The sequence below is a fragment of the Malania oleifera genome, chromosome 1 (assembly GCF_029873635.1).
Source record: "Malania oleifera isolate guangnan ecotype guangnan chromosome 1, ASM2987363v1, whole genome shotgun sequence".
NCBI classification, from domain to species: Eukaryota; Viridiplantae; Streptophyta; class Magnoliopsida; order Santalales; family Ximeniaceae; genus Malania; species Malania oleifera.
This window is the reverse complement of record NC_080417.1, coordinates 132,278,445-132,350,533: the sequence shown is the minus strand read 5'-3', so window position 1 is coordinate 132,350,533 and position 72,089 is coordinate 132,278,445. Positions and strand designations below refer to the sequence as shown.

The 72,089-nt window shown below is 36.0% G+C and overlaps 3 protein-coding genes across 3 annotated transcripts; 2 read left to right on the top strand and 1 right to left on the bottom strand.

Moving 5' to 3' along the window:
* Nucleotides 1-7,019: 7,019 nt before the first annotated feature.
* Nucleotides 7,020-8,769, top strand: LOC131163756 (signaling peptide TAXIMIN 2). Its single transcript, XM_058120479.1, has 2 exons — nt 7,020-7,480; nt 8,445-8,769. The coding sequence occupies exons 1-2, from the start codon at nt 7,383-7,385 to the stop codon at nt 8,566-8,568; spliced, it is 222 nt and encodes a 73-aa protein (XP_057976462.1). The 5' UTR covers nt 7,020-7,382; the 3' UTR covers nt 8,569-8,769.
* A 1,927-nt stretch (nt 8,770-10,696) lies between these two features.
* Nucleotides 10,697-15,728, bottom strand: LOC131158134 (glutamate decarboxylase 4-like). Its single transcript, XM_058112774.1, has 6 exons — nt 15,321-15,728; nt 14,714-14,923; nt 14,283-14,497; nt 12,441-12,694; nt 12,231-12,283; nt 10,697-11,309 (listed from the first exon to the last, which is right to left on the bottom strand). The coding sequence occupies exons 1-6, from the start codon at nt 15,618-15,620 to the stop codon at nt 10,791-10,793; spliced, it is 1,551 nt and encodes a 516-aa protein (XP_057968757.1). The 5' UTR covers nt 15,621-15,728; the 3' UTR covers nt 10,697-10,790.
* A 23,875-nt stretch (nt 15,729-39,603) lies between these two features.
* On the top strand, nt 39,604-62,099 carry LOC131155047 (E3 SUMO-protein ligase MMS21). Its single transcript, XM_058107952.1, has 7 exons — nt 39,604-39,842; nt 39,930-40,001; nt 48,052-48,162; nt 48,261-48,371; nt 51,006-51,145; nt 61,455-61,540; nt 61,618-62,099. Exons 1-7 carry the CDS (start codon nt 39,747-39,749, stop codon nt 61,755-61,757), a joined length of 756 nt encoding a protein of 251 aa, XP_057963935.1. The 5' UTR covers nt 39,604-39,746; the 3' UTR covers nt 61,758-62,099.
* The last annotated feature ends 9,990 nt before the right edge of the window (nt 62,100-72,089 follow it).

Sequence of the window (72,089 nt, the reverse complement as noted above, 5' to 3'; positions counted from 1 at the left end):
ACTGTTTAAATTATATTTTTTTCGAGCTTAGGGCTGTTTATTAGATGTGCATATGTGAAAATGAATTGATGAAAGTGGGAAATATTTTTAGGATAATTAAGTAAGAAATGAAAGGTATTTTCAGTATATAAACATTAAATGTTGGTTGGCTTATTTTACAAGCAGTGTATGAATTTTACTATTAAATTGTGTGGCATGAGAATCTGTGCAAATATATGTTAAATGTATGAGATGCAGGTTAAGTAAGTAAAACCATGAAAATAAAATATGATATGGACAATGTTGCCTGTGTATGTTAAATGCAACCATGTAAATGTAAGACAGCTGAAAGAGAGCCATGTTAGCAGATCTAACACACTTCTGTGTAGACTAACTGATGACAGCTAAAAGGAGCTGTGTTAGCATATTTAGCACGTTTCTACATAGACTAACTGATGATGGCTAAAGACCAGCTGTAGTACGAAGTAATGAAATGAAATGTTATGCAATGAAATGACGATGAAATGGCAATGAAATGAAATGACAAATGTAAATGATGTAAATGGGAAAGGGTCACTTAAAGTGAAATGAAATGTAAAGTTAAGTTATGAATAGGAATGAATGTGCATGAATGTATAATGACAAAAAAGAATGATGTATTATGATAATAAAATTATGTATGTACGTAGAACATGTTACGATTGGGCGAGGCATACCTTTCGCCCGAGGGCTTGCTGAGTAAGGCGAGTGCACTAGTAGCTTCAGATGTGGCAGTAGCTACATAACGCACTAGGGCAGAGGGAATCTACTTGTATGGGCGGGTAGAATTCCCTATCCTTGGGGCCTTTGCCGGTAAACTATTGTTGAATGGGTAAGTACGGGATTAATTTAACACTTGAGGGCTTACTGAGTAAGGTAAGTGCCCTGGTATGCTTTAGCTGCGCCCTTTGGGTTGCCTAGGTATCAGAGCAGAGGGGTGCTACTTGTATGGGCGGGTAATCACCCCTATCCTCGGGTAATCTCGTGGGTTAAACATTTGCATGTGTTTGATTAGGTTCAGGGAATGATTTCAGAAATTATGTTAACGATTTTCAAATGTTAAATAATATGTCATATATAAACTCATGTTTGTTACACACTGTTTTAATATATTATTTCTTCCCTTACTGAGATGTGTCTCACCCGAATATGAAATTATCTTTTTCAGAATTTCTCAGGATCGAGCTTTGAGAGCTCAAGATTTTATAACATTTTTGGAAGATATAAGAAAAATGGTATATCTTTATGTTAATTTTGATATGTATATTTTATGTTTTATAATTTATGTTTTAAGTTTTATAAGATATGGATGGTTGTGAAACATACTGGTATTAGTGGATAATGTTTTGGAGACATGTATATATTTGAATACTGGTGGATGATTAATTTATTATGGTTGGTAGTTAAAATTAGTAAGCTCTGGTATTATGTTATGTGGAGACTATGATTATGTTTTTCACTGCTTATATTATATATTATGGATTATCAGGGATTTTATCAGGTATAACGCGCTAGACCCGGGTTTAAGGGTCGGGGCGTTATAATATATATATAAAATAATATTCTCGCCACACGAATTGAATGAAACCATATATTCCATTCTGAAATCACATTTCCTGTACAATTCCAGTATTTTCCCAAATTTACATTTTCTCAATTATACTTATATATAATCACATGCTTTCGAAAAATTATTATACTATTAAATAATAGTAATTTCAATGAAAAATAACTGCTTTAATTTATCCCTTTACCTGACAACTAAAAAGCCCCTCTATAATACTGGTCTTACACCTGTAGGAAACCTTGAGCAGTACCCTGAAAATGATAATTCTCAAAACAAAACTTCAATATTTATTCAAGTACATCATTTTCTTCAACTGTGGAAAGATCAAATTTCGAATAAAAAGTCTTACCTCAACTCGGGGATGAATTTCAACTTGCTTCCCCCAATGATCCGCTCTAGCAGATTTGGAGAGAACTTCGCCAAGAGCGTCGTGGTGGCCTCAGATCTTCGATCCAGCAACTAACGGGGCTGAAATCGAAGATAGAAGAGGGAAGAACCGTAGGGAGGAGAGAGAGAGGGTTGAGCGTCAAAATTCTGCCAAAAAAATTAAGTTTGGCCTTTTTATACACCTCATCGACAAGGTCAACAGACAATTCGTCAACGAACCCTACCCTTCGTCAATGAAATTTAGAGTCGCCCAAATATCCTCTCGGTATTTTCTCGTCGAGGAAACATACCCTCGTCGACGAGACCCTATGTTATCCTCGTCGACGAATCCCCTGTATTTGTCAACGAGTCCTTGATTCCTCAGTTATTACTTTCAAAGTAAAATTTCATTGACGAACGTGAAGCGTTCGTCGACGAAGTCTGCTGCCTCCTTCTGTTTCTATTTCCATTTCCATCCCTCTTTATTATTTATGTCACGCCCCGGACCCCAAAATGGGACCCAGAGGTGATAATGTAACCTAACCTATCCTTGTATCATACAAATCATCACAGATACAGTACAAAGGATGAGGGTCTGATCCCGTGGGATTCTCAGGCACCCTAAACACATCCAATCATAATCATATATGCAGCAGAAAAAGTCATTCTATATCAACATATGCAGTACCATACCAGAGTATATACAAGAGCAGAACATAGCTCTAACAAAACGTACAAACTGGGTGCCCAAATACAACTCAAAATGGCAACCCAACAAAACTACAGTCCTAACACTTATCCAAGCGCTAACGCAGTACACTGGCCACTACGCTCCCTACACCAGGACGCTAGTTCCGGTTACCCGAAGGACCTATAAAAATGTACGTACAGTAGGGGTAAGACATCTCTCAGTAAGGAAGAACACAGGTTATATCGGTGTGTGGCATTTGAGTGTTATCATGATACAACATACACGCAGTTAAATGCATTTCAGTACTAATTTACACAATACATACACACACACACATACGGCGGCCATTTATACGCAGCCCCATCACAATACATACACATTATCAGTAATCCTCAGTGTCGTCACACTCTTCAGCTCGAAGCCGGCCCGCGACATACGGCGTTGGCCCGTAGCCAACCCGCGAACACGGCGCCACCAGCACATAGCTAGTCCCTAACTCCCATGGCATCGTACCGACGCTAAACTGGTGGATCCACACCCTTCGGCCTGATCTGCCGGAATTGGCTCAGGCCCTCGGATATAGAACCGGACACTCTTACCTACATGGCAGGCGATAACACGCCCTCGGATATAGAGCCGGACACTCTCAGTACCTGGAACAATTTCAGAACTGCGTTCCTACTAGCATTTCAACATATCACACACACATTCATGCTCATATAACCAAACAAACCACACCCATTTGGTAATCTAAATCATGATTTTCCAAACAGATATAGTTTAAACAAGTCAAGGCACGGTCATCCCAATCACGCAGTATAAATCACACATATACTCGGTTTTCAACAAAACCCAGGATTCAGCCCGTCGCCCCCTTTTTTCCAAAACTGTAATAATGAAAAACTCATAGTTTTCCCTGTTAGATCACCCCAAATGAGTAGCCAAAACACACACAGGACCATGGACCACAGTTCCACCGAGTCTGATTTAAAAAATAACCAATATAAACATAGTTCCCCTTACCTTAACCCCGTAAGCAAATCGCGAACTCCAAGGTCCCTAAATAGTGAACCGAGTTTGAAAACCTACAAATCACAATACATAATATATTCACAAGACAATTACCTACAAATCTACCAGATCAAAATTGAAAACCGAGCCTTACCTCGATTTTACGTCGAAACCCAAAAATCTCCAAAATGAGATTCCGATCCGTAGAAGTTGTAGAAAATCTTTTCACGATCCTCGTGGTAGCTTCTGTTTTCTGATTCCGTCAACGATCGGCAAAGAATTCTAGAGAGAAGGAGTAGGGAGAGGTTTAGAGAGAGAGAGAGAGAGAGAGAGATTTGAGATTTCTTAATGAGGAAGCAAAGGAAATTTCCTTTTATAACCCTTTTACCCGACAATTTCCAATTTTTCCCCTCTCTTAATATTTAAACCCATTTTTCATATTTTGGGTTCTTACAATTTAAATACTATTATTTTTCGGGTCATTACAGTGGTGGTTTATATTATTTGTACTGCATTTACAGATTTAGTTATACATGATTATATAGAAATAGATTTTCAAAATATAGTAACTCATTTGCCACACACTAGTAATAGCATATTTCGTCTTAATGTGCGTGGTCTCATCCCATTAAATTAATATTTTTTACGTGATCCAGGTAGGCGAGCAGATCAGGTTCGCAGGTATAGGAGCTTCAGTACTGCTCTGTTAGTAGAGTGAGTATTTTTGAGAATATTTAGGTATAGCCCTAGCCCAGTTAAGGGTATTTTGGGAAACAATCATATATATATATATTGGGGAACATTTTAGCACTCTAGTATTGTATATATTTGTATATGGTTGTATTTATATTAATTTCGCTTCTCGCTGCTTAGATTGATGGTTTGGTTTAATCTAGTCTGGTATCAGAGCATTATAAATTTTATAGTATAAAAAAAAAAAAAAAAAAAACTGAGAAATGAATAGCAGGTCGTTACATTGCCGACATTCCCATTTAATTAATTAATTAATTTAAATATTTTTTTAAAAAAATTATTATTATTATTATTGTTATTATTTTTAAGCTATGTTTTAATTTTTTATTTTATTTTTTTTAAAAATTAAGTTTGAATTTCAAAAATTCATATGGGCCTCACATGACCTTGTGGGCCCCACACAACTTTGAGACTCAAGTGAGTCTTACGTAACTCCAATAGTCCTTATATGGTTTTATGAGCCTTACACAGTTTCGAGACTCATGTGGACCCCCACACAGTTTCGGAACTCATGTGGGTCCCACACGGTCTTATGGGCCCGCATAAGATACCTATATTATTATTATTTTATCATATATTTCTACAAATTAAGTCAATCAAAACATTATTTTATGTACTTATTTACGTATACAAACAATATCTACCCTATTTATCTTATGAAATTTCATTTTGACTAGACCGACCTCTAAGGAGCAACTGAACCGCAATGGTCTCTGAGCACTCGTTTAGACAAAGTCTTTATTAGACATCAAATATGAAATGAATGATCCTAACAGAGAAACACTTTCGTTTTGATACTAACTAAATGACCATTTTTCTACACTTTTTTTTTTTGGTTATTACATGACATTTGCTCGATTAATTTTTATTCATGGTAAAACACGGATTCAATTCAATAAAGCCCTAACAAAATACAATCATAAAATTGATCTCTTATGATTGTTTGTACAAACCGTCACTAATACTTTTGTCACTAAAAGCTAGTTTTTTTGTAGTACTTAGTACTGCAACTTGTTGTTAAACTAACAACAAGTTGCATATGAGAATATTTCTCATATAGCAGACAAAATTTACTATTAGTCCATTACCATCTATTTGATATATTATTATTAAGTTAATTTTTTTTTGGTAATATTTATTAGAAATTCTCGAATACTTAATTGACATTTCTAGTTTTTTCAAAATACTAAAATCGACTTTTCAAAAATTAGTTGGGTATTGGTTGTTGGGCTTTTGTGGAGCCTAGTTGTGTCTTAATTTGGATGACGACCCGACCTCTGTTTAATTAGAGATTTTTATCCTAAGGCTTAGTCCATGGAGCGAAGGCTTGGGCCGTGAGAATTTTTGGAGCCCATTCGGAACGGAACCCTAGGCGCAACATATAAAAAGGGTGCTTTTGGATGATTAGGGTTTGTGTGGTTGTATCCGCGAGAGAACGAGAGCGAGAGCATTGTATCGCCGCACTCTCTGTGCTTTCTTCCTGATAATATTGAAATTCCTGCAACTCCGTTGACGTAGGTAAAATTGTTGAACCACGTAAATATTGTCTTGTGCGTGTGATTGAATTTTTTCTTTGACGTTATTCTTTCTCTATTTGTTTCTCACAGGTTTCGGGAATTTGTTCGTATATTCCTAACATTGGTTGCCGTCAATTTCCATCCAATTATTATGTTATATTAATTAATTACATTTTACATATTTATCACTTTTTTATTGTATTTGCACAAAATGATAAAGGGTCATGTTGTATTTATATTATTTTATTTTAAATATTTCGGTGACTAGGTCACACATGCATGAGCCCCTTTTGGCTTGACCGGTTCCTCTTATGATTATTATAATTTTTTTATATTTTTTATTTTTTATTTTATGTTGAGATCCCACATCCCAATTCTATTTTTTTTTTTTGACAAAAAAAGATATTAATCTCCTCCAAAATTTAGTAAAAAAAATATTAATCATCTTGAAGCTTCAAAAATTTTAAAACCTCTTCTCATATTTCAAAAATTCAAAGGACTTTCATTGAAATTTATTAAAAAAATACAAATCTCTTTTCATATTTTGTAAAAAGATAAATCGTTTAAGGAAAGATTTGTATTTTTTTAGTAAATCTCACAGTGTGCTATTTTTAGAACTTTAAAAGAGGTTAATAAAATTTTCAAAATCTTAAAAAAAATTTCTATCTTTTTGTCATGCCTTAGGGTAGGTGAGTAACTTTTTTTAAAAAAATGTTTGACTATAAAAGGAAAATAAAAAAGCAAATAAAATAAATAGCAAATTCATGAACCCAAAATTAATTCTGCATATCATTAACATTTCACATTTCTCAACTTTTAATTATATTTGGATAAAATTTTATTTCTGACAATATTTTAAAATAAGAAAAAATATAACAAAAAATAAATTTTTTTCTTAATTTGAAAGACCTAAAAATTGGATTATACGACTTTTCCCACCATCCTTGCTCTATATTTTTTATTTTTTATTTTTTATTTTTGAAATCTCGTTTCAACAACCCTATGTAATAGTCTAAGAGAATAGGAGACCTTTTAATTTTAAAAGTCTCCTACTTTGTGATGTCGGCGGGTCAACTCCCATCGAAAGTCACCCCACCCACGCTTCCCCTCCGAGACGCGTTCCCCAACGGCGGCCGGCGGGCCGGTGGTGCGTTTTATATCCCCAAAATAGCCCCCATGTTTCAAGACCCTCTCCAAATTCTCGTGTGTAATTTTAGGGTTTCATTGGGGGCAGTTATGTTAACGCGCACATTTTAATGACCCAAATTCCACACCGCGTCCAAGTCGGTGCGCACGCCGCCTATATTAGCAACGGTTATTCCCTCCCTCTCTCTCTTCCCTGTCCGGCGAACTCTTCTTAATAATTCACAGTTTGATCCAAAAGAAGGGAATTCGGTTTTGTTAATTTTGTTTGGGGCGTGGGAAGGCGGAAGGGAGAAGAAGGAAAGTTTGGAAAAGGATGGCAGATTGCAAACCTTTGGGCTTCCTCATAGGCCTCCCCTTCGCTATTCTTGCTTTGGCTCTCTCTCTCGTTGGCGCGGTCGTCTGGATCATCGGGTATGTAAATGTTCCCCCTCATTTTTCATTCTGCTGGTTATTGTTTTAATGTTCTGATTTACAATCTGTTTGGTTGATGAGAAAAAATTAACAATGAAGGAAAGAAAAAGAACTTGAAACGATATGTTACATTTTGTATACGCTTAATTTGCTGTTTTTCTGTTCGGGAGAGGAAAAATTATGCTCTGTTAAATGGGAAACATTCTGTGTTTCATGTAATGGAAAATCAGAGTTCCAGATTTTGATTTTCTTTTTTCCTTTTTTCTTTTCCTTTGTTTTGTTTTCTTTACCAACCCAGCAGATGCAGCATTATGTTTTTCTTTCTTCCCTTCCTATAAATTAAATGAGATCTCTCTTTCTTCCTCCTTATCTGTTTGGTTTGAAAGAAAACCCAGTCTCCATGCCCACCAAATCGGATACAGATTTTATTTTCAAAATTTTAAAATTACTCAGACTTACTCCCCCTAATGATTTAAAGCGAGCATAATCTGTATATGTATATGAATAAATTGTAGAAGCAACACCCACATTTTCCATTGTTTGGAAAATCCTGAATGTAGGTAAACACTGCGTGCTAGATTCTGTGCTCTCAAATCTCCTGTTATATAGAGAAGATAAAAAGTTATCCCGATAATTAAGAATTCAAAGTTGAAATTAATTTATCAATTCAATTCCTTCTTATCTTTTAAAAAACTTACCTAGATTCAAATTTAAGCTTAAAATCTATTTATTAATTCAAAAATCAAAATCGATTCGTTAAATTACCCATATATGGTATTTTGAAAATATTGCTATTAAATGATTATATGTGTTTTTTTAGGAATGTGGAAAAGAATAATACTAATAATCAACGAATATATCTTTTTTTTTTCCTTAATTAATATAAAATTGAATATAGGGTTTGGATAAATACAGTTATATTATTAACTTTTCATTGTGTGTTGTTATTATAATATTTTGGCAGGTCGGTGTTGAGTTGCTTGTGCCCGTGTTGCATTTGCTGCACCGGACTGGCGAATGCGGCGATGAGCTTGGTGAAGCTTCCCGTGAAGATAATCAGATGGTTCATCGATCAGATTCCTTGCTAATTGGATTTTAGTTTTCCATTCGTGTTAGTTTTAGGTTGTCGCTGTATAATTCTTTTGTGTGTGTGTGTGTGTATGCATGCGTTTTCATTAAGTGTAACACATAGATTCATTAATTCGTTAATTAGATTTTTCATATTGTTTGAGAATAATCATAAACCATTAGCTATTATTTATACATAGCTTCTATTTCATTCTCTTGAACGATTTGATTGGGGTAAACGGCCCATCTGTGATATCTTTAGTTTATAAATGGGTCAATTTGAGCCTGACCCATTTAATAAATGGGTTAGGCGAGTTTGGATTGAGTACTTGCGGATCACCCATTTGCATTAAAAAATATATTTTATAGTTTTTATTTTTACTTTTGGGCTTTCATAAATAATATTTGACGGTTACAAGTTATAGAGCTAAATTTGTTGAAAATTTGAAGAGGAAAAAATGATACACAAAATAAGTGATAGATTATATTTGTATTAGCGTCGTTTTTATATTTTTAAACTGTATTTTCTCAAAAAAATAAAATGAAGAGATGTACTAGTTTTAAAATTTTAAGTTTTTTGTTAAGATATTAATGAATAAAATAAATGGCTAAATGAGTGTTGTCTTTGAAAAAAAATTAAGTGAATTTTGGTGAAACGTTAGAGAAAGAAGTTTAAAAAAGTAAATTATATTTTTAAGTGGGTGCTTAACGCATACCCATTTAATAAATGGGAGGGTTCGAATTTATAATTTATTTATTCATTAATAAATGGGTCAATCTGAATCCAAACCCAAACCTAAATCCGTTTAATGTTCAACCGTTTATGACCCACTAAAATCTGACCTATAAACCCGTTTTGTCACCCTACCTTTGCCTAACCTACATATTACAATATGCGAATCCTAAAAGAGAAGTACGAGCTAATTACAATGATATATCAACCGAAATAAAATAATTCATGAAATGGGAAGGTAAAGCAATGAGGTCAGTTTCCTAATTAGCTCCTGGGAGGCTTTTGGGCATTTACAAGTGATAATGAACCAGGTTACTTCCTCAATCAATCAAGGACCTCTCTCTCTCCCCAAAACATATTAATATCTCTTGGGGATTGGTGAACTTTGTTTTGTGATTTATTTGAAAATTACATAAATATTCTTGAAGTTTGATAAAAAAAAAAGTGAGTGGGACCAATCTAGATGAGGTTTGATTTTTAAGATCCTTATATTTCTACTTGCAATTTGATTTTTATGACACTTATGTCACTTCCTAAACTAATAATTTTACTTAATATTAGAATAAATTTTTGTTCCTTTGTCAAAACTTAGTGGAGATCGACCTATTAAAAATTTTTAAACCTAAGAGAAAGATTTGCATCTTTTCTCTAAACTTCGTGAAATGTTTGCTAATTTGTAAAACCTTATTGGAGCTTAGTGTCTTCTCTTCTCTTTTCTGACCCAACACCAAAGACTATTAAAAATTATGTCAATAGTCTATTTTTCCGCCAAAATAATGATATTTCATAATTAAGTCACATAAATAAATCCTTTCTATTTTTTCCTTCCCAAAACAAATCCTAATCAGGTCTCTCTATCTTCACTTCTACCTTTGTGGACGTTAATTATTGGCCCTGATTGTCACTGTGATTGCCTCTTCCTTATCCTCTATGATTTAACCTACTACTAACCTACATCTCCTCTCCTTTGTACAAATCTCCATATATTTTCTATTTGGTTTTAAAATTAGAAGTCCCTATTTAACACAATAGTTTATCATCCACCCTTCATTTTCAGAACCTTACAACTGCGACAAGTGATAATGATGGTGACAATGATACTTATGTGCATAATGGTAAAGATGGATGAATTTCACTAGACTTGTTTTGGAAAGAAAAAAATTAATTAAGATTTACTTATGTGATCTAATAATGAGAATCATTATTTGATTCATTTAATTTATAAATGACACAATACACTAGATCTACCTTATAATTAACTTTTCAAATACGCCACAGGTCTTCAAGCCCTAATCGAGACCAACTAGTAACAGCTAAATGAGTTGTATGGGTGCCTCCGAATTTTTAATTAATATTAATTTTTATATGTACAAATTAATATATATTTATAGACTACATATCACATCACATGCTAATTTATAAATAAATTCACAATAGTTAATTAATTAAAGTTGAAAAATGTATATATAGAAATCATCAATACCATATATGTTATGGAAACAATTAATTTTAACAAACACCTTTGGTTTTACCACCCCCAACCGGCAACTCCCGAGAAACAACAGTTTCAGGTCCATTGTCTTGCTTCCAACGCACCGAGGTGGCCGGAATGTGCAGGGATCCGCCGCGAGCGTCTCCCTCTCCGGCGCTGGACTGAACCTCCATGGTAAGCGTTATCCGCGGCGGAACAGCCGGGGCGGAGGTGAGCTCACGCAGAGAAATTTCGACGTGAGAAAGCAAGTTGTCGACGAGCTGGCGGCCAAAGTCCTCGCGCACCACGACGCGGAGGACGGTGAGGTGGTCGGCATGGGGGGGCATGGTGTAGGCGGGGACGACCCAGCCGTAGTGCCTCAAAGCTTTGGAGAGAGCAAAGGGGAGGTTTCTGTTGCTCCTGTCCTTGAAGGCGAAGGCCACAAGGGGTATCCCATAATTCTCCTTTGATATTATGTCGAATCGGCCCGTTCTCTCTAATCCTTCTCGAAGTATTCTTACACTTCCCATGCAGTTGCTGATCACCCTCTTGTATCCCTGCAGCAAGCTTATTTAACTAGATTAATGTAATAAGTTGGATTAGCCTAATCGAATCTCTAGAAACCTAATCGATTCGTTCCCTTCTGATTCGGTTAGTCGGTTTAGTTATCCAATTCGAACCGATTTTCAAATTATTATAATTTTTGAAAAGAAAAATGAAATATTTTACTTGTTTTTTTAATTTAGTGTGTAATTTATTGGCATTGCGCAAGCTAAACACAACCTTAATTTATTTGCCATTATCAGAGTATGAATCGATAGTGATGTGGTATCATATGACTTATCATAATTTGAATTTAGATGGATCTGGGCAAAATTTAATTGATCGAATTATATTAAATTTTGTCCAAATTCACATTAATTTGAATTTAAAATCTCTAGAAACATAGGATGACAGTGCAAAAGTGTACATATGGTATATTTGGCCAAACTAACTCGATAATTTTATCCTATATAAAAGATAACTTACATAATTATATTTCAAACCATCCTTATAAGTTCAAGATTTTCTATATACACATTCGATATGGGGCTATGACACTAACCCATTTTCTATCTTAGACTCTTTTCAACCTTCCACAGAAATTTTTCGACACTTTCAACAAAAAAGTTTCAATTTTTAGCCATTAAAATGTCTTATAAGAAACAGGAATATATACACTATAAATAGGCTTTGTATATATATATTGTAATTTGTTATCTATTATAAAGTTAAAACATTATAAATTAATAAAAATATTTACATTGGTGCTTGGTTTATGATAACATAATTTTTAATTCATCAAAACTTTGAATTACTTATACGTTTTGGGTTTAGAAGAAGAGACATTTGATTGGCTAAAATTAACAGTAGATTTTAGAAAAGAAAATTGGTCCAATTAAGTGAGTGGGAGCGAGAAATTTGAAGTTGCACTTTACCTCAAAGCCCATGCGCAGGAATTGATAATACTGTGCAATAATTTGGCTTGACCCTGCACGTAAAAAATTTTCAAAAAGAAAAAACTAAAAAGTATAGACCATATTTAACACTGCAAATCAACTATGTCACTATCGCCATTGTCATGATTTGAAGCAACAGACATGAATGGCATGTATGTGAGAAAAAGAAAGATAAACGTATATACGTACCTTTGGAGAAGTTGAGGGTGAAGGTGGGTTGATCAGCTCCAAGGTAATTGATATGGAAGATGAGTTCCTCCGGCAAGTCATCCTTGCTCCGCCAGATGTTCCACCCTACTCCGGCGTAAACCAGCCCATACTTGTGCCCACTCACGTTTATGCTCTTCACCAACGGCAGCCGGAAATCCCACTCCAGCTCTGGGTGTACGAATGGCGCCACGAACCCCCCGCTCGCCGCGTCTACATGGATTGGAGTCTCCCACCTATTTAATTAAATATATTTATAGTGATATACATCATCAATTACAATAATTCTATTTTATAAAACGGTGTTCGCACTTATGCTTTTCGAATTTTAGATTTAAATTGATAAAGACATGTACGTCTATGAAGGTTTAATATGTGGAAAAAATTATATGAAAATCGGGACGTCACACTTTAATTTTTAAAATATGCAGAAAGTTGATCTTACATTCATTAATATCGTATATAAATATATATATATATATATATATATATATATAGAGGGGATGCATTTTCAATATTTTTAGAATTTAAAAAATAGATACACGGACACGTGAAACTGTAAGTCCTTTGTATAAGTTTCACAAAACCATCCAAGGAAATTAAAGAAGTGATGTGTTGTGGCAAATGAATGAAGAGCTAGATAAAATTATGACTCAATAACGTGTTGTTTGGACCATTCAATGTGTTTACTAGAAATTCATTCTAATTCTTAACAATTAATAGAGATTAGATCCTAGAATAAGGAGGGATATTGATTCCGAACTAAAAGTAACTACTCGAGAATTTAGGAGTTTAAGAGAAAAGTAATGAAGGCTGTGAAGAAAGGAAGTGTTAGCATTGAACTAGATATCTTAGAGAAACCTTCATTTGTTCAAGATATATACCCCACATTAACCCATCCAATTGCACCTTAATTTTGATATTGGATCATTTGTACTCCTAATCTCTAATATTGCTTCTACATATACAATGTATTAATTTGATGCAATTATGCAAAAAATGCTCTCAAAATTATGTCCAAAATATATTTATTTCACTAGATGAGGTAAAAGGTCTCATCCAAACAATGATTATACATAGTGATTACTAGGACTAAGAAAGATCTTGCCCAAACAATGACTATGCATAGTACGTGATTACTAGGACTAAGGAATTGGGTCATAGCCACCTCTAGCCTACTCCATGTAAAACGTACACTAAAGACGTCTTTTATCAAATTGAAGGAGCATGCAGACATATTACATACAAATATATGTTATACCGAAAATACCGTACCTAGAGGCAAGGAAGGGGTAGCAGAATATAGATGTTGTAAGAAAATTGATTGGCCACTATAGTAACTAATTACAAATACTTGTTGATCATATATATAATTATAGAAACTTACAAATTCACTAGGTATGTAATCATTTTCACCTATCTAGATTTTTTATTCCATGTTTTATTTTATCCGCCACCTAAATTTGATTGACTAAATAAAGTATCAAAAGGAACTCCCCAAAGCCACCATCGACACTACGACCCTTTTAACCACGTTTTCTTTTAGTTTGTAATTATAGGTTGTCTAGGAAGAGAACAAATTAAGTTTCCAAGGCCAACCTTTTCCTCACTTTATACATTCCCTAGTCTCTAATTCAAATTTGGAACTAATGTACAATATATAAAGAAGACTTAACATGGAATGATGACTAATTCCATTGCCTAGATGTTCAACCAAGTCCATTAAATCTTTCAAGAGACCAAGCATAATACAGTTGAGTGCACCTAGAATCTATGATGTCAACAAAAGGGGAAACAAAATAGGTAGGGACAATGTAAACTCACCCGGTTCTTTTGTTCTTTTCGAGGAGGAGATCATTCAACAACTTGACATCTTCAAATTCTCCCGTGAAGGTGGAACCCAAGATAGCAGCAACACAAATTGTGTTCTCATCCACCATCTCCACTGCTTTCACAGGGTCCATCACATAGTACCCTTCCCTCAGCTTCACCTCTTTCAACTCTACATCAAAGTACCTTGCAAATTTCTCCCAGCAAACCTATACGTAAAAGTCCATTGGATTTAAACTATGTACAATGGGACGTTGCCTATTTTCCATTATCCCACCTCACACTCTTTCTCAACCTTTTTCAAGATTTGAATCCAAAAATTTTAATATATACAAACGTGTGAAACAACCTTAACTCTTGGATGCTTCTCAAAGGGAAATGCAGGCAAATGGCAAGTGAAGTGGAAATGATGAGAATGAACATGCCTGAACATTGGCGCCAGTAACAATGTTGGGATTGTCAAAGGGTTTGCCCTGTGCCTTTCTTTTGTTTTGCCATTTTTTCTTGAACGCCAATCCTGCCAACATTATGGCTTCCGATGATCCCACTGTTCCCACCCCCACGGCTGATTGCTTCGTCTCGCTCGTGCTCAATGGGGCGTTAAATAGATTTGCAATTATATTCACGCACCGATTCTGAAACATAAATAATTAATTTTAAACTATGCATAACTGCTAAACATTTGGAAAAATAAAATACTAAGTAATAAATGATATTATATCGTGCTTGGTTCTGAAAAAAAAAAACAAATTAAAAAACAGAAGTTACAAATTCAAATTTTTATTTCACTTAAAGTCATTTAGTTTGATTCTTCACATAATAAAAGAATAAGAATCACCTAAGAATTTTATAAAGCTATGACCAACTTGATCACTTAATTGCTTGGTACTCCAAGAATAAACATGATTTTGTGATGTGTATGTATTTAACTAAATTGAGTAATTTTCTTACGTAAAGTAAAACTATATCAGATCCAATGCATACACTCAGTGAACCTGATATTTTCTGGATCGGGAGAGAGCCTAGGGGTACCTGAAGCTCGGTGGTGAGGGGATACTCATCCATGTCGACATAATTTTTGTTGAGGGATTGGAGGATGAGGTGGTCGCACTCGGGCTCCATCCAGGTGGTGACAAAGGAAGCCAAGTTCAGCCTGGGGTTCCCATCCAGCAGCAGCTCGTCGTGGACTATCTGGTAAGCGACTTCCTTCGGGATTGATTTCTCCCCCATCCTGTACCTGGGAAGAGCATCCTGGACGTATCTGGAAGCAAAGACGGAGCTAACCAAATGGGTTGATATTTCTTCTTCCCCCTTCACCTCTGATAGCACCATCTTACCTCTATGTCAACTAGCTGTCTAGCTTGCAAGGATCGGGGTTCACATATATTTGTAAGTAAATGTGGAGCTAAGGGTGGGGTTGCTGAGGGGGTGAGTTAACCCAAACGATAAAGCAACGAGCAAGCCGTCATATCTGGGTCTGGCTTTATGAGATTGTACAGCACGGGACATTTAATTACTTGCCGCCTCAGCCATTACAATTAGTCCTATCAACATGACTCCTGCGCCCAGTGTGGCTTTCTACTTTCCTTCACGACTGCTCCATTTTATTATTCCTTTCTTCTCTTTCAACCCACTGCTAGCTGCCTATACGTATGTGCTATTTATCCAATTCCGCCTTTATGCATATTTATGTATATGTCAATTAGAGAAATCTAATTTTCCATTCATTACTAACTAGCTAGGCACCAAAAGGGTAATTTACTTTGCCTAAATACAAAAACATGCAACAATATACTAAAAACATAAAAAGCATACACTTATTACTCCCCCTTAAGATGGACTATATATGTTCACTAGTTTCATCTTGCCAATCAAATGGTTAAATTGGTACAACTCCAGAGCCTTGGTCAGAGTATCTACTATCTGATCACTTAATCTTACATAAAATAGTGTGATAACTCCATCTTGCAATTTTTCCCTTACAATATGGCAATCCAATTCGATATGTTTAGTCTTTTCATGATAAACTGAATTGAAAGAAATATGAATCGCAACTTGATTGTCACAATACATCAAAGCTAGATGATGAGACTTAATACCAAAATCTGATAACAAGTTATTCAACCAGATTACTTCACAAATAGAAGCTACCATAGCCCTATATTCTGATTCAGCTGAAGATCTAGAAATAGTATGTTGCTTCTTGGACTTCCAACTAATTAAGTTGTCACTCAGAAATACTACAAAACCAGTAACAGACCTCTTGGTATCTGGGCAAGCTGCCCAAGCTGCCCAATCCGAATTTGTATAAACCTTCAGTTGAAAATCATCTAAGACAGTAGAGAAAATTAAACCCAAACCTACTATACTTTTAATATACTACACTACTCTATAAGCTGCAACCATATGGGGTGTTCTAGGTTTACTCATGAATTAACTTAACATTTAGACTAGAAAAAGTAATGTTTGGCCTTGTTATAGTCAAATATATCAATCTTCCAACCAACCTTTTGTATTGAGAGGGATCTTCTAATTCATCACCATCACTAGAATTAAGAACTAGATTATGATCCATTGGAGAATTAGCTGGTTTACAGCCAAGTAAACCACAATCCTCAATAATCTCTAATGAATACTTCCTTTGACACAAGTGAATTCCTTTAGAAGACCTAGCAACTTCTAGACCCAAGAAATATTTCAAAGGGCCTAAAAATTTTAACTTGAAATGATTATTCAAATATGTCTTCAAAGAGTCCATAGCATTGACATCATTGCTAACAATTAAAATATCATCAACATAGACTAAAAGCATGATAATAGATGCTCCTTCAATCTTAGAAAAAAGAGAATAATTTGATTTTGATTGAGTAAAACCAGCAGCAGTCAAAGTGTGATACCTCGTGGAAGAAAGACTTAAAAAGGATTTGATGTTACTACTCATATCAATAAGGTGCACCTTTCTTTTCATGAGCCTTCTTATAAGAACTCCACGATTAAGCGTGCTTAGCTTGGAGTAATCTTGGGATGGGTGACATTTTGGGCAGTTTTCTTAGAAAGTGTATGAGTGAGGACAAAACACACTGAAAAGGATACATGTTGGTTTGTAGGGTTAGTCATTAGTCCGATAAGGCACGCTCCCTGTTGTGTGGTCCAGGTAGAGGAGAAGAGACGCAGTTCTAACTGGCAGACCCAGGTTGGGGTGTTACAAAATGGTATCAAAGCCATTACCCAGCCAGAAGTGTGATGAGACTCAGACCACCTGGGTTTAAAAATGTAGGTTCACAACGAGGACGTTGCATTCTATAAATGGAGGAGAATGTGATACCTCGTGGAAGAAAGGATTAAAAAGGATTTGATGTTACTACCTATATCAACAAGGCGTACCTTTCTTTTCGGGAGCCTTCCCATAAGAACTTCACGGTTAAGCGTACTTGGCTTAGAGTAATCTTGGGATGGGTGACCTTCTGGGAAGTTTTCCTAGGAAGTGTATGAGTGAGGACAAAACACACTGAAAAAGACATGTGTTGGTATGTGGGGCCAGTCATTAGTCCGATAAGGCCCACCCTCTGTTGTCTGGTCCAAGTGGAGGAGGAGAGACACAGTGCTCCCTAACAGACTCAAGTTGGGGCGTTACACAAAGTGGTAGAAAATTTAGCAAACCATTGTCTTGAAACTTGTTTTAAACCATATAATGACTTTTTAAGCTTACAAACCATATAATGACTTTTTAAGCTTACAAACCATATTAGTCTCCCCCTTGCTGTCAAAACCAAGTGGCAGGGCCATATAAACATCTTCATGAAGGTCACCATGCAGGAAAGCATTATTCACATCCATTTGAATAATGTGTCAGTTCTTGATAGCAACAAATGAAAGAAAAAGTCTAATTGTTGTGAGTTTGGCTATAGGACTAAAAGTCTCATGATAGTCAAAGCCCCTTAACTGAGTGTACCCTTTAGCAACAAGTCGAGCTTTACATCTTTCTACACTGCCATATGAATTAAACTTCAACTTACAAATCCATATGCAACCTATTGGATGTTTGCCAGCATGTAAAGGAGCTAAATCCCATGTTTTATTCTGCTATAAAGCTAAAATTTCTTCTTGCATGGCAATCCTCCATTCAGAGTAAGAAATGGTTTGGGAAAAAGTATTAGGTTCAAGAATGATAGAAGAGGCCAGAACAAAAAGCTTATGAGAATCAGATAATTTCTCATAAGACAAGTAGGAATTGAGAGGATAAGGAGTATGCGGAGATGAGAACCTAGTAGCTTGTAGATGAGAGAAACTAGGAAATTGTAACATGGCTTGTTGACAGTGATAATACTGAAGATATGTAAGAGGACACCTTACTCGAGTTGATCTTCTAGAAGGATCAACATAAGGAAGTGAAACAAAATTATTTTCTAAATGTGAAACTGAATCAGAATTAGAAGATGATGCAGGAAATTCAGAATCTGAAGTAGATGTGGGTAAAGAAATAAAGGAAAGATTCTAAGAAAAAGAAATATATGAAGATTGAAATGGTGTTGATGAAAAATTGTCAAAAGGAAACACATCTTCATGGAATACCACATCCCTAGAACTGTAGCAAACCAGAGTTTCTAGATTTAACTATTTATAACCCTTAACACCAGAGGGATAACCTACAAAAACTGATTTCACTGCTCTAGGAGAGAATTTAGATCGATTATAAGAAAGTGTGGAACCAAAACACAAGAATCCAAACACTTTTAGATGAGAATAAGAAGGAGGCTTATTGAAATGACATGCTTATATACTCATATATTATAAGTAAAATAAATAAAACAGTCAACCCGAACCCGTGAGTAACGGGGACACCTGTTAATCACAGCAAAAACCTAAGCAGCAGTAAATATAAATCACATTCTCAAAACCATAGAATACATAATATCAGAGTTAACTACATTCCCAAATATCTATGTTTATATACAGTCTCCCAAAAATACCAAAATAAACCTAGGGTCTCACAACAAAATCTCCAGATCCTAAATCAGAACTTACCCTTCTAGCAAGGAAGATCAACTCACTCAGCGGCAGCCCTGTCCTGCTAGTCTCTCCGAGTTTCCTGAAAAATCATTTAATATGCGGGGTGAGACACCTCTTAGTAAAGGCAGATAAATTAAAATCAGTTGTGTGGCAACATGAATATTTAATGTTGTAATACATATACCATACATTTCACATACCATAAACATAAATCATAATGTGATTAGATAAACATATAATTTCATACTTTCAAGTAATCGTACTAATCATGTGTTATTTGATATAATTTATAATACTGAAAACTACTCAGGATGAATAGATAGTTGATGTCATGTATTACCCCGTATGACGGGTTGTGTAGCCCGAAGGCGGGACCCGACAATGGCTAGCCTACCACTGTCGAGTTAAAAATGTCTATAAGTACGATGGACCCGCCACACCCTAGTCCGGACTAACAGGTGGACGTCTACACTCTACACTGAAAGTCACATCGATTATCTATCTTCCATCCCCTCGTGGGGTGGTTAGCACCAATCTGATCATAGATATCTAATCTATAAGTTACGGTACTGTGCTCCTGAAACTGAATGAAATTAACATCCGGGTTCTGATAACATATAGTATATAATCATATACTGTTTATCACAAATCAAATAATAGCATTTTCTAAATCTTACATTAACATAATAATTACGGCCTTGTGCCGAAACCATGAATAAATATAGCCTCACGCCGAATAACAAGAGTAAATAGGGCCTCGAGCCAAACATCAATTAGGGCCTTGCACCGAACATATCATATATTCTAAAATCATAATTTACTGTATTTATCATGTTATTCCTGAAAATATCTATCAACATGCTTTATATTGTAAATCTAACTTGACATAGTATAATATACACATAAAATAATATTCATGCCACACGAATTGAATGAAACTATATATTTTGTTATGAAAACACATTTCCTGTACAATTACAGTATTTTCTCAAACTTACATTTTCTCAGTTATACTCATATATAATCACATGCTTTCTGAAAATTATCCTATTATTAAATAATAGTACTTTCAATGAAAAATAATTGTTTTAATTTATCCCCTTACCTGGCAATTGAAAAGCCCCTCTATAATACTGGTCTTACACTAGTAGGAAACCCTAAGTAGTACCCTGAAATTGATAATTCCCAGAACTAAACTTCAGTATTTATTCAAGTACATCATTTTCTTCAACTGTGGAAAGATAAAATTTCGAATAAAAAACCTTACTTCAACTCAGGGATGAATTCCAACTTACTTCCACCAACGATCAGCTCCGTCAGATTTGAAGAGAACTTCCCCATGAGCGTCGTGGTGGCCTCAGATCATCGATCCGGTAAATGATGGAGCCGAAATCGAAGAGAAAGGAGAGAAAAATTGTAGGGAGAAAGAGTGTGTGATTTTTTCTAAGTTTTTGAGTTAAAAATTCGAGTTTTACTATTTATAGGGCCGGATTCATCAACAAGACACATCACCTCATCAACGAGTCCTGTAGAAAGTTCATCGACGAACCTGTATCTTCGTTAACGAATTTCAGACTTCCAAAAAAATCCTCTTTCGATATCTTCTCGTTGACGAATCCCCTGTGTTCGTCGACGAGGACCTGACTAATTTTCTTGGTTATTTCTCCTAAAATGCAATGTCGTCGACAAACGCTTTCTGTTTCTGTTTCCATTTCCCTTCCTCTCTATTTAAATACCATTTTTATTATTCAGGTCATTACACTTATTATATAAGAGTTCAAAAGGACTCTTATTAAAAAGAACAAGACTTGGCATTCTGTTAATGAGATAGACAGCTATAAGCACACTATCTCCCCAAAAACAAGTAGGAACTTTAGCATGAAAGAGCAATGATCGCGCTACATTAAGTATATGTTGGTGTTTCCTCTCCACAACATAATTTTGTTGTGGTGTAGCAACACAACTTAACTTATGAATAACCCTTTTGGAAGCAAAGAAAGATTTTAAAGCAAATTCAAGTCCATTATCAGACCTGAGAATTCTGATTTTAGCAGAAAACTAAGTTTCAATATGAACAAAAAAAAAATTGTAATAGAGAACCAATTTCTGGTTTTTATTTCATTAGGTAAATCCAAGTAGTTCTTGAAAAATCATCTACTATGGCGAGAAATTACCTAAATCCATCTTTTTTTGGAATTGACATAGGTCCCCATATATCACAATGAACTAATGAAAAGGAACAATAGATTTATTATTGCTAACAGGAAAGGGCAATCGTTTTTTCTTAGCAATAGGACAAGTAGTACATGTGGCAAATTTAGAAGACAAATGAGGAATTTGTTTATTCAAAAGCTGTAATCTAGAAAAATAGGGGTGTCCTAATCTAAAACGCCATAATGCTACATCAGATTGAACAAAAACACAAGTAATAGAAGAATCACTGTGTTAGTCAGTAGAAGAATTGGAAGTAGTCAATCTATACAGGCCATCCTACAATTCACCGGTCCCAATCATCTTCCAAGTGGCTAGTTCCTACAAAAAACACTTGTCAGCTTGAACAATTAAGCGACAATTCAAGGAAGAAGTAATCTTGCTGACTGAAATCAAATTGAATGAAAAAGTAGGAAAATAAAGCACATTTGTTAAGATGAGAGTGGGACTGAGAATAATGTCACCAATATGTGTGACATTAGCACAAGTACGTACCATTCGGTAGTTTGACTGAATATGACACTGTAGTTGGTGGTTTAGTATATAGACTTGGAGAATGAACCATGTGATCTAAAGCACCACTGTCAATAATCCAAGAATATGGAGTCAAAGAATGTGTAGTAAGACAAAATGAAGTGATATTACCTGGAAAATTAGGTAACAAAGTCATATTGGCTGAAGGAATATCAATGGAAGATGACTATGGCTTGAGGAGAGCCAGCAATTGTTGATATTGCTTTGTAATGAGGGACATATGAGTGGAGGAATTATCGTCAACCACAGAGGTTTGTTGAATTATATTTATAGAAGCAGATCCAATTTTGGTTCTGTCCTTGAACTTATAGCTAGTTAGGAGGATATCCATGCAACTTGTAACACTTATCAACAACGTGTCCAGCAATACCACAATGAATGCAAAGAAATCTTGAACGTGTATTTCCTTTAAAAATCTTAAAAGAATTCTTAGATTTTGTTGCTAAAGCAATTGATTCAATGGAAACAGGAGCAAGATTACGATGACTAATGCCTCGTTGCCTCTCTTTTTGTAGAACAAGGGAAAAAACCTTATTAATAGAAGGCAATGGATCCATCATCAATATTTGACCTCTTACATTGTCAAAAACATCATTAAGTCCCATAAGAAACGTCATAAGGTAAGACTGATGATGATATTGAGCAAAAACTTTAGAAGAATTGCATGTACATCCGTGACAGTAACAGATAGGTAAAGGTTGATAGTTCATGAGTTCATCCCATAATGCCTTTAGATCTGTGAAATAAGTGCTTACGTCACTTTGATTTTGGCATAGAGAAGAAATAGCAGCTTGCAACTCAAAAATCCAAGGTCCATTGCCCTACGAGAAACGTTCTTTCAGCTCAAGCCTCATCACTTTGGAGGAATCAACATAGATTACACTCTGAGTAATCTTTAAAGACAAAGAGTTGAGGAGCCAAGACAAAACTACGATGTCGCATTTACTCCAAGAAGGAAACAAAGGATCATCCCTAGTTGGAACAGAAAGGGATCCATCAATGAAGCCAAGATTATTTTTGTAGAGACCAGGAAATATAATAAATGAAAATGATAAAGGAAAAAAAGAAAAGGAAAAGAAAGAGAAAGAAATTTTAAGATTGAAGAAGCATCTATTATCATGCTTTTAGTCTATGTTGATGATATTTTAATTTCTAGCAATGATGTCAACGCTATGGACTCTTTGAAGACATATTTGAATAATCATTTCAAGATAAAATTTTTAGGACGTGTATGAGTGAGGACAAAACACACTAAAAAGGACACGTGTTGGTTTGTGGGGCCAGTCATTAGTCTGATAAGGCGTGCCCCCCTTGTTGTCTAATCTAGGTGGAGGAGGAGAGACTTAGTGCTCCCTGACAAACCTAGGTTGGAGCATTACAAAATGGTACCAGAGCCATTACCCAGCCGGAAGTGTGATGAGACTCACATCGCATAGGCTTGGAAATGTAGGTTCACAACCAGGATGTTGCATTCTGTAAGTGGAGGAGAATGTGATACCTTGTGGAAGAAAGATTTAAAAAGGATTTGATGTTACTACCCATATCAACAAGGTGCATATTTCTTTTCGGGAGCCTTCCCATAAGAACTCCATGGTTCAGCGTGCTCGACTTGGAGTAGTCTTGGAATGGGTGACCTTTTGAGAAGTTTTCTTAGGAAGTGTATGAATGAGGACAAAATACATTGAAAAGGAAACGTGTTGGTCTGTAGGACCAGTCATTAGTCAGATAAGGCATGCCTCCCCTGTTATCTGGTCCAGGTGGAGGAGGAGAGATGCAGTACTCCCTGGCAGAGTCAGGTTGGGGTGTTACACAAAGTGGTAGAAAATTTAGCAAACCATTGTCTTGAAGCTTGTTTTAAACCATATAATGACTTTTTAAGCTTACAAACCATATTAGTCTCCCCCTTGCTGTTAAAAACTAGGTGGCAGGGCCATATAAACATCTTCATGAAGGTCACCATGCAGGAAAACATTATTCACATCCATTTGAATAATGTGCCAATTCTTGATAGCAATAATTGAAAGAAAAAGTCTAACTGTTGTGAGTTTGGCTATGGGACTAAAAGTCTCATAATAGTCAAAACCCCTTAACTGAGTGTACCCTTTAGCAACAAGTCAAGCTTTACATCTCTCTACACTGCCATCTGAATTAAACTTTAACTGACAAATCCATATGCAACCTATAGGATGTTTGCTAGCATGTAAAGGAACTAAATCCCATGTTTTATTTTGCTCTAAAGCTGAAATTTCTTCTTGCATGGCAATCCTCCATTCAGAGTAAGAAATGGTTTGGGAAAAAGTATTAGGTTCAAGAATGATAGAAGAGGCCAGAACAAAATGCTTATGAGAATCAGATAATTTCTCATAAGACAAGTAGGAACTGAAAGGATGAGGAGTATGCGGAGATGAGAACCCAGCAGCTTGTGGATGAGAGAAACCAGGAAATTGTAACATGGCTTGTTGACAGTGATAAGACTGAAGATATGTAGGAGGACGTTTTACTCGAGTTGATCTTCTAGGAGAATCAACCTGAGGAAGTGAAATAGAATTATTTTCTGAATGTGAAACTGAATCATAATTAGAAGATAATGCAGGAAATTCAGAATCTGAAGCAAATGTGGGTAAAGAAATAAAGGAAAGATTCTGAGAAAAAGAAATATTTGAAGATTGAAATGGTGTTGATGAAAAATTTTCAAAAGGAAACACATCTTCATGGAATACCACATACCTAGAAATGTTGTGACAACCCAAATAAAAAATGGAATTTGAATAATTAAGAGGGATAGAAATAGAAACAAAATAGAGGGAGGCCGTAGACTTCGTCGACTAACACAGGGTTTCGTCGAAGAAGGCTTTAAGAATTTCATCAACGAACACAAGGCTTTGTCGACGAAGAAATACCAAGAGGGGTTTTGGTGCCAACTGAATTTCGTCGATGAAGACTGAATTTCGTCGACGAAATTAACAAGAATTCGTCGACGAAGGATGGGCTCGTCGATGAAATCCCCTGTCTGTATATATGTAAAAATCCGATTTTTATTCATTGTTAATGCTCCACTCTCTCTCCTCTCTCTCCCCTTCGGTTCTCTCACTCCCTCTCTCTTCGATTTTGGGCTCGTTTTATGCCGGATCGAAGATTTGAGGCTACCACGATGCTCCTGGTGAAGTTCTCTACGAGTTTGCTGGAGCGGATCGTTGGGGAAACGAAGTTGGAAATCATCCCCAAGTTGAGGTAAGGCTTTTTAAGTCAAATTTGACTTTGTGGTAGTTATAGGAAATGATGTACGCATGAAAATACCGATGTTTAATACTGGAAATTTTCAGTTTCAGGGTATTTATCAGGAAATCCTATGGGTGTTAGGCTAGAATATTTTAGGGACTTTCTTAGTAGCCAAGTAAGGAAATAAACTAAAGCAGTTATTTTCCATGCAAGTTAATATTAATTATGAGCACATTTATTTTTAGAAAAGCATATGCTATGTTTGCATATCACATATGAAATGTATGTTTGGAAAATACTGCTATTATGATTAAAATGTAAATGTATGTATGGGATGTTAGAAATGATGATTTTAGAATATGAAGTATGACTTTAACGGCACATGTGTGGCATGAACATTATTTTTATGTGAAGTGAATCATGATATGAATGATTTTACGAGTAAAACATATTTTCAGGTATTTTTAAAGACGAGTTATGCTATATTGAGTTTGATGAATATATGATAAATGAGTTATTTTCAAAATGTAAATACCTGAAATGATTCTGGCACGAGGCCATATTTATGTTATCGGCATGAAGCCGTATTTATGTTATCAGCGCGAGGTCGTATTTATGTTATTGGCGCGAGACCGTATTTACCATGATTTTGGCACGAGGCCATATGTATGATTTCGGTGCGAGGCCGTATTTATAAAATGTTTGGCATGAGGTCATATTTATGAAATTATGTACTATATGTTATCAGAACCCGGATGTTAGTTTAGTTCAGTTCAGGAGCTCGGTACCGTAGCTATATTGTAGATCAGATATCTACTTCAGATTAGTGTTAACCATCCCACGAGGGGATGGGAGATGGATAGTCGATGTGGCTTTCAGTAGAGTGTGGACATCCACCTGGCAGTTCGGATCAGGGTGTGGCGGGCCCATTGTACTTACAGACATATTTGATTCGGCAGTGGTCGGCCAGCCATTGTCGGGTCCCGCCTTCGAGCTGCACAACCCGTCATGGGGGGTAATACATGACACCAGCTAGCTATTCATCCTAGGTATATTTTCAGTACTATTCAGCAATAATAGATGTTTTATGTATGATATAACTTATTAAAAAATATGAAAGCATGTGATTATTCAGTATGATATGATACATTTTTATGAAAATATGAAATGCACTGTATACATATAAATGCCTTAAATGTTCATGTTGTCACACAACTGTATTTAGTTTATTTTCCCTTACTAAGAAGTGTCTTACCCCCAAACTTAATTAATTTTTCAGGAGACCCTAATAAACCAGCGGGTCAAGGCCGCCTTTGAGATAGTGAGGTTACCCTGTGAGGAGGGTAATATTTTGTAATAGGGTCAGAGTTATTTTGTGTTTGACCCTAGAGATATTTTTGATGTATATGAGGATGTATAGAAGTACAGTTTTATAATGTTATAGAAAGCTCTGGTATTATGCTTTATGGATAGATGTTTGGATTTTATGTTTACTGTTGTGTAGAATTCCGCTGTGTTTGACAGGTATCCCCGTTACCCATGGGTTCGGGTTGACCATTTTTATTTATTATGTTATATTTTATTGAGGGTCGCTACAAATGTAGCGAACCAGAGTTTCTAGATTTAACAATTTATAACCCTTAACACCAAAGGGATAACCTAGAAAAACTGATTTCACAGCTCTAAGAGAGAATTTAGATCGATTATGAGCAAGTGTGGAATCAAAACACAAGAATCCAAACACTTTTAAATGAGAATAAGAATGAGGCTTATTATATGAGAGTTCAAAAGGACTCTTATTAAGAAGAATAGGACTTGGCGTTCTGTTAATGAGATAGACAGCTGTCACACCTCGAACCCCGAAATGGAACCTAGGGGTGAGAATGTAATCTAATATGTCCCTGTATCTGATAAAAATATCCAAAGATACAGTACAATGGATGAGGGTCTGACCCCGTGGGGGTGCCCAAATACAACTAAAAATGGCAACCCAACAAAAATACAGTCCTAGCACTTACCTAAGCGCTAAACGCAGTACACCAGCCACTACGCTTCCTACACCAGGACGCTAGTTCCGGTTACTGGAAGGACCTGTAAAAATGTACATATAGTAGGGGTGAGACACCTCTCAGTAAGGAAGAACACAAGTTATATCGGTGTGTGGCATTTGAGTGTTATCATGATGCAACATACACACAGTTAAATGAATTCCAGTACTAATTTCCACAGTGCATACACACACCCATACACATACACATACACATGATCAGTAATCCTCGGTGTCGTCACACCCTTCGGCTCGAAGCCGGTCCACGACAATCCAGCGTTGGCCCGTCAACCAACTCGCGAAGCACGGCGCCACCGGCACATGGCTAGTCCCTAACTCCCATGGCATCGTACCGGCGCATAACTGGTGGATCCACACCCTTCGGCCTGATCTGCCGGTATAGGCTCATGCCCTCGGATATAGAGCTGGACACTCTTGCCTACGTCGCAGGCGATAAACACACACCCTCGAATATAGAGTCGGACACTCTTAATACCTGGAACAATTCGAAATCCCGTTCCTACTAGCATTTCAACATATCACACACACATGCATGCTCATATAACCAAACAAATCACACCCATTTGGTAATATAAATCATGGTTTTCCAAAAAAATACAGTTTAAACAAGTCAAGGCACGACCATCCCAATATCGCAATATAAATCAACACATACCCTCGGTTTTCAACAAAACCAGGGATGCAGCCCGTCGCCCCCTTTTCCCAAAACTGTAATAATGAAAAACCCATAGTTTTCCCCATTAGATCCCCTAAAATGAGTAACCAAAACACACACAGGACTGTGAACTACAGTTCCACCGAGTCCGATTTCAAAAATAACCAATATAAACATAGTTCCCCTTACCTTTTCCTCGAAAAGCCAATCCTGAACTCCAAGGTCTCTAAACAGTAAACCGAGTTCCAAAACCTACAAATCATAGTACAAAATATGCTCACAAGACAGTCACCTACAAAACTACCGAATCAAGCCTTACCTCGATTTTTCGCCAAAACCCAAAAATCTCCGAAACGGAATTCCGATCCATAGAAATTGTAGAGAATCCTTCCACGATCCTCGTGGTAACTTCAGATTTCCAATTCCAGCAACGATCAGCGAAGAAATCTAGAGAGAGAAAGAGAGAGAGAGAGAGAGAGAGAGAGAGAGAGAGAGAGAGAGAGAGAGAGAGAGAGAGAGAGAGAGATATTTGAAGTTACTTAGTGAGTAAGTAAAGGAAATTCCTATTTATAGCCATTTGAACCGGACAACTTCGTCGACGAAATGGTGCCTTCATCGATGAATCTTTCACTAACTTCGTCGATGAATTGGTGGCCTCATCGACGAATCTGGGATCTGTAGTTTTTCCGAGACTCCTCGGCTTCTCCTCATCGATGAGTCTCTGAATTTTGTTGACGAGAAATGCATGGCCTTCGTCGACGAAATTTGGCTTCATCGACGAAATCTGCCAAATTCCCAATTTGTCCCTCTCTTATTTATTTATACCCATTTATCACGGTTCGAGTTTTTACAACAGCTGTAAGCACACTGTCTCCCCAAAAACAAATAGGAACTTTAGCATGAAAGAGCAATGATCGCACTACATTAAGTATATGTTGGTGTTTCCTCTCCACAATAGAATTTTGTTGTGGTGTAGCAACACAACTTAACTGATGAATAACCCTTTTGGAACCAAAGAAAGATTTTAAAGCAAATTCAGGTCCATTATTAGACCTGAGAATTCTGATTTTTGTAGAAAACTGAGTTTCAATATGAGCAAAAAAAGACTATAACAGAGAACTAGTTTCTGGTTTTGATTTTATTAGGTAAATCCAAGTAGCTCTAGAAAAATCATCTACTATGGAGAGAAAGTACCTAAATCCATCTTTTGTTGAAATTGACATAGGTCCCCATATATCACAATGAACTAAATGAAAAGGAACAGTAGATTTATTATTGCTAATAGGAAAGGGCAATCGTTTTTGCTTAGCAATAGGACAAGTAGTACGTGTGGAAAATTTAGAAGACAAATGAGGAATTTGTTTATTCAAAAGTTGTAATCTAAAAAACAGGGGTGTCTTAATATAAAATGCCCCAAGGCTACTTCAGATTGAACAAAAACACAAGTAATAGAAGAATCACTGTGTAAATCAATAGAAGAATTGGAAGTAGTCAATCTGTACGAGCCATCCTACAATTCACCCATCCCAATCATCTTCCAAGTGGCCAGGTCCTGCAGAAAACACTTGTTAGCTTGAACAATTAAGCGACAATTTAAGGAAGAAGTAATCTTGTTATCTAAAATCAAATTGATTGAAAAAGTAGGAAAACAAAGCACATTTGTCAAGATGAGAGTGGGACTGAGAATAATGTCACCAATATGTGTGACATTAGCACAAGTACATAGCATTCGGTAGTTTGACTGAATATAACACTGTAGTTGGTGGTTTAGCATATAGACTTGGAGAATGAACCATGTGATCTGAAGCACCACTGTCAATTATCCAAGAATATGGAGTCAAAGAATGTGTAGCAAGACAAAATAAAGTGATATTTCCTCAAAAATTAGGTAACAAAGCCATATTGGCTAAAGGAATATCAGTGGAAGATGACTATGGCTTGAGGAGAGCCAGCAATTGTTGATATTGCTCTATAGTGAGGGACATATGAGTGGAGGAATTATCATCAACCACAGAGGTTTGTTAAACTGAATTTACAGAAGCAGATCCAGCTTTGGTTCCGCCCTTGAACTTATAATTAGGAGGATATCCATGCAACTTGTAGCACTTATCAACAACATGTCCAGCAATACCACAATGACTGCAAAGTAATCTTGAACATGTATTTCATTTAAAAATCTTAAAAGAATTCTTAGATTTTGTCGCTAAAGCAACTGATTCAACAGAAACAAGAGCAAGATTATGATGAATAATGCCTCGTTGCCTCTCTTCTTGTATAACAAGGGGAAAAGCCTTATTAATAGAAGGCAATGGATCCATCATCAATATTTGACCTCTTACATTATCAAAAACATCATTAAGTCCCATAAAAAATGTCATAAGGTAAGACTGATGATGATATTGAGCAAAAACTTTAGAAGAATTGCATGTACATCCGCGATAGTAACAGATAGGTAAAGGTTGATAGTTCAGGAGTTCATCCCATAGTGCCTTTAGATTTGTGAAATAAGTGCTTACGTCACTTTGATTTTGGCATAGAGAAGAAATAGTGGCTTGCAACTCAAAAATCCGAGGTCCATTACCCTGTGAGAAACGTTCTTTCAACTCATGCCACATCGCTTTAGAGGAATCAACATAGATTACACTATGAGCAAACTTTGAAGACAAAGAGTTGAGGAGCCAAGACAAAACTACGGTGTCGCATTTACTCCAAGAAGGAAACAAAGGATCATCCCTAGCTGGAACAAAAAGGGATCCATCAATGAAGCCAAGCTTATTTTGTAGAGACCAGGAAATATAATAAATGACAATGATAAAGGAAAAAGGGAAAAGGAAAAGAAAAAGAAAGAAATTTTAAAAGAGGCATCAGCAAGGACTCGTCAACGAACCCATTGTCTTTGTCAACGAACATCCTTCTTAGTTTTGTCAACGAGTACACGTGTCTCATCGACGAGAAGATATCAAGAGTAGAGAAGTTCAGGCCATTAAGGGTTCATCGATGAACCTATTATCTTCTTCGACAAACGGCCTTCTGTGACTCGTCTACGAATCCATTCTTCGTCGACAAACACCCTTCTTCAGCTCGTTGATGAGTACACGTGTCTCGTCGACGAGGCCACAGGACAACTATCTATATAAAGGCTCAAGATCATTTTTCAGCGAGAATTCTGCCTTCTTTCATTTTCTCTCTCTACCTTTAGCTCTCCCTCCTTCTCTCTTCAGATCCAGCTCTGTTTTACCCCGTTTTGATGATCGGAAGTTATCACGATGATCCTGGGGTGATTCTCTGTAAGATAACCATAGCAGATTGTTGTTTTGGAGTTCTTGGGCACCATCCCAAAATTAGGGTAAGTAAGTTATTTTAGGATTTATGTGGTTATTTGAGATATATGAACCCAGGAAATGTGTTAGATGGTAATATATTGGGGTTTGAGTTGATTGAACTGGGGCTATGGGATTTCAGGGATTGGAGTTCTGGACGTTGTAGGCGTGATTTAGGGTTTTTCAACAGGCTTCTCAGGAAACAGGTAAGGGGATAGATTAAGTTAAGTATTTTTAGTAAATTTATCATTGAATATACAATGTTTGATTCAAAAAAGTATATATATATATATATATATGTGTGTGTGTGTGTGTGTGTGTGTGTGTGTGTGTGTGTGTGTGACGACCCAAATAATAATAATGGTATTTAAATAATAAAGAGAAAGGGAAATGGAAACTGTAACAGAAGGACGCAGTCGACTTCGTTGACGAACGCGACATTGCACTTTGGGAGTATTAACCGAAGGAATTCATCAAGGCCTCGTCAACGAACATAGGGGATTCGTCAACGAGGGTATAAGAGGGCCTGATGTAGGACGGGAAAGGTAGACCTATGTCCTACGATTCAACCCTCACACAAGCACATACACTTAAACACTTTAATTTAAGAATTTAATTATCCGAACATAAACAAAATAAATCATGTTTTATTTCACATGTTCAAGGATTTTGAAAAGGTGTATGACTTGTCTAGCAATTAAGTCCCGATTGGTTCTTTCACAAAGGAATCAAGTTATATACTGAAAAGTTGTTATTTCAAAGATTCAAGAATAAAAGTTCTATGTTAGCAAACTAATATTCATACAATTGATTTTAACTAGCAAGTACCAATATTGCAATCTATGGATCAAATGGGCTATTCAAAGATGTGATTTTAATCTACTAGCAAGGGTTCACAAAATATAAAAAAAAGATTCAAACACAAGTATTGAAGTTACCAAGATATTGGTTTAGATGACTTGACGTTGTTCCACACGTAATTAGGTCATACCATTGGTCCTTTGTACAAGCTTTGAATCACAAGATGAACACAGCCATGAAGTGTAGATGATGATCGTCGTGTGGGTGTATGAAGACGCTGGTCGTGTGGTGTTGATGGGGGCCGTGAGAATATTAGATGGAGGAAGGGTTGATGGAGTCGTTGGATAGTTTAGTGGTCTCTCACCACTTGATCTCCGAAGAGAACGACGTAGCCTCACACTACTCACTCACAAGGAGAGGAACAAGCTTTACAAGCTCAAGCAAAGAGATGCATTTTCAATATTCAACTTCAACTTCCTTTCTTACAATAAGAAAGCTATTTATAGGCATAGCCTAGGAGACATAGCTTTAAACACTCAACAACTCTCAACAATTTTCAACAACAACTCTCAATAACTTTCAACAACAACTCTCAACAACTTTCAACAACTATTAACCTAACACAATTAATACTTACTAAAAAACAAGGAACTCCAACTCATAAGCACACAAGTCAAGCTTGGTTGTCTTGCATTATTACAATTCAAATTTGAAATTTAAACACATTCCAAAAGGAAGGCTAAAATCGTGTGGGACCCATTGGAGCCATGTGGGGGCCACATGGGTTTTGAGTTGGACTTTGCTTCAATACTTCACTTGGGTCTTCAAGCATGGTCTTCAAGCACCTAATAATCTTGAAATAACATATCCACAAAAAATATAAATTAACACAATAGCAAAGTCTTCACATAAAAAAGTCTTCCATCAAAGAAGTAGATGATCTTCAATTAATCCCATGTGTTCCTGCAAAATAGATATAAACAATAGTGGACATCTGGAGGTCGTCCACGTGTCACCATGTCAGCAAAGGAGTGGAGATCGGGAGGTCATCCATGTGTCATCATATCAGTAAAAGGGATACATAAGGCATGTTGATCCCCATCAGGGCCTCATCGACGAAGCCAAGTTTCATTGACGAGAAGATATCAAGAGAGGATTTTGGGGAAGTCTGAAATTCGTCGACGAAGGTGCAAGTTCGTCGACGAACTTTCTACAAGACTCGTCGATGAGGTGCCGTATCTCATCAATGAATCTGACCTTATAAATAGTAGAAACTCGGATTTTAACACAGAAATTAAGAAATCTCTCTCTCTCTCTCTCTCTCTCTCCCTTCAATTTCTCTCTCTTCTCTCTTCAATTCCGGCTTTGTTGCTCGCCGGATCGCTGAACTAAGGCCACCACGACACTCTTGCAAAAGTTCTCTACATATCTACCAGAGCGAATCATCGGTGGAACTTCGTTGAAAATCATCCCTAAGTTGAGGTATGACTTTTTATACTGAATTTGGTCCTCCAGTTACAAAAAATGATATTCACGTGAAAATACTTAAGTTTGGTTCTGCGAGTTTCCGATTTCAGGGTGTTGAATAAGAAATCCTATGGGTGTGAGACCAGAGTTTATAGGGGCTTTTCTCAATAGTCAGGTAAGGGAATAAACTAAAGGAGTAATTTTTCCATGCAAATTATTATTATTTATTAGTAAATTTATTTTCAAAAAAGCATGTATTATATCTGTATATTACGAAGGAAATGCACATTTGGGAAAATATTGTTATTATGTTGAAATGTATATGTATGTATGAGATGCCAGAAATTATGATTTTAGAATACAATGTATTGTTTAATACAGCAAATGTGTGGCATGAATATTATTTTACGTGAAAAGTATTATGATATGACAATGTTAAAAATGAAGCATGTTTTCAGGAATATGAAATATTACAGTACAAAATGATGTTGAGAATACATGATAATTTATTTATTATTCAGAATGATATGTATTAGATATTTGGCACGAGACCGTGATTGATAGTCAGCGCGAGGCCATGTTTTACGTATGATTTCAGCGTGAGGCCGTATTTATGAAATGTTCGGCATAAGGCTGTATTTATGAAATGTTTAGCACGAGGCCATATTTGTGAAACTATAGTAAATGCTATCAATCTATTTATGTTAAACGCTATATTATCATGTATTATATGTTATCAGAACCCGGATGTTAGTTTAGTTCAGTTTCAGGAGCTCGGTACCGTAGTTTATAGATCAGATATCTATGATCAGATTGGTACTAACTACCCTATGAGGGGGTGGGAGATGGATAGTCGATGGGGCTTTTAGTGTAGAGTGTAGACGTCCACCTGGCAATCCGGACCAGGGTGTGGTGAGCCCATCGTACTTACAGACATTTTTTACTCAGCAGTGGTTAGCCAGCCATTATCAGGTCCCGCCTTCGGGTTACACAACCCGTCATGGGGGGTAATACATAACATCAGTTAGCTATTCATCTTGGGTATGTTTTCAGTATTATTAACTAAACCAGACAATTATGATTAGTATGATTTATAGAATATGAAAGTATACGCTTTTACAGTTATTAAATGATGAATGTTTTCTGGTATGAAGAATGTACTGTATATCTATATTATCATTATATGTTCATGTTGCCACATAACTGTATTTAGTTTATTTTCCCTCACTAAGAAGTGTCTCACCCCTGAACTTAATTAATTTTTCAGGAGACCCTAAGAGACCAGCGGGTCATGGCCGCCATTGAGTTTATTAAGTTACCCCACTAGGAGGGTAAGTGTTGTACTAGGATCAGGAGATTTTGTTGTATGATCCTAGGTTTATTTGGCATTTTTGGAGATTGTATATAAACACAGTATTATGGGATTATAGTAGATTCTCGTACTATATATTTTATGGTTTTGAGATTGTGATTTATATTTACTATTGCTTAGGTTTCCACTGTGATTGACAAGTGTCCCCATTACCCACGGGTTCAGGTTGACTATTCTATTTAGTATGTTTCATTTTATATTTAGATAAACAGGTCATTATATATATGATTTAGTATAGTTTTTGGGAATACTGATGTTGAACTAAGGAAACTTTGAAAACAGATTTAATATTATGTTGTTAGCAAAATCTATTTAGTATGTTTCATTTTATATTTAGATAAGCAGGTCGTTATATATATATATATGATTTAGTATAGTTTTTGGGAATACTGATGTTGAACTGAGGAAACTTTGAAAACAGATTTAATATTATGTTGTTAGAAAAACATGTTTTCCCAAGCTAGATAATATATTATAGAGTAGTACTCCCTTGTGTGTGGCATAAGTATAAATTTTACTGTAAATAATGATATGTCATAATATTTTATATTTTCACAAAATAGGAAAGATTTGGCAATAGTTTTTAGAAAAACTATAAACAGTACAGAAATTATAATTTCAGTATATTGTGATATATGGCCGGCGCAAATGTTGTGATATTCAGCCAGTGCAGATGCCGTGATCAGATATATTTAAACAGATATTCAGGGATATTTTTATTATGACATATTTTACATAGAGTCATGAAACAATATTATTACAGATATTATAGAATCATGATATTTCAAATTATACAGAATCATGACAAAACAGTATTATACAGACATAGTATTATATGATATCAGACCCTGATGGACTAAGTATGTTATGAGCACGGTACCGTAGCTAGCTAGTCCGATCAGATAGTGTAACCTTTTGTGTCGACCTTAAAACTGTTGTGGAGAGTAGGATGGGCAGACCAGGTTGGTAATAGCCGATAGTGCAACTACACTATTCAGAAAGTGTTGGGTCAGAGGCTGATTAGCGTGAAGTGTTGCAGAGAGTAGGATACCCACTATGTGCTGACCTGGGCAATTGTGCACAGTTATATCACGTTTGATTTAGCCTGGTAGGTCAACTAGAGTTAAATCCAGCCTATGGGCTGCACAACCCGAATCATATGAGGTTAATCCATGATATACAGTTATCCATCCAGGGGAAAATCTCAGTGGTATACAGATATAACAGATGATTTACATGTTACGAAAATTTATTATGATATAGTATGCTTATGTTTAAAAGCACATATTTCCACGAGTTATCAGTTACAGCTTAATATATTATAGTTATATTACTTGTAGTATATGTTTATGATATGATAATACTCATGTTGTCACACACTGATAATAGTCTATCTCTCTTACTGAGAGGTGTCTCACCCCAATATTACAAACATTTTAGGAAACCCTGACAGACGAGTGGAGTGAGTTCCGAGATAGAGGAGTTCGTTGGTACTACCCCAGTTGTAGGGTAAGTAGTTGAGTCGGGATCAGGATGGAATTTTGGGCATGACTCTAGGGTTTATGGTTTTTTGGGATGTATATGTGTATATAAAGAAACAGTAAAACTCTGGTATTGTGTATAAGTTTAAGTACTTTATGGTTTATGTTGCTTAGTTGGCATGTATGTATAAACAGGTGGATCTCCGGTACCTATGGGTTTGAGTTGACTTTGACTATGTTTTATGGTATCAAAGTATTATTAATATTATGTAAAAAAAATTATATAGCAAAATTTTTAGAGCATTACATATTTCGTGCCTTCAGAGATAGAAACATTGATCGAGACCATGAGTGATAGTTATTGTTGCTCATTTTCTAGCTCACCGACAAAACTCCAGGATGATCGGCATTAGTGAGAAAATAAGGACTGCATGGATCAAATTCAACATTTGTAGCGGAATTTGCAACAGAGTTTCAGGAGGAAGATTCGTCATGATCGAAAGAGAGGAAAGAGGGAGATCACGTGACAATTAGAGAAAAATAGAACTTCGTTGTCCGATTGATTCCTCGACATCCCAACCGAAAGCCGCAGCTAATGAAAATGACATCTTTTGGACTGGCGATTACACAAATTCAAATCTGCACGCTGATTCTCCCTCCATGTACAACTCCGCTCTGATACCATGTCAATCAAAGAAATCTAATTTTCCATTCATTTCTAAAATGCAAGTACATCAGCTTATATAGAAAACTGTCCAAGCTCTCACTAACTAACTAGGGACAAAAAAGGTAATTTACTTTGCCTAAATACAAACACATGTAACAGTACTGAAAACAGAAAAAGTATACACTTATTAGTATATATGTATCTTTAACACATATGTAAGTTTCCAAACTTTAACTATATAAATTACAGTTACTTGAAGAGTTGGAGATGCAAGTTGGATCAATGTATAGTGTTCATATCTATCTATATATGTAGTCTTTTAAAAAAAAAAGAATAAGTTTATGGTTGATTACCTCATTAGTCGACTAATTAAGCTTTGACTAGGTAGCCCATTTCTAGTTTCATACTATTTGGCTTTTCATGGTAGCTCTTTTCAAGTTTTGGGTATCAAACCTTCAATAAAATTAATATCCAATTTTTTAACTTTTTAAATGTTTCCTAAGGCTAGAACTCAAAAAATATTAGAAATGGAAAAAAAAAAATTAAGAAATCTACTTTTTCATATTTGGTTATTAAGGGAAGTGAAAATTTTTTTTAAAAAAAACCAAATTTATAAATAAAATTTTAATTTTACACATCATTAATATTTAGTTTTTCTTAATTTTTAGTTTTATTAAAATAAATTTTCATTTTGAATGGACCCTAAGGGTCTCTTTGAATCAAGGATTTTATGTAGAAAAAGAAAAGGAAAGGAAAATAAAGAGAAAACTCATTTTCTCTTATATTTTCCTTCTTTGTTATATACAATAAAAAATAAAAGTTTGTTTTAATATGATTGAAATTTTTTTAAAAAAATATTAATGATATGTAAAATCAAATTTTTATTTCTAAATTTGGTATATTTTTTATTTTCTTTCTCATTTTCCTTGATAACCAAACGTGAAAATGAGCATTCCTTTATATTTTCTTTTTTTTTTCCCTAATATTTTTTGAGTTTTAAACAGAGCCTAAGAGGCTTGGACATATTCATGCAAATAGACTACAAATGGTGTAAGTCATTACATGGTCACCTGAGCCAAAGTTTTTTAAAATTTGATTAATTAATTAATTAATTATTATTGTTGAGTTGTGACTCACATTCATTGGGTTTTAACTTAAATGCTATTACAAATGGGAGGACTTAAGGGCCTATAGGACCTGAGTTGTCTTTCATGCGCGAGACTTCCTTATTTACTTGAACAAAGTTAAGTGGGGGTTTTGCCGATTCCCTCTCCCCCTCCCCCCCAGGTAGTACAATACCATAAGTTTGAGTCAAATGTATCTCTTTATCCCACTGTTTGTAGCTCTTATTGCCCCTACTTCCCTAACTCTTTTTCTTTCTCCCTCTCTCCTCATCTCTTATTCCCTAATCATTTTCTTTACCCTTTCCATCATTCTTATGACTTTTACAACCCTCTCATTATCTTTATCCTTGCACACCTTTGATAGGATTTTCATAACAAATTCACTTACAACCAATCCACCATTTTCCTATCTCATTGACCAATCTCATCATTAGTTCGAAAAGTGTTTTAGTTTTTATCAAACAATTTTAGACGGAGACATAAATAGTCGTATTAACTAGGTATAAGTTTTTTCAATGTGAAAAACTTTATCTTGGGCAGCAATCAATTTATAATTTAGTTATAAGATTCAAGCTTAAACTATTGATGTTATTTTCTTTGGATATATAGTCTTCTAGGAGACATTCCAATAGTTAGAATTTAAAACTTTTATGTTGAATATAGGTTTAGAACCTTGTGTAATAGGTGAAAATGAATATGAGAAGAGAAAAATGGATTACATACCTTCCATTTGTCTAGCCGAATCCTCATTAACCTCCAATACACAGAAGAAAAAAATCACTATATGTAAAACCTCTAACTCTTAACATACCTCGAACATTAAAGTAAATGCATACTTATCTTAAACATATGTCAAAAGAAGTTGGTGCTCATGGTTTTAACATGGTAAGCAAAGATAGTGTAGGCCTTGTATGGGCCCTACTGTGTATTGTTCTTTCTAGTAGCTGCGTCAATTAGTAACTACATGTTTGTGCTGAAAAACATTACTTATAAACAAAATAAGAACAAGTGTATAAATGATCGCCATGCATCAACGTCATTTCACTATTTGCACTCAAAGCCATATTATTCATTTCAAACTCTTAATTATCATGAGTCTATATGACATGCACAAATTTAAAGGGGGCTAATCCATAAATCTCTTTTCTTCTTTTTTTACTTGCTCAAATGACTATAACGGTGAGGAGTCGATGACTTTAAACACTTCCCTTCACCCAAAAGATATTGTTGAACCAATTCTCTTTATCCTTCACACTTTCAGGATCGTTTGATGCACAAGAGTGGAATTAATAAAATAAAATCAGTTTTTATAGTTTTACATTTTATTTTATCTCGCCAAAAATTGGGTCAAATTACAAGAATGCCCGTACTCCATTGGCATAAAATGGGAGATATTTGATTTCATTTCTTCCCTCTTCAGCCCGCTTTCATTTTCCCTCGGAACAGCCCTCCAGCTTCCCGCCCTCGCCATTACAGTATCAAGGGGCCAGCTCCAGCTTAGCGGTGCTCGCAAGCCCTAGAAGTCGTCTATGGCGTCGACATCTGCTCCTCGTGGTATCGGCGCTGCCGCAAGGATCAAGACAGCGGCTTCTACACTCTACAACGACAACCAATCTTTCATTGCTGTAATTATTCCCTCTCCATACACCTTAGGTCATTCGTCTAGGCATCTCGCTTCCGTGATTATGTTTTTGTTTTCTTTTTGGTTTCAGGATGTTCGAAAGACCCTGAATCTGGTGAAGGAAGTTGCTGTTGATTTGGAGAAAGAAGAGCAATCTGATATGGTATTTTAACTAACAAATCCTAGTTTCTGAATTTACAATTTGATGGAATTTGGATCGTTTCATAGTTTCATGTGTTAAATCAAAGTTTAAAGATGATGATATTAACTTTTGGCTCTGGAGTTTAGGTTTACCTATTGCCTTAACTGGTAATTCTTAGTTCTAAGATGCTAGTAGCCTTGTTTTGGATGTCAAATTTTAGATGATTTGAAAAAATACTTCTAATCTTAAAATTATGGAGTACTTGACTATATTTATACAAGGCAAGAAGCTTAACTAACTATGATAACTAACTATGACTGTAATAACTAACTCATCTTCTCCTCTTCCAGTTTAACATGTGTAGCCTTAGATTTTAACTCTATTTGTTCAATCCGTGAGGCAATATTCCAACAACCCCCCCCTCATGATGAACATTATGAACATGTATATTGAGAATGTTCATCTTGTAGAGATTATGCTGAAATGGAAGAGAGCCAAGAGGCTTTGTGAAAATATTTGCCAATTGCAATTGTGAAGGAACATGGAAGAGCTTGATGATATTTTGTTGCAGCTTTTCTCTAATAAGATGACAGTCTATCTGTATGTGCTTTGTTCTCTCGCGTTGGAATGGATTAGTTGCAATAGACAATGCTGATTTACTGTTTGTGTAAACCAAAGCTGGCTGCTGATGGTTGATACGTAGGTCCCGTAGTGCATAAAGAAGCCATTGAATTTCACAAGTTGTTGAAGCAAGGGCCTTATATTCTGCTTCAGCAAAAGATCTGCTTATCGTAGCTTGCTTTTTACTCTTTCAAGAAATTAATGAATCACCCAAGAAGATGGCAAATCCAATTACACTCCTTCGAGTGTCAATACACCCTGCCCAATCATTGTCTAAGAAAGCCTTGACTTGCAATTCTGATGAAGTTGGAAAGAATAAGCCTTGGTCAGGGGTTGCCTTTGGATACCTAAGAACTCAAATGGTTGCTTGGAAATGACTAACAGCTGGTTTGGCTAAAAACTGACTGAGAACTTGGACTGAATAGGCAAGATCAGGTTGAGTTAATGTTAAATATCACAACCTCCCAACTAATCTTCTATAGGCCAAAGGATCTTCATACGAATCTGAATCTGAAGCAGTGAGCTTTAAATTCGTTTCCATTGCAAAAGCTGCAGGTCTTGCACCAAGAACTCCAGCTTGTTCAAGTATGTCTAGTTAAACTTCCTTTGACAAATTGATATACCAGTTTTAGATCTTGCTACCTCCAATCTGAGAAAATATATGAGTTCCCCCAAATCTTTAATTGTAAACTTATCATGTAGAAAAATTTTAAGCAATTTTATTTCAAGCAAGCTGTCACTGGCCAAGAGAATATCATCTACATAGACTAGTAAAGCTATTAAGGATGATTTAGATTTCTTGACAAACAAAGAACAATCTGAGCTACCTTGAGTAAAACCATAAGCAAGCAATGCTGTGGACAGTTTAGCAAACCATTGCCTAGATGCTTGTTTCAAACCATATAGACTCTTCAAAAGTTTACAAACTTTATTTTCTCCTTTGACAACCAAACCAGGGGGTAACTCCATATAAACTTCTTCATGCAAGTCACCATGTAAAAATACATTATTAACATCCAATTGATGAAGATGCCAATTTTAATAGCAGCTATAGCAAGCGGTAGCCGAATTGAAGTAATCTTTGCTATTGGAGAAAAAGTGTCAAAGAAATCCAATCCTTCTTGTTGAGTGTAGCCTTTAGCTACCAATCTAGCTTTGTGTCTTTCTATAGTTCCATCTGCCTTATACTTGATTCAAAATACCCACTTGCAACCTATGGTCTGTTTATTTTTAGGAAGAGTAACTAGTTCCCAAGTCTTATTTAACAAGGCATTTATTTCATTTTGCATTGCAGCTTGCCATTCAGGAATTTTAGCAGCCAATTTGTAACTTTTGGGTTCTGTGGAGGCTGAAAGGGATACTAGAAAAGCTTTATGAGAAGTAGACAATCGATTTGTAGAAAGAAAATCAGATATGGGATATAGAATACCTTTATTAGGAGAGCAATCAGCAATAGCAGATGAGTGAGTTGCATGTGGAACCTGTGAAGTAGTACCACAATAATAATCCTACAAGTAATTTGGCATTCGTTTAGTTCTTGAAGATTTTCTAAGTTGTGGTGAGGCAATATTTGGAACAGGGTCATTGTTCAAAGGTGGTTGATGGTTTGTAAGATTCTGATCTGAGACAAGGTGTTGATTTGATGGTGGATGTTGATAAGAAAGAATATCAGAAGAATGAAAATAGAAATCTGAAGTAGAATTTGTCGGAGGAAATAAGAAGGTATGTGTTTCAGGATTGGATGGAAAAGCCTTGAAAGGAAAGACATTTTCAGAAAAGACTACATTTCTTGAGATGAATACCTTATTTGTATTAAGGTCCATTAATTTGTAGCCTTTTATGTTAGAAGGATAACCTAAGAATAGACATTTGGTAGCTCTCGGGTCAAATTTATGTCTATGATTTGTGAGTGTTGATGCAAACAAAGACAGCCAAACACTTTGAGGTGAGAAAGATTAGGTGGTTTATCAAATAGCATTTCGAATGGTGTTTTGTTGTTGAGAAGAGGAGTAGGAATTCTGTTTATAATGTGTGCTGTAGTTAACGCACAGTCACTCCAAAAAATTCAAGGCATGTTTGCTTGAAACATTAAGGCCCTAGCAGTGTTTAATAAATGTTGATGTTTCCTTTCCACAACTCCATTTTGTTGTGGAGTTTCCACACAACTTCTTTGATGTATAATGCCATTGTCATTATAGAATTGAGTCAAAAGGAATTCAGGGCCATTATTTGACCTTATGGTTTTGATAGGAACGCTAAACTGTGTTTCTACCATTTTGCAAAAATTTTCAAGGATAGAAGGAACTTTAGATTTCATCTTGAGCATGTATACCCAAGTACAGCGTGTATAGTCATCAACTATAGTAAGGAAGTATTTGAAACCAGAATAGGAAACAACATTGAAGAGGCCCCATATATCACAATGGATCAAGTCAAACTTTTTATTTGAACTGGTTTGAGATACAGGAAATGAAATCCTTCTTTGCTTTGCTAAATGACATACATCACAAACATTTGTAGAATTGAAAGATATAGATGACTCTAGCTGTCTAAGAAAAGGTAATCTTGAGTTAGAAACATGGCCTAATCTGTAATGCCAAGTGTCTAATTGATTTTGAGTAATAGCTGAGACCAAGGAGGAAGAATGAAACTTGGGTTGGTTGCAGGTAGCAGCTTTTGAAGTAGTTTGAGATAGGTCGTACAGTCCATGTTTCTCAAATGCAATCCCAATCATCATCTTTGTTGATTGGTACTGTAAAAGGCAGTAGGAGTCAAAGAAAGAAGCACAAATATTAGACTGCTTTGTTAGTTTAGAAACAGATAGTAAATTGAATGAAAAACTAGGAACACATAACACATCATGCAAAGATAGTGTGTTTGAGAGACAAATATTGCCAATATGTGAGGCTGGAACAAAGTTCTCATTTGGCAAATTAATAGAAGCATTGATTGATTTAGGTGGAGAGGAATATAATAGTGGTGAACAGATCATATGATCTGTTGCACCTGTATCCAGAATCCATGAGGATACATCTTGTAAAGATGAAGAAACAGAATAGCAAAGGTTTGAAGGTTTACCAGAAAATTGAGAAGTAACAATGTTTACAGCTGATGTAGTTGTTTGGGTGGATATTGGAGATGAAGTAGAATTTGCAAGTGCTAGCAATTTATTGAATTCCTCAGAAGTGAAAGAAAACTTTTGATCCTTGTTACTGTGTTGAATGGAGACCTCAGAGGTTAACATAGCAGCATGAGCAGTGGGTGGTTTCCGTTTCCCTTTTGGTCTAGTCCAGCCAGGAGGGTAACCATGAAGGTGGAAACATTTCTCTACTGTATGTCCATTGTATCCACAATGAGTGCAATATAGAGAAGATCTCTTCTGTTTGTCTTTGAAAAACTTCGATGGAACAGATGGTTGAATACTCTGCTTGGCAATCAAAGAATGAGTTTCATTGCTGACAAAATTATTTAGTTGTCTCTGACTTTCCTCTTGAAGTAGTAAAGAGAATACTTTTGCCGTACTTGGTAATGGTGAAACCATAAGCAATTGGCTTCAAATTGAAGCGTAGGAGTCATTTAGACCAACCAAAAATTTAACACATAATTAGACTGCTGTCTAACCAGCAAAAAATAAAACAGGTTGCAGGTACATGTTGCTACCTTTCCACAGTTACAGGTTGGGAATAGTCTGTAATTAACATGCTCATCCCATAATGTCTTGAAAGAATTAAAATACTCAGTAATTGATAAAGAACCTTGATTAATAGAACTTAAGAGATTTTTCAAGATGAGAAACTCTCGGACCATCGCTTCTTAAGTATCTTGTTTTCAACTCTTTCCAAAGATCAACAGCAAATGTAACATAAAGAAGACTATTCCTTATTTCCTTGGAAATAGAATTCATTAACCATGAGAGAACCAGATTATTGGCACGCAGCCAAGCAATAGGAAGAGTACACTGATTAACAGGAGGAGCAAGAATCGAACCATTAATGAACGCTGCTTTATTCTTGATTGTTAGAGCAATGATGATTGATTGACTCCATGCGATATAGTTATCACCAGTAAAGATTTCAGAAACAAGTAATGCACCAGGATTGTCACTTGGATGCAAGTAGTATGGACTGGATGGATCGTCCGAAGGATTGATCGTGCGATGAGAAGTATGAGAACTGATAGAATTTTCGTCAGCAAAGTCATTTCTGGAATTTCTCCAAGAAATGCAAGAAAATATGTATAAGGAAAATACAAGAAAGATTTCAAAGCAAAATCTTTCCTTACAAAACCAAAGAAAGATTTCAGAGCAAAATCTTTCCTTTCAAAAACAGTCACAAAGCTAATTCATTATACACTTGGGGACAATGCTTGCAGCTCGATACAAGGCCAATGCCAAGCAGTAGTGTCTTTTCATTTGCAGAAAGTTTTAACTGCTAAACTATCATCTTCTCTACTTTTCTTCAGATCCCTGTGAGTATTGCATGCGGCTTAGTTGTTTGCTCTGATACTATGTCAAATTTTAGATGATTTGAAAAAAATACTAATAGTCTTAATATTACAGAGTACTTGACTAAATTTATACAAGGCAAGAAGCTTAACTAACTATGATAACTAACTATAACTATAATAACTAACTCATCTTCTCCTCTTCCAGTTTAACATGTGTAGCCTTAGATTTTAACTCCATTTGTTCAACCGTGAGGCAATATTCCAACATTGGAATTCTGAATAACAACACGATAACAAACCAAACCTTAAGTCCCAATATGTGGGTTTTGGGAACTCTGAGTAATTCCTTAAAAATTATTGGTTGTAGTTTTTGAAGTCGGTGCTTGAAGAAGTTTGGATTAACGTGTACAAATGCTGAAATTTTAAAAGAATTCGTAGTTTAATCACTAATTTAAAGATGCTGATATGTGAAAGCTTTTGCATTTTAATTATTTGTTGGAATTGAAAATCTGTAGTTTGAAGATAATGAGAGACGCCAACTTCTGGGGTTTTAGAGGGATATTTAGTTTGAAATTTTGAATTCAAAACAAATGAAGCAAGATCTCTTACAACCATTACTACTTTAGGGTTTTGGGATTGACATTGTAAGGTAATAAGTAAAAGTGATGGGAATTAGATTGGGCAATAGTTTGGGCTTGGGGGAAGGGACTCTTGTGAGTTAAGGGGCTGGACTGGGTTTGAGTGATTGACTATGCTGGCAGCAAGATGTTGAAAATAATAGAAGAAGAACAAGGGCAATAGAGATAGAGATAGGCCATGTAATGACACTCAGGATCCCAAACAATCACAAAAGAATGCAATTAGGTCTTGTAGAAATGGCACAAAGCTGGAAATTTCCTTACTTCATTGCTTGAAGACATCCATACATGCCTTTATGTAGAGATCTTATACTTAGCGACTATGAAACTTGGTGACTAAGTAGTCAAACTACAAGTTCCCGTATGGTCAAACTTCACGTTCTTGGGTAACTACGAGTTTCTAAGTGAGCAATGATACATTGCCACCATGGCACCATCTATCAACGCTATCTATTGCCACATTGGATGGAATCTCAACGCACAGATGACTCAATGTACTTTTTAAGAAAATAAGTGTAGTGTCAAGATTCTAGACAATGTGGCATTGGATGGTGGCAATGAATGCCAACAAAATAATATCCTTTCTCTTGCCTTCAACACAATTCTGAGAATAGCTATTAAACATGGCTCCTAGTGCTATGAATACAATTAATGACTCATAATAAACCACATCTTTGGACTTTTTATCACTGAAATACCCATATAATAAAATCACATAAAAATAGAAAAAGTAACCATGAACAGCTACTGAAATGCAAACAGTACTCAAGTGTAAAATCCAACGCAGTTGGGCTTTTGGGCACAGGGAAAGGGTTTGTTGTGAGTTGTGGGGCTGGACTGGATTTGAGTTATTTGTTTTTCTGGCAGCAAGCTATAAATAATTATTGGAGAACGGAAAGAAGAAGAAGAATCAATTTCTGCAATTACAATCTATCACTGCTATCTTCCATTCTATTTGTGATCTCAACAGATGACCCACTAAATACACTTTAAGAAAAGATGGTCATGCGTCAAGATTCTAGAACTCCGGGCAATGGAGCAATAAAATGAACTCTCTTCAACTAGGGATACTCGGTCTTGGGCTTTGGATCATGTTGGGAATATATTCTTGTATATATATATATATATATATATATTTGAGTTTTTGACCCATTCCAACTCTTGTATATATATATATATCTATTTGGAAGGCCAACACACCCCTGCTGACTGCCTAATAGAATCAATACTAATAATCTATCAGAAATCAGGAGACCTTTGAAGGCCTTATCTCTAGATGTTTGTATGCTTTGGTATTTGAATTATGATCAGAATCTCATTTGTTCTTGCACTGTGATTTTACTTGGAGCATCTGGAACAAATTATTTGGCGTACTGGGAGAAGCTTGGGTTTGTCCAATGTTGGTGGAAGGAATGTTGGCTATTTTTGTTTTGGGACTTTGGAAGTAGGAAGGATAAGGCTGCTCTTTAGAAATGCAGTATATTTGCAGTGCTGTAGAGATTATGCTTGGAGCAAAATGCACAAATTTTTTCAGGGAAGTAATTGAATTGGCAACTGGTCTGGGAGAAGATTCAATACTTGGCCTCTTTATGGTGTGTTGGCTTTGGATGCTTTAATGGAGCTAGCTTTTTGAAAGTACAAAGAGAATGGAGGAATCTTTTGCTTTGATATTTCATAATATTTATTTGTTATTTAGTTCCTTTTTTTCTGGATTTTCCAGAATTTTCAAGGGAGATGTCTTATTCTCCTCTTTGTAAATTCTTCCCTTATTAATGAAATCTCTTCTTTTGCTATCACAAAAAAATAAATAAATAATTTCCTTTCTAAGTACCTGCAACACTATTCCAAGAGTATCTATTGAACAAGACTCCTATTGCCATGAGTTAACCACATCTTTGGACCCAATATTACCAAAATATCCCTGAAATAAGACCACAGAAAACTTAACCCAAAAAATAGCTTTGAACAGTCTGCCACTGAATTGTGAAAATTAAATTTAACTCCAATACAAATCTCCTTCACCATCATCCCACCAAATCAATGCTCGTGGTTGATAAATTTGCCTCTTTTTATTATTTATTTATTTTCTGTACTGCTGACTACTGACTACATCACTCTAGGTCTGGGTTCTGTGAAGGTCCTTTTTTGTTTTTCTTGGAATGTTGGATAAACTCCAAATTTTAGAATGATAAACTTTAGAATTTAAAATTTCAGTTGAGTTTCTATTTTACACTGACAGCCTCCTTTTAGAACTTGAAGATGCAGATAAGCCTTAATTTTTGAAATTGAATATAAATTGTTCATAGTTATAATATGTGAAGCAAATTTGAAGATGGTGAGAAACCATATGGCTGATGTTGTTGCAGGTGAAAGAGCTTGAAGATGGTTTTGTTGAGTTGTTGGAAGCTTCTGAGAACTATACACAATTCTCTTCAGCAATTCAGTCTGTTGGAAATGGATACCAGCCTGAGGCAGAGGTAGTGTCTGTCTTGTGTTCATGCCCAATAGTTTATTTTCTAGAACTCTGACTCAACCCTCTTTTCTTCTTATTTATTTGATTTGATGTTTTGTGCAGTTGACAGATTTCAAAAAGTTGTTTGAGGATGAGGTTGCAAAGCTCAAGGCTAATTCTTCTTCAGCTCCACAAAACAGTCCATTATTACGTCATTTCAGGGAAGCTATATGGGTATGGTCTTCCATCAATTAATGAAAGAGAAATGGGAGAATAATTTTTATTTTCTTGGATGCAATTTGTTACTAAATATAAGTATCATATGTGAACAGTGACGTGCACTTTTTTGCAATGGATTTGCAATTGTCTTTTGGAGATTTTTTCTGTGCTGAAATTAAAACACAAATATTTTCTGCTTGTGAAATCAAAGTATATATGATGATTCTTTATTTAAAATGCTGTATTTGAATGTTTTCGCTTAAAAGTCCACAATTATTCAACTAGTTTAACTTAAAATATTTTATTTGAAAATTTTAATTAAAGCAAGTTTTTCTATGATTTATGTGGTGTGGGTCTCCATAATAAGCATGAAAGAAAACAAAATGTTAGTATTTTTGGTTTGTGGAATGCCTATTCTTAAGAATTGATTAGTTATAATAGGTCAGTTACAATTAGTTATATAGAAAATTATGTTGTTGCTATAAAACAAATGACAAAGTGAAACTTTTTATGAATACATAGCAAGGAATATAGAAGGAATAACTATTCCAAAATTTCACTGTGGGAATGTCTATTCCTTTCTTATTGCATATTAGATGAAATAATAAGGAATAGTTTTTGCCTTTATTTCCAAATTTCTCATTGTAAGCCTCTTATTCCAAGGAATAGCTGTTCCACAAACCAAAAAGTAACCTATGGTAATGGTGTTGCATCTGCACCTGAAAGGTCACATGTTCAAGTCATGGACGCAGCCTCTCCAAATGTGGGGATAAGGCAAGTGAAAAAAGCTTATGAAGTATAACTAATTATTTCTGCGAGGTTTTGAAATGTACAGTTTTTTAGCATTAATTGCGGCATTTCGCCCATAAGAATGATGAAAATAAAAAAATGAAAATAATGTACAACTGATTTGTTAGATAAGCTTTAGGGGGGGGTGGGATTTGCATAACCGCACATCAGCATGATTAAATGGAGATAATGAGCTCGCACATAAGATGGGAGCTTTGAAATGTGCAGAAACCTGCTTAGGTACTACTACCAACACACCTACCTACTCAATGAGTTTTGTTTATCGTAAGTCAAGTTTTAGGGTCTGATCTTTGACCCCAACAGGAGTAGTCTTTCTTCTAATTAGAATCTAGTAGGCATGTCCTTCTGCTCTGAATTGACTGGTATTGATGATAAGATTGATTTAATTACCAAAACAAGCTTGCAGAATTTCAATAACATCTAATGAGCTCAATGGCTGCAATGTTAGTGTGTGCTGCTCTTAGATCTCAAAAGAAATGATTGAGATAGAAGGGAAACTTTTTGTCTTTAGATGCTGGTAATATATGGAGAACTTTCAAAGTACTTCATTTAGATGTATGATTAGCGAAGAGCACATGTTACAGTAAGTCTTTTAAGTTGTTTAGAAGATAAGACACTGGTTTTTGGCTTAATATTTCATTCATACTTAAGATTTGAGATGATTAATTATTTGAGTGGAAATATGAGAGATGGTCGATCATTTATTTTTTTTATGAAAAAGGGACGATTGTAAATTAGCCTGCTACTCTGGGTACTACCGTACCAGAGTACCCCCACCAGTGGAATCTTGTGAAGCCACACAAGCCAGGGGTGGCCCCAAGGAGTCATTTGCACACAATGGATTTTGAAATGAGGGCTTGCACTGCTTTGATCAGTTATGAACTGGTCCAAGGGCATCTAACCATTTTTGCATACTAGATCAGTGTACATGGTTGAATTTGTTAATGGATTGGTTATGAAAAGAAGAAAAAGTTGAAATTTGGAAATATTCAATAGCAATGTAACCAAGGTTAGTGGATATACTAACTTGGTGAAAAGTTGTGTAACAAAGTACAGATGGCTGAATTCATTAATTGGTCATGTTGTAAATACATTCATTATTCATCATATGTATTTGAAATAATAGAAAGAAGCTTGATAGTGGCTTCAGAAAGAGAGAGTGGGCAACAATGCCTAACTGGTTTTATTAAAAAAAAATCTGGCGTACAGGGAAACCATGAGGTGGCATCCTGTATGCCCTTTATAACTGGAATTAGAAGTTGAAATGCCAAAAATATTCATGCTTATTGAGACTGAAGAGGCCAAAGATATGTCAGTTACAAGTGCTTTAGATGCTTGGAGGGTAGCCTTGTCCAAGTCCATTGCGTTTGAATTTTGAGTTTCAATCTCTGACACATGAACAACCCATATATGTTTTATAGGTTTAGATTAAATTTAAAATATGTTATATATCTCTCTGTTCCTCTCTCTCTCTCTCTCTATATATATATATATGTATGCATGCATGCATGTATACATGTATTCATTCGATGTGTAAAAAATTTTCAATCCAAATAGTTTGATCTGGATTTTTAAGTTAGTAAAGTTACCAATTCCAGAAACTAAACGAAACCATATTGCTTGGTTTGATTTGGTTTTCTCAGTTCATAAGCACTGTCCTTGGGTGTATCGGGAAGAAATTTTCTGCCACTTTGCCCAATCATTTTATTATATTTATGAGTCATGACTCAGTCTATTACTTCCATGTTTGTTGCTGAATTGTTTTCCATTATTTGACCAACTGCTCAAGTATGCACGAGAATCTTACATATTTGGTGTTTCTTACTAGTTTCCCTGCAGAATGTTCATCATGCAGGACAGCCAATGCCAGGAGAAGAGCAGGAGGACATTGTGATGACCAGCACCCAATGCAACCTTTTGAATATCACTTGCCCATTAACTGGAAAGCCTGTTACAGAACTGGAATATCCAGTCCGCAGGTACTGAATGACAGCCTCTCTTATTAACTCACTTCAGAAAAGGAGATTTGCATTTTTTCTATATTGTTATGGATAAATGCTAGTTCTCTTTGCTGGCATGGATATTATATATGCATGTATAAATTGTATGCGAAAATATAAATTATAATTAAACTTTTATGCAATTGTGTTTTTGAATTTTTTATGCAAGTGTGGAGAGTGGTGGATTGAAGATGAATGGTTGATGTTACTTGAGCTTTCTTTTAATTGGCCTACTGGATTAATTGCCCTTTTGTATACCAATGAAGCTGGATTATAGCATCTTTAAGCACTGGCATACAGCAGCATTAGCAGGTTTAAGCTCTCCATGCTTTATCAGTGACAAAAATCAATTTGTGACAGTCCCTTCAACTTTTGAAAGGCACCATACTATTCAAAAGCACAATCCTTAACAGCCAACAAAAACTATTCTACTTTTTCCTCTTGAGGGCTGTATATCTTTCTCACACAATAAGAAGTTAAAATATCTCCAAATACAGACAGGCTGTGATTTATATAAAAGAAATGAATAACCTTAATTGGCGACAATGATTTCAAAGGGAACCTGCCTTTCACTATAAACCATGATGGGGCTGCTACATTCATGTGTCAAGCTAAATTTGATATGACTGCACAATGACCTTAGTTGAAACTAGTATAGCTAATGCAAGGAATCCTATAAAAACACAATAAGCCTTAGAGGAGAAACTTATGGAAGCCCCAAAGCGGGCCCTCTTACCAAGTTCTGTCAAAGTGTAGAAGAATATAAAAATGGTCAGTACTGGCTGTGATTCCCAACTACACAAGTTGTAAAAGTGTAAACAGCAAGGATAATCCTGAACAAACTAGGCAAAATCCATATAATTCTAGACTCCTTGCTCCAAATAATCTAAAACAAGAATTTAGGGATACCTTTCTACCAGTGTCCACTGGCAAACCTCACAAAAACTAAGAGCTCAACGTAGCTACTTCTGATTCCAAAATTTGTTTCTCCTCTCTTTTAAAATTTTGACAGTTTTTCATGCCTTTGGGAAGCAGGAAGAAACACAGCGGTTTCTTTGAGGGGCCAGGGCTTCATGGCCCAAGTGTCACAGGGCAAGATTTTTCAAGGTCTTCCTATAACCGCTTATCTTGTGCACACTGGGTGGGTAATCATCATGTAAATGATGGTGTAGGGTTTATTCTCTAAGTAGAGTAATGCCTTAGGGGAAAAAAGGGAGTACAAGTACGTGGTAATAGTGATGTTTTTCTTGGGCTAGAGTGAAATTTTCATAGGAAGCTCTTTAGGAAATGGTGAGTGTTCATTAATCTCTGTATAACTCACTAGCAATTGTAAGTGGGTTTAGCCTACTTGCTTCCCCTGCTAACACACATTGCATGTTGAGGTTCAATAAGATTACAGCTCTCATGTTTACTTCTTGCTTACTACTTACCATGTGTTTTGTATTTGATGCTTCTGATCATGTTTGTTTGGGGAGTTGGTGGTTTACTTTAGGCTTTAAACTGGTATATTACTACTGCTGCATGGCCCTTTACACAGTGTGAAGTTTTCAGCCCATGACACATAAGAAGGAAAGATCTTCAAATGCACAGCCCTTGAGCCGCTCCTCCAGCAAAGTAGGAAATGCAAAGGCCCTACCCAAGGTAGAAAGAATGAGCACTGCAGTTCCATTGCTAGCATGCACTGAAGAAGATGGTCCATACTTTCCTTCTCGGCTGCCTAGCATATATAGCACCTATTAGGAAGCATCCATTTCCCTAGAAATAAAATAATCACCCGTTGAAGTCTTATCAAGTGTTGCATTAGAAACAAAAGAGCACAACTTTAACAGTAGCCACCTTGCTAATGCAATACAGTTAATAATGGCTGTTATATAATTGGGTAAAATGGAAGATGTAACTAGAATGATAGGTCTCTCCCTCTATTTATAATATATGTCAAGTACAAAGCCAATGATCATAATACCCTTACTAACTCACACTTACTAACATAACCCTAAAACATAATAATAAAATAACTAAATAACCATTAACACTCCTCTCAAGTTGGACCATATATATCATATGCTCCTAACTTGTTACAAATGAATTTCACACGAGCACCTCCCAAGACATTATTGAACAAATCAACAAGCTGAAATTCAGAGTTCACATGAGTGATTGCAATGAGCTTCTATACAAGTTTCTCCCAAATAAAGTCGCAATCAACTTGAATGTGCTTTGTCCGCTCATGGAAGAGCGGGTTGGAGGCAATATGAATAGTGGGTCAATTATCACACATTAACTCCATAGGCTGAGAATGTGATAAACCTAGCTCTTCCAACATGTTTTTCAACCAAACAAGTTCACATGTAGTGTGCGTCATAGCCACTCTGACTCGGCTCTTGGCTTGACTACCACAGTTTGTTTTTTACTTTTCCAAAACACTAAATTACCACCAACAAAGATACAGTACTCAGTTGTGGATCTACAATTGGAAGATGACTCGACCAAATCTACATCTGTATATCCCTTAACATGAGTGTGACCCTAATCCTGATATAAGAGACCTTTACCTGGTGCACCTTTGAGATATGTCAAAATGCGAATTACTACATCCCAGTGACTTGTTCTCAAGGAATCGAGAAACTAACTCACAACACTTGTCGGGAAGGATATTCTTGGTCGAGTGACTGTAAAATAATTTAACTTTCCAACAAGTCTCTAGTATCGTCCTAAGTTAGGCAACAAATCACCCATATCTGATACTAACTTGCTATTGGGATCCATGGGTGTATCAATAGATTTGCATCCCAACAACCCAGTCTCATCTAAAAGATCAAGAACATACTTTCTCTGTGACAAGATGATTCCCATTTGAGATCTTGATACTCCTATACCTAAAAAGTACTTCAATGGTCCTAAGTCCTTGGTTTGAAACTTACTCTGTAGGAAAAACTTTAGGTCCTAGATGCCTTGATCATCTTCACTAGTGATCACAATGTCATCCACATACACAATAAGCAGAATCTTGTCGGATGGAGTATGATGATAAAATACAGAGAGATCTGCTACACACCGTAGGAGGCCAAACACAAGTACTATAACTCTATTAGCCAAACCATGCTCTGGTAGATTGTTTTAATCCATATATTGATTTCTTAAGCCGATACATTGAGCTTGACTTCCCTTGAGCAACAAATCGAAGTGGTTGCTCCATATAGACCTCCTCCTAAAGATTATTATGTAGGAAAGCATTCTTCATATTGAACTAATGTAGAGGCCTATGATAAGTAGTGGCTAAAGAGATTAACAAACATATTGAGGCAAGTTAGCGATCAGAGAGAATTTATCTCAATAATCCCAACTGTACACTTAAGTATATGCCTTAGCAACAAGGTGGGCCTTCAAACGAGCCAAAAAACCATCAGGATTGACTTTCACATTGTACTTAATGACAACCAACCACAGATTTATCAAGAGGAAAAGGTACCAAATCCCAAGTATCATTATCATATGGCACATGCATATCTTCAACCATTGTAACCCAGCCAGAATGGGATATAGCTTCAGAAATAGAGTTTGGAAGAGCAACAGTAGACAGAGTATTTGTGAAATTATAATACGAGGGTGACTAGAAATCATAACAAACAAATTAGAGATTGGATGTTGGGCACAAGTGTGTTTACCTTTTTGAATAGCTATAGGAGGATCAACGTCATGAGAAATAAGATCATTTGACGAGGGAACTAGAGGCATAGTAGTAGAAGCTGAAGGAGGCTCTCCTCCCTTGAATCATTGTGTGTATACCTGCAAATTGGGATGATGCAAACTATGAGAAAGACTCAAATTGGATGAATATCTGGGAGGATTGGGCACAGATAATAGGTCAGGATTTGGAAGGCAAGGCAAAGGAAGGAACTCATCAAGGTCAATAGAACTCAAGGAATCAAGGTAACATGGTGTAGACTTAAAAAAGGTGACATCAACAGAGACAAAGAATTGATGTAAAGTGGGGCTATAACATCAATATCCCTTTTGAATATAGGAATAGCTTATAAAAATACATTTGATAGCATGAGGATTCGACTTATTCGTTCTTGGAGTTAATTGATGGACAAAGGACACACAATCGAATATAATAGGTGGAAGAGAGAACAAAGGAGCCTTAGGGAAGATAACTAAATATGGGACTTTACCACCAAGGATAGAGGATGCCATTTTATTGATGAGGGAGCAAGATGTGAACATAACATCACTCTAAAAAACTTTGGGGACATTTGTTTGATATAATAGGGTGCAAGTGACTTCAAGAAAATATCTCTTTTTTGCTTTGTAACTCCAATTTGTTGGGGAGTGTGGGCACAAGAGGATTGATGTGTCATACCAGAATTAGTCATATAGGTAGTGAATTGGATACTGAAGTACTCCTTAATATTATCACTACGAAGTATCCAGACTAACATATCAAACTAAGTCCATATTTGAGAACAAATGGCGCAAAAGATATCAAACAACTCAGAACCATCTTTCTTTAAATACAACTAAGTCATCCTAGAGTAGTCATTAGCAAATGTAGCAAAGTATCGAAACCTCAACTTCGATGTGACAGGACTAAGACCCTAGACATTGGAATGGACTAACATGAAAGGACTAACCACCCTTTTGTTGACTTGAGAAGCAAAGGGAACACGATGATGTTTCCCCAATTGACAAGACTCAAAGTCAAGATTAGATGCAGAACTCAATGATGGAACTAGCTGTTTTAACTTGTCCAAGGGTGAATGACCTACACGACAATGGATTTGAAGTGGCGTAGCAGTGGTTGTGCAGGAAATAGGAGGAGAAAAAAGTGGCTCAAAGTAGTAAAGCCCATGAGCCTCACGTTTTGTGCCAATCGTTTTCCTCATCTTTAGATCCTGAATAACCATAGAATCAAGAAAGAAGGTGACAGAACAATTTAGTGACTTTGTAAGCTTACTAACTGACATGAGATTGAAAAGGGGATTTAGCAATGTATACTACTAAAGAAAGAAATATGGAAGGAATAGGATTTATTGTTTCTATCGTCTTAACCGCAATAGTGGACCCCTCAGCAGTGGTAACTTGAGATAGATTTTTAGGATACTAGAAGGTAGAAAAGAAGTCGGTTGCATTTGTTATATGGTCAGTGGCAGTAGAATCAATAACCCGAGGACTAGTGTGAAAGATACCAGATGATATACAGACTATAGGATTGCCTTTCTAGGCAAAAGATTCAATGTGATAAGATGCTTGTTGAGACGATTGATATTGTAGAAATCTTGAATACTCCTCCTTTGATATAGTCACAATATGCGGTTCACTCAAACAAGTGACTACCGAGGAAACCATATTTTTGAGATTTGCAACAACACCACAGACTTAGACAAATGATAACTAGATTAATTGTTGAAGCAATCAGAACAACGATGAACAAAAGGACCCACAATGAACAAGTCACAAATAAATCAATACAAGGTTGCCACAGCACCAAGAAACTTAGACACGGCCCCAGGAAACCAACACACAGCACTGGAACAATTGGAGCAACAACAAACAAGGTGAACCACTGAAACTACCATGGCAAGTCACCAACAAACTTATAGTTACACAGCCTCACAAAAACAGCTTATGAACACTGCCACTGCTCCAAGAAACTCACCAATGGTCTTTACTAACACCTAACAACAACTAACAGATTACCACAAATGCATGGTTGAAAAAGATTGGATCTTTGAGTAATAACACATGACCAATTGCTTGATATTATAATCTATGAAAGGAATAAGAACATTGAGTCAAAAACACAGCAAAGACCTCTGTTTCAGACCCAATAAGCTCAATAACCATTGACAAACTGCTTTGGGAAGCATCAAGCAACCATTCCTCAGGTGCAGCACATGAGCAATTAAAAAAGTGTGTATCTCAACAGGAACGTTAAGGGGGAGTGTGTTGCTGGAAATTCTTCTATGATGGTAGACATGGAGCAGATTTAGGGTTTTAGGCTTTAGTTTTGATGATGGTTGTAACAGTTAGGGTTTAGGCCTTACAATCATGTTCTGATAACATGTTGAATAATTGGGTAAAATGGAAGACCTAACTTGAATGATTGGTCTCTCCCTCTATTTATAATATATGTCAAGTACAATGCCAATGACCATTATATCCTTACTAATTCTTACTAACATAACTACAACAAACAACAACAAAACCAAGCCTTAGTCCCACTAAGTGGGGTCGGCTATATGAATCCTTTTCCGCCAATTTATGCGATCATGGACCATTTCTTTTGATAGATTCAAAGATATTAAATCCTTACTCACTATCTCCTCCCAAGTTATTTTAGGTCTACCCCTACCCCTTCTACTGCCCCCCACAGTAACTAAGTCACTCTTCCTCACAGGTGCACTATAAGGCCTACGTTGCAAGTGTCCATACCATCTGAGTCGTCTTTCCCTTATCTTATCTTCTATAGGAGCTACACCTAACTTACCACGAATATGTTCATTCCTTAATTTATCTTTCAATGTTATACCACTCATCCATCTAAGCATCCTCATCTCGGCAACTTTTACTTTTTGGATATTATGTTTCTTCATCGCCCAACATTCTGATCCATATAGCATAGCTGGTCTTATAGCTGTCTTATAAAACTTCCCTTTCAATTTTAAGGGTATTCTACGATCACATAGAACACTTGAAGAACTTCTCCATTTTACCCAACCTGCTTTAACTCTATGCATTACATCATCTTCAATTTCTCCTTCAGCTTGCATAATAGATCCAAGGTATCGAAATCTACAAGTGCTATTTATTTCTTCATCATCAAGTTTAACTTTGTCTCCAATATTCCTCCTATCATTACTAAAATTACATTTCATATATTCTATTTTATTTCTACTTATCTTAAAGCCTCTAGATTCCAAAGCTTCTCTCCATAATTCTAACTCAGCCTCTACTCCATCTCTAGTTTCGTCAATTAATACAATATCATCTGCAAACAACATACACCATGGAACCTCCTTTTGAATACTCTTAGTCAATTGGTCCTCACTAAAGCAAAAAGATAAGGACTCAAAGCAGATCCTTGATGTACACCTATGGTAATTGGAAATTCTCTAGTTTCTCCATCTATAGTCTTTACACTAGTCATTACTCCATCGTACATATCCTTAATGACATCGGTATACCTACAACATACACCCTTTTTTTCTAAAACCCACCATAGAACTTCCTTAGGTATCCTATCATATGCTTTCTCAAGGTCAATAAATATCATATGCAAGTCCCTCTTCTTTTCCCTAAACTTTTCTATTAATCTTCTTAAAAGATAAATAGCTTCTGTGGTAGATCTCCCAGGCATAAAACCAAATTGATTTTTTGAGATCTTCGTTTCTAACCTTAATCTTTGTTCAACTACTCTTTCCCATAGTTTCATCGTATGACTCATAAGTTTAATTCCACGATAGTTATTACAATTTTGAATATCTCCTTTATTTTTGTATATAGGTATTAAAGTACTTTTCCTCCATTCATCTGGCATTTTCTTAGTTTTTACAATTGTATTAAATAAATTAGTTAACCATATAATTCCGTTATCACCCAAGCATTTCCAAACTTCAATTGGGATGTTATTTGGTCCCATAGCTTTCCCATTTTTCATTTTTTTAGTGCAAACTTAACTTCGTTAACTCTAATTTTCCGAATAAATCTTATATTTTTAGTCTTTTCCTCATTTGACAATTCTAAATTTAAGCCTTCTATTTGGTTTTCGTTAAACAACTTACTAAAGTAACTTCGCCATCTTTCTTTAATATCTTCGTTCTTAACCAAGACAATATCATCCTCACTTTTTATACATTTTACATTTCCTAAGTCCTTGTTCTTCCTTTCTCTAGCTTTAGCAAGTTTAAATATATCTCTTTCCCCTTCTTTTGTACCTAATCTATCATACAAACTATTAAATGATCTATATTTAGCTTCACTTACGGCCCTTTTTGCATCTTTTCTTGGCTCCTTATATTTTTCAAAGTTATCGCTGTTTCTACATTTTGCCACGTTTTATACCAAATTCTTTTTGTCTTTATGATTTTTTGTACATCTTTATCCCACCATCAACTTTCTTTGCTATTTGAGAATCTTCCCCTTGATTCGCCTAAAATCTCTTTTGCTATCTTTTTAATAGAGCTAGCTAATCTATTCCAAAGAGTATTTGAATCTATCCCATCCTCTAAGGTTCAATCCCCATCTTTGATCATTTTATCTTTAAATTTTATTATATTTTCTCCTTTTAGGTTCCACCATCTAGTTCTCCTACACTGGTTTATTTTATCCTTTTTCTTCCATTTTTTAACGCATATATCTAACACTAAGACTCTATGTTGTGTGGTTAGACTTTCACCTGGAATAACTTTACAATCCTTGCATGATACACGATCTACCCTCCTAGTTAAAAAAAAAACTATTTGACTTCCATTTTGTCCACTTTTAAAGGTTATTAAGTGTTCTTCTCTCTTCTTAAAGCAAGTATTCATTATACTAAAATCATATGACATAGCAAAGTCTAAGATCATCTCCCCAGACTCATTTTTGTCTCCATATCCATATCCTCTATGTATCCTTTCATAATTTTTATTATCTCTTCCAACGTGTCCATTCAGATCTCCTCCTATAAATATTTTCTCAGTCCCTGGTATGCCTTGTATAATACTATCCATATCTTCCCAAAATTGTCTCTTAAGATTTTCTGCTAAGCCAACTTGAGGAGCATAAGCACTAATGATATTTATCATCTCTTGTCCTAATACCATTTTGATTTTTATAATTCTATTCCTTACTCTAATTACATCCACAACGCTATCTTTTAAGTTTTTGTCTATAATAATGCCTACTCCATTCTTATGTTTTTCTTTTCCAGTGTACCAAAGTTTAAAACCTGATTTATCGATTTCTCTAACTTTCTCCCCCACCCACTTAGTTTCTTGAAGGCAAATTATATTAATTCTTCTTCTAATCATTGTATCCACAATTTCCATGCTTTTACCCGTAAGTGTCCCTATATTCCCAATTGCTAATCTAATCCTAGTTTCCTGAACTAACGTCTTTACCTGCCCACATCCAGAATGATGCAGGAACCCTCGCATATTTGACACCGTACCCGGGCGCCGAAACAGCGCGTCACTTCGGGGCGACGACCTAGCCCACCCTCACCCACTTTTCGCTACACCCGGGTGGTTCAAGTGCAACGCGTCGCTCGTAGGGGACGCTCCAGCAAATATTCGGTAAGGATTCATATCATAGTGATCTAACAAATTTTACGCTGGCTGTCAGCTACCTAATGCAACCCTCCTCTTTAACCCGGGCTTGGGACCGGCTGTGTGAAAAAATTAGGACATTTAAGTGCATCACAGGCGGAGTTTCTTACTAACATAACTCTTAACTCATAATAATAATGCTAAATGACTAAATAACCATTAACAATGACAAATATATTTTTTTCTTTTAGTTCCCTTGGAACTTGAAGAAATATGAAGCATCAAAACAGTGACTGCTGTAGCTCTAATGAACCCAGCTGTATTTTATTATTATTTTACTGGTATTTATGTTTTTAATGTTTTCTTATTATGAATTTCTTTAAACTCAAAACATTAGAATATCATATCATGATTTTGGCACTGTGGCGGCCCTGCTACAGCAGTCATAACCATCATAAACATCGAAAAAAAGATCTTCTGAGTGAATATGGACAATAGACTGCTAATATTTAACCTTTGGTTACCCTTTGATACATTATTTCACTGGTGATGGATGTTACTACAAACCACAAGCTTGCTGGTTGGAAAAAGGATGATATAGTGAAATGACTATATTTTAATGGCTGGCCACATGTAAGCAACTACTTCAGAAAAAAAATGGATTGGAGGTGGGGTGATACAATATAACGCATATTGGCATGTTTATGTCATTGCTAGCATCAAATGAAGTTTCATGTCTTGTATAATTAGATAATGGTAGTGTTTGGGAAGCATAGATTTCGAGCCTTGAATTTGGATTTGTGTGGACTAGGAAGAAACAAAATACAATTTTATACTGCGATTTGCCCAAATCCACATAAATCCAGTTTCAAAACCTGAAATCTATGCTCCAGAACATAAGGTGGGTTTGCTCAGAAATTCAGATGGCTTTGTTGTAACTTCTGCACATATTGTCCACGACTGAATTATATGCATTGAGCTCTAAACCATTTTAAAATATGTTTCCTGTTTAATTTGAGTTTCACATGTTTTTGCAGCAACGACTGCAAGCATATCTACGAACAGAAGGCAGTTGTGCACTACATGGGATTGAAGCATGCGCAACCGCAATGCCCTGTAGCAGGTATTTGAAATTTCTATGATTTTATTTTGTCAAATTTCTCTGCTTCACCGACCCTCAACCATTTTCATTCCCTTCAGGTTGCCCCAAATTGCTTCAGATGGAGCGAATTCTCTGCGACCCATTATTACTTGTTGAAATTGATGAGTTGCGTTCAATGAGTAAACAGACTGTTAGGCCTAACATTATAGAAGATTTCACTGATCTTGATGAAGATTGAGATTTTGGGAATGGTTTCTGTAGTCGACTTCTTCTGTAACTTCCGGAGTATTTTGAACTTCTCCACCGATGCCTCCAATCTAACTTGACTCTTCTTTGCTTCTGGATTAGAGGTTGTATTATGTCTCCATCTTTATTATTCTAGTTTCTTTCCAAGTTCATTTTGAATATGGTGGTTAAGAGGGTCAGCATGGTGTTTTACGTACGAGGCGTGAAGGTGAATTGAAGGAACAATTGCTCTAGTTTTGGTGGCTGCCATCTTAACAGCTTTGTTTAATTTATCCAGAGAGAGAGGAGATGTTCAATAATAATATTGCTTGAACTGGCCTTTTTAAGACTCAAAGGCAGTCCTTTGATTGGTCTTGCAATATGCCCTATTCCCTGGGTTGTATGATGCGCGCTAGAGAAAGCTTGTGTGAGATTTTTGTTTTTTGGTCATTGTGGGGAAAATGTTATGATTGCCAATGTCAGGAAGTATTGTGTACAAAATCCGTTACACAAATATTTTCTTTTCATAACAAAATTTCATCATCAGCGATAAAATAAATAAACCTAACAGGCACAGATAGTAAATAATCTGTAATATAAATATGAAGTTTAGATGGTTTTCCATCATCTTTTTGAAAATATCCTTTATTTACAAATTGTCTTACAATTACAATTTTTACAATCATGAGTATATATAAGTAATTTAATAACTTATTTTATTTAAAATTTTAAAAAAGCTATAACTGATCATTATCTTTTTAACTTCCCATTATTCCTTGAAAAATATCAAGTTTAAAAATGTGATAAAATTTAAACAAATATTTATAACTTCCAAATTATTCCCTAGAAATGATATATTTAAAAATATAAATAATTTTTTATAACTTACCACAATCTTCTTTACTCCCCATTATCCCCTAAAAAATAATAAATTTCAAATTGCAGAACACGCTTGTAGAGTGTGCTTGCTACTAGTTTCAATTAAAAAAAATTGAAAAGATTTTAGAGCTAAAAATAGTTTCATTTTTTAATTTTAAAAATTACGACATATTCAGTTTTTGTTATGAAAAGTATACAAATTAATGGTTGTCATCCTTTCATTTTTCACCACCATAAATTATGTACCTCTTCATTTTCACCACCTTAAATTGTGTGCTATCCTTATTGCCCAATAAAAGGATCATCTCTCCGTCTCATTTTGATATACACAAGTAAAGCTTGAAGTGTGCATCTTATAGAAAGGATGAAAGAAGAGGAGAGATAGAAAGAAAGAGAGATATTTTGTACAAGGTTGGTTCCAAATCATTTTTTAATTCCTTCCAAAATAGTGAAATTTTTTATCTCATCCGCCTGTGAAGCATAGCTGGACCACGTAAAATTTTTGTCTTGTCTCTATTTATTTTTTTTGCATTTTTTACAGCACATTATCAACATAAGATTTTAACTATCTGAAATATTTCTTTAAATCCTATTTAATTTATTTCTTGTAAGTTTTACTCCACAAGAGTAAAATATTCTTAGAAAGAGAATATGTCTTTTAAAGTTCAAAGAGTACCAATCTTCAAAAGAAATGGTAAATATTTTTCCCCCAAAGAGGGTATATTTTTAACCTCCCGAAAAAAATGTTAAAATCGACCTCCAGAAGAGGTGGTGAATTATTAGCTATTTTCATATTGTAATTGAAATCATACTCCTAAAGAGTAAAAATTGAGAAAAAAAATAATAATGTTTCTGAAAAAACATATTTAAGTACTCCCGGAAGAGTGGAAGTAATATTATATCTATAATTATCTCATTTTTACTTCAGTTTTTATATTTTGTTTTTCTAAATTGCTTTATCATTGATGACATACTAGTGTATTCAAAGAACCCAAAGGAGCACGAGGAAAGTGACGTTTCGATTTTCGTACCAATTTTTTTAAAAAACATCGGCTACGTCAACAACTCTAATATCATACACATAACCCGACCCACATTGGGTACCGGGTAAATAGGCATTTCACATACACAACCTAACAACGGGAGACATAATGTACATACTATCCAAGATACAATATCCAGAGTATCAATATACATACACACCCATTCTATCACACCCAAAAATAACACAACCCTAGGGGAATTACACCTCCCTAGTCCAAAAGCTTACCCTGTATATCAGGATCTTAGCTTCCTACTGTCTCGGAGCTCTATCACTTGATCTATCTTTGTTCTCTGAAAAGTTTAGATAATTTGGGTGAGACACATCTCAATAAGACGGAATAAATTATTTACAGTATGTGGCAATATGAATTTCATTATATCATAATATATAAACATATCAGTGATTGTATCCTTTGAGAAAATATACCATTCCATATATACAATCATATAGATATACAACATAAGCTTTCAAAAGCTTTTAATTTTGTTTCTGAAATCATTCGTACACAAGTCATGTTTACCAGCGAAGTTTCTGAGAATAGGGAAGCTTACCCGCCCATACAAGCAGCTTCCCTCTGCCCTGATATTGTTTATATTCTTACCCGAATAACTCGAGTTCAACCACAACTGATACTTATCAGGACACTCACCTTACTCAGTAAGCCCTCAGGGGGTGAGTTTTACTTCTCTTTAATTATTTATAATGTTAACTCACACAATTTCATTTCACATTTTTCTTTCTCATTCCCATTTTCATTTCATTTCCAGCTTGATTTCCGTTCCACTTTCATCTAACTCTTGAGTGTGCTTGGTAACCAATATACCCATATTTGTAACTCATGGCTACCTTGAAGATATTCGCTACGCCATGCTTCATCCCATAATCGAGGTCTCACTCCATATTCCACACCATGCTTCCCCCCATGGTCAAAGTTGTGCGGCCCGAAGGCTAGATCTAACTGCAGTTGGCCGACTCGGTTAAATCAAAATATCATATCATATATCCCGTATCTGTAGTACAACTGGCCGGCCTATAGCCCTGATCCGAACTCAAGGGGCACAACAACTCTACTAAACAGCTCAGTCGACTGTCACGCCACACAGTCCACGAGTCTGTGTGGTTGCACTAACACCACTTGTCACGCCCCGAACCGGGAAATGAGACTCAGGGTGTGATGTAGTAACCTAACCTATCCATGTATCATTCAAAACACATGATACTATACAATGAAAGGGTCCGACCCCGTGCGGTTCCCGTATACCCTAATCACATTTACCAACACAGTTTACACAGCGAAAAATAGTCAAACTATAATAACATGTCATACCATACCACAGTTTATACAAACCCAACATCTAGGTCCCATAACACAAAGCAAGACCACGGGTGCCTATAAAACCCAACACGACAACCCGGCCATAATCCAGTACTTACGCTAGTACTAAACGCAGCTAGACCAACAATCACGCTTGAAATTGGGAATAGCTTCCTAAGACGGGGGTGAATTGGATTTTCTTTTTTAAAATAGTCCCTTTAGAATTAGTTCTTTTAAGTTGTAAATATTAGAAATAATCACAATCAGCACAGCAAGATCAAACACTCAATATATGTGAAAATTTGCTGCACTCAGTATAAGCCCTGTATCACAATTATTCTTCTTCCCAATGTTCAGTTTTTAAATAAACTTTCAGATTAATAGGTCAAGGATAATCAACCAACGTAGTCCATTTCGGTTTCCACAATCAATGCTGATTTATCCAAAACGAATTACCTTCCGGTCTATTTAACAACCAAACATTCAGAATTGAAATTTAAAGCAACCACGCAGATTATAGCCTTAAAAAAATAAAGAGTAGAGTAGAGAAAGAAGAACACAGGGATTTTTACGAGGTTTGGCTTCAACACAGCCTACGTCCTCGCCCTTAGCAAAATCGCCAAAGGATTCACTATTACCGTTCCTTTATTAGCCGGAACAAAACCAGCTACAAGCACTCCTTGGGTATGGCTAGAGCCCGCCTTCTCCAAACAATCTCCCCTTGTTTGTTCCAACGATTCAAATACTCAAACCGTCAACAAATCCTGTTACAAAGATAGAAAACAAGACATACTAGAACTTGCTCCTCTATGAGCTGATTAGTACAAATTTGAAACTCTTATGCACTTCAGTAAATTCAGAATATGAATTTCAGAATAAAGATCTTAGAAACTTATCACCGTAGGTATCTTTCAATGAAAGAATCAGCAACTCAATGATCAAACACAGTGAGAGATTCAGCAAAAACTTCTCTTAATTTTGAGCAAGTATGAGAGCAATTTGAAGCACTTTCAGAAATTCAGAATGAGAGAGAGTATGACAGCAAAATATGATTTCTTAATGATCTTGATGTAGAAATCAATGTGTCTTAGGGGTATTTATAGATGTAGAAAACCTTCTTGCTTATTCCCCAAAAATACTCAGAGTTGTTTCCTTATATTAAACTTATTTGAGTTTCTAAATATTTGAATTTCAAAAATTATATCTGTTGGAAAACAGAAAAATGTCGTGAAGCAGACGACTGTGAAGTCCCGGCAGTCGTCTGTCCATTTAATATAACTATAAAAACGTAGGCAGAAAGGTAGCAGTTGTCTGTCCCTTGAGTGGCAGTTGTCTGTCACTAGAATATGAGGTGATAGTTCTTTGTCCATATGGTGACAGTCATCTGTCCATGTGTAAATTTAAGCCTTTCAATAAAATAGAAGGTAGACAGTCGTCTGGTGAAACCTTCACAGTTTTTTCACTTTTCACTAACAGTCGTTTGCCAGAGCCTTGATAGTCGTCTGCCAGGCTTCTATGTTTGAGTTTTAAGCCTTGTTAATTTTGCCAGTCGTCTGTCGATTTACCGACAGTCGTCTGTCCACTTACTATTTTTTCTTTTCTAGTCAATTTTTCATTTCTCTCTCATTGTTGCTTTGAATATAGATTTGTTTTAACTTTAAAAACATGTTCCAAGTTTTTATCTTAAGGTCTCTAAGTCTCTTTGCCTAATGAGCTTCAAAATGAAAACTTCATACTTGAATAAACTTAAAGTACTTACAAAGATTTGTCCTAAATACTTAAAAATTCTTCTTTGCTCTGAACTTTCGTTATTGCTAGTCTCTGATCTTTCAGAATTCTCTAAGCTTTCATCTCTTTAAATCCTTTTGATATTTCGTCATTGACTCAGACTTTGAGCTCTCATGTTGATCTTCTTTAATCATCATGCTCTTATGGTCTTCAGACTTTGATCCATACTATCAGACTTTGATCCATGCTACATGAGTACTTTCAACATTGATTCCTAAGAAATACAACACTCAACCGAAGCATGTTAAGTCCTATTTGTTTGTTAGCATCAAAATAGGGTATTAAGCCTTGTAAGGCCAACAACGCTCCCAATGCTAGGACGCTAGTTCTGGCTACTCAAAAGACCTAAAAACATGTATGTACGATAGGGGTGAGACACTTCTCAATAAGGAAGAATCAGGTTATATCAGTGTGTGACATATGAGTGTTATCATGACATATAAAATATACACAGTTTAGTTCCAGTATTTCCACAAAACAGTTCTAGTCTAGTTCTCAACACACACACACACACATGATCAAGTAACCCGGTGTCGTCACACCCTTCGGCACGAAGCTGGCTCGCATTACACAGCATCCCCGACATATAGCGTAGACCCTGGCTCCCATGGCATCGTACCGGTACACCTGGTGGATCCACACCCTTCGGTGAACAACCGGTAAGAGGCGATATTTCACACCCTCAGATATAGAGTCGGACACTCTTTCACAACCTGGAACAATTCGAAACTCACGTTCCCATATCTCATTTCAGAAAATCACAACTCATGCATATTCATATAACAGTTCATTCCACACTAATTTGGTAATCACAAAATCACGATTTTAAAAATACAGTTTAAAACAAGTCAAGGCACGACCATCTCCATAATACAATATATTCAACAATATATCCTCGGTTTTCCAACGAAACCAGAGATGCAACCCAACGCCCCCTTTTTCCCAAAACGGTAACATGAAAATCCCATAATTTTTACCTGTTTGATTTCCCCAAATAAGTAACCAAAACACACAAAGGATCGTGAACCACAATTCTACCAAATCCGATTTCGAAAATAATAGATATAAATAGAATCCCCTCACCTTTCCTCGAAAATCCAACCCGAACTCTTCGGCTCCTAAACAGCGAACCGAGTTCCCAAAACCTATCAATCACAATTCAATACCTACTCACAATTCCATTCTCTACATATCTACCAAAACGGAAATGAAAATCGAGCCTTACCTCGATTTTGGGTCAAAACCCGAAAATCCCCGAAACAAAGATTCGTTCCACCAATCACGAAGAGAATTCTTCCTTGATCCTCCTAGTAACGTCGGATCGTTGATTCTAGCGACGAACAGCGAAGAAATCTAGAGAGAGAGAGTGTGTCTTCGAGTTTTTAGAGAGAGAGAGAGAGAGAGAGAGAGAGAGAAATTTAGATAACTTAGCTTCTAAGCAACCCAACTGATATTTTTAGCACCTTTGACCCGGCCAACCTCGTCGACGAGACGGCGTTTCGTCGACGAGTCAACAAAGGGAGTTCGTTGACGTAGCGGTAGCTTCGTCGACGAGCTTGAGAATTCCGAATTTCCCAAAATCTTTAGGCTTCTCCTTGTCGATGAGCCTTTGCATTTCGTCACCAAAAAATAGAAGGGCCTTCGTCGACAAAACTTTGATTTCGTCGACGAACCCTGCTCAATTTATCGTTTTACCCTTTTCTTATTTATTTATTCCATATATCACGGATCGAGTTCTTACAACCTCCCCTCCTTATAAAAATTCCGTCTTCGAAATTTGTAATCTCTCGTTTATGAACTCATCCACACAACCGAATACGCACACTCAACTCTATGAAAAGTCGACAGTCACAATACATACATACCCTCGCTTATGGCGGAGGAATACCGTGGTTACATACATAAACCGTCTCAGGAGTTCACAATACACATACTCCCAAAGACTAACCACCTATCACAATACAACTGTGGATACTTCCATTCCCAAGAAGCTTCCTCAACCTTGTGATTCCGCCACAATACCTTCACTAACGAAATATCCTTGGTATGTAACTTCTAAACTTTATGGTCCAGAATCTGAACGGGTACTTCCTCGTACACTAAAGTATCCTCGATTTCTAAGTTCTCATAACTAATAACATGCGACGGACCGCCACGTACCTCCTCAACATGGATACGTGGAATACATTGTGGATCCTCGAGAGCGCTAAGGGTAGTGCAATCCTAGAGGCTACTGGACCCACTCTCTCAAGAACCTCAAATGATCTGATAAACCTCGGGCTTAGCTTGCCCTTCTTCCAAAATCTCATCACCCCTTTCATCGGAGCGATCCTCAGGAATATCTTACCCCCCGCCTTGAACTCCAACTTAAGACGGCGAACATCTACGTAACTCTTCTGCTGACTCTGAGCCGATTTAATCCTATCCCGAATCAAACCCACCTTCTCAGATGCCTGCTGCACGAATTCTGGTCCTAAAACCTAGCGTTCACCCACCTCATCCCAATACAGAGGAGACCGACACCCCCGACCATACAAAGCCTCCAACGGTGCCATTCCGATACTAGCTTGGAAGCTATTGTTATAGGCAAACTCTACTAGTGGCAGAAACTGCATCCAACCACCACTGAAGTCTAACACGCACGCCTGTAACATATCCTCCAAGATCTGTATATACCATGTTTCATGTATTTCAACATTTCTCCGAAAACACTCATTAGTATTTATCACTTTTCATCACCTCTTATATTTCAAATACCAAAACACCACAATTCAATATAAGCCATATGCCACACAATTTTATCTGATATTCATATAATAATATTTTTAGGTAAAATAACATATTCTCATTTTCACATATTATTAAATCAGTAATTTTAAAAAATAACTGTAATAATTTATTTACCTTACCTGGCTTACTGAGATCTCGCTAAAAATGCCCAATTCCTACACCCCTCGGCGTTCGCAACCCAAAAACCTGAAATTCACATTTATCCCAAATTATTCAACTCAACTCCCAGAATAACTTCCATTTATCTCTTCCTAGATTTCGTATACTCCAAATTAACATTAAAATTCTAAAAATGCTCCACTTACCCTAATTTTCCTGAACTACGCCTGTAGGGATCCCAAAATTATACCCGCAGCACTCACTCGAATCTTGAATTCAATAACCCAAGTTCAACCTCAGAATGCCCAATATTCTAACATTTCCAAATCTATATTAATTAAATAATAATTAATCTCTTAACAACCCCCTTATCCTAATTTTGAGGTTATGCCTACGACGACCCCACGAGAAATCCACTTTGCTATACTTATAGAGAATCATCCCTAGATTCTAGTGGTGGTGTTCGGTCGTCAATTCGACTTAATATTTAAGAAAAAATGAGGTAAGAGTGAGAATTTACCTTACCCCAGGGGATATGCCTACATCGCTCTTACGACAAATCCGCTCCGGTAGAAATGTCGGTGGAGGAGAATGGAGTCCAACAGTATTTCCTGATTTTCGATCTGCCCCGAATATCAACTGAGAAATTAGGGAGAGACAGGCGAAGACGTGAGAGAGCACGAGAGATACAGAGGGGGGGCGCCAGAAGCTTCTGTAGGAATTGAAGCTTTAGGTTATCTTTTAATATATTAAAATATTATTATATTATATTTAATTAATTAATTAATTAATTATATTATTTTTTAACTTTTTAAATTTTAATTAATTATTTATTTTATTTTTATTTTTATTTTTATTTTTTTTAGGACCACTACACCTAAATATTTTTGGGGTCATTACAAGGAACATTTGAGGATAGTGCTTCAGGAGCTGAGAGAAAGAAAGTTGTATACAAAATTCAAGAAGTGTGAGTTTTGGCTGGAGTAAGTTACCTTCCTTGGACATGTGGTATTCAAGGGTGGCATTTCAATGGATCTGAGCAAGATCGAGGCGGTGGTGGATCGGGTACAACCGAAGAATGTGCAGGAAATTAGAAGTTTCCTGGGATTGGCTGGGTACTACCACAAATTTGTTGAGGGCTTTTCTAAATTGTCATGTCCGTTGACTAGCTTGACCAAGAAATGTGTGAAATTTGAGTGGACTGACAAATGTGAACGGAGTTTCCGGAAGTTGAAGCAGCGACTCATCACTACATCAATTTTGACGATTCCTTTAGGAGATGAGGGTTTTGTGATTTACAATGATGCGTCACATAAAGGGCTCGGATGTGTTTTGATGTAACAAGGGAGAGTTATAGCTTATGCCTCTCGACAGTTGAAAGAATAGGAGATGAATTACCCTACCCATGATTTGGAGTTAGCAATGGTGGTTCACGTGCTGAAAATTTGGAGACACTATCTATATGGGGGCAGGTGTGAGATTTTCACATACCATAAGAGTTTGAAATACTTTTTCATGCAGAAAGAATTAAACATGAGACAGAGGAGATGACTGGATCTGATAAAAGATTACGACTGCACCATCAGTTACCACCCGAAAAAAGCTAATGTGGTAGCTGATGCTTTAAGCTGGAAATTAGTAGGTTCATCAGTATTTGCAGTGGTGATGCAACATCCAATTCGGATGGATTTAGAAAGGCTTGGTTTGGAACTTGTAGAGGGCAATCATCAGGCATTTATTGCTAATCTGGTATTACAATCGACCCTACAGGAAAGAATTAAAGCGGCTCATAGGAGTGATGGACAGTTAGTCGAGCTTATGGGAAAAGTATAGGATGGTCAAGAGGCAGATTTCAGTATCTCAGATGATGGAGCCTTGAGGAAACCAAAGTGGATTTGTTGTAGGAGCGACGTAGGCATATCTCTTGGGATAAGGTAAATTCTCACTCTTACCTCATTTTTTCTTAAATCTTAAGCCAAATTGACTATCAGACACCGCTACGAGAATCTAGGGATGATTCTCTACAAGTCTAGTAGAGCAGATTTCTCATGGGGTCGTCGTAGGCATAGCCCCAAAACTAGGATAAGGGGGCTATTTAGAGATTAATTTCTATTTAATTAATGTAGATTTGGAAATGTTAGAATATTGGGCATCCTAAAGTTGAACTAGGGTTATTGAATTTAGGGTTCGGGTGATCGCCGCGGGTATGATTTCAGGATCCTTGCAGGCGTAGTTTAGGAAACTAGGTAAGGGGAATAAATTATAATAGTATTTGTTGAGAATTATTGACTGAGAAATTATATGAAAATGAAATATGATATTTTTCGTGAAATTATTATGATATGATTTTCAAATAAAAATTGTGTGGCATATGAGTTATACTAAGAATATGTTTGAATTGGGTTGTGTGATTTGCATGAAGAAAATGG

Bases quoted from the DNA above. Each gene is read 5' to 3' on its own strand.
- LOC131163756 (XM_058120479.1), top strand. From the start codon at position 7,383: ATGGCAGATTGCAAACCTTTGGGCTTCCTCATAGGCCTCCCCTTCGCT. The intron at 7,481-8,444 runs GTATGTAAATGT...ATATTTTGGCAG, and splicing joins GCGGTCGTCTGGATCATCGG to GTCGGTGTTGAGTTGCTTGT.
- LOC131158134 (XM_058112774.1), bottom strand. From the start codon at position 15,620: ATGGTGCTATCAGAGGTGAAGGGGGAAGAAGAAATATCAACCCATTTG. The intron at 14,924-15,320 runs GTACCCCTAGGC...TTTATGTTTCAG, and splicing joins CCCTCACCACCGAGCTTCAG to AATCGGTGCGTGAATATAAT. The intron at 12,284-12,440 runs GTACGTATATAC...TTTTACGTGCAG, and splicing joins CACCCTCAACTTCTCCAAAG to GGTCAAGCCAAATTATTGCA.
- LOC131155047 (XM_058107952.1), top strand. From the start codon at position 39,747: ATGGCGTCGACATCTGCTCCTCGTGGTATCGGCGCTGCCGCAAGGATC. The intron at 48,163-48,260 runs GTAGTGTCTGTC...TGTTTTGTGCAG, and splicing joins GATACCAGCCTGAGGCAGAG to TTGACAGATTTCAAAAAGTT. The intron at 48,372-51,005 runs GTATGGTCTTCC...GTTTCCCTGCAG, and splicing joins ATTTCAGGGAAGCTATATGG to AATGTTCATCATGCAGGACA.